Raw genomic sequence first — 56569 nt, forward strand, 5'->3', positions numbered from 1 at the left:
AAGTGTCAGAAGAGAACCTGGAGATGAAGTTTGAGCTGGAGCAAAACAGGAAACACACACCCAGACTCAGGGTATAAAACACTTGTCAGTTTATGTTAAGCCAGGCAAATAAATGTATGCTTTATTTGTATGTAAAAAGTCAAATACATTCACTTGTAGTTACAGTGTACATGAACATGAGTGTGTGGTTATTTTTTTTTCAGTTGTATTGTAAGCTATTTTGAATTTTATTTTTGAATTCTCTGCTCTTTTTTCAGGAGAGAGTTGATGATTTACAGAAGTACGTAGACGCTCTGAAGCTTGAGAATGCTGAGTTGTCTGGTAATGCCAGTGCTAGGTCTTCACTGTTGTCCGTGGGATCAAACATCCGCAGGGTGAGTAGTAAACCAGATGTATAAAATAATGGCAGTTTGGCATTTTACCTAATTTAGCAAATATTTATAAACTTAGGATTTCTGGGGACGGCTAGATTATAAATTGTCCGTTAATGAATTTTTTGAGTAATCTCAACTGTGTGTGCATTAATATTTGTTGCGATAAATCAGAATTAGTTAGGAAGACAACAATAAAATATGTCAAATGTAGGGCAGCACATTCACACACGTGTGGATAAATACAAGAAGTCAGCAATCACTAGATGTTTTCTGTTGGTCTTCTTAAGTATTTATCTCTATGCACACCATAAAATCATATTTTGTTGGTAACAAGAAATTCACTGAAAATGTCTGTGGCCACATATGATTTTGAATGGTGGACATATCTAAAAAGATTGATAGATGAAAGCACTTTTCAGATTTAATCTGTGGGCTCAAGTTCATCTATAAGTTCTGGGGACAAATGATTTATTTTAGTGATATTTTAGAATTGCTAAAGCCATAAATATGATCTGTCACTCAGATTGGGGAGAGTGGGAAGAGTACAAGAGAACTGGAGAAGACCATCGCCCTACTGAAGAAGGTTGTGGAGCGAGTACAGGCAGAGAATGAGCAGCTAAAGAAGGCCCCTGGGGTGGTATCATCAGAGCAGCTTGCCATGTTAAAGAGAGAAAATGATGGGCTAAAGGTGAGGCTGGAAGAAAAATAATAGTGCAAATTTCTTATTGCTGGAGAAATCATGAATAAATTGAGTAAGTGAGGTAATATGGTGAGAAATGGCTAAAAGCCTTTGTTTGACTGTTCCAGAGCCAGCTGGGGGAGTTGCGTGAGAATATGGGCTCAGCTCTAAGTGAGAGATACACCTCACAACAGAAAGGTACTGCCAAAATCATGTCTGACTACGAGAAACTACGCAAAAGCTATATGAAGGTAAGAACCTGCTGGTATCAACTGTCCACCATGCATATGACGACAAGTTCAGGCTAAAGCTGTATCAGGTATAAAGGTGTGTGCACCTCTGGACTGTCAATCCAAACTAGCCTGGAGCAGGGGCCTTCTACCACTCACTAGGTTTGTTTTCTGTACATGTGGGTAGGGGGTTCCAGCCAGCAGGGGAGCTGTAAGAGGTCAGTACTGGGCCCTCTCCCTCTACCCTACTTCTACTGGTGGTTGGGACAGTTGGGATATTTGCACTAATGGTTGTGTTCTTGCTTTTTGTATGTATACATGTATGTGGCTTCATTTTTCAAACTACATGATGCTTTATGTTGTTATATATATATTGATATCTGGGGCCACTTTCACAAAACTGTGTGTAAATTGTATTTCTCGTAACTTTTTTCATAAAAACCGTTGTCTGGGCTATAGTGCCATAAGGCGACATCATGTACAAGAAAAGATATGAAAAATTGATTTACAAAGTTTTGTGAAAGTGGCCTCTGAAGTACATGTTTCCTATATGTTGTTATCACTGTGAAGGGGATGAATAGTTTCAGCGTAAATTGACTGAGTTACCTTTGATAAATAAAGGTATTATTATTATTATTTAGAGATTCTCGTGCTCTCACTATTTGTGGGGTCTTCACACTTGCACGTAACTTAACATCATGGATGATATCATGAGAAGTGGTATTTGTGTGTGCAATATCAAAACGTGATAACGTCAGTGGTATCTAACTTGTGAAATAACACTTTTATCAGTGAAGTCCTGATATTTAAATGTTGCTCATTGTTGATCGCAACGTTTGGCTTCACTCTCTGATGTACAGGAGAAGGATGTTAGTGAGAAGTTGAGGGTTGAGTTGAAAACAGTGGAGCTTGAGAGAGATCAGCTGATGCAGGACAAGCAAGAGGCTGAGTCTAAACTAGAGTCAGAAACCAGCAAAAAGCCTGGCTCAGACGGATTGGAGTCCAAGGCGATCAAGTCGTCATTCCTCACACGAAAGCTGGAGGATAAAGTGAAGAGTCTGGAGCTGGATGTGCAGAAAAAGGTGAACTATTACACTTCTCTGGACATCTGTTTTATCCCCCTGTAGGGGGTTGAGTTGTCATCGTGCTAATGCAGCATAATGACTCATGAGTCTCTCACCAAGGCAGTCACTGTGAGTAAAAGTCCATCCCATGCTGGCTTCCTCCCTGCTCCTACGTCAGAAAGTCTGCCAGCAACCTTTAGATGGCCATGGGCTTTACCTAAGTTGTCCCCGGTTACCTCCCACCATAACACTGGGCTGTGTCAAATAAGTGACATTCTTGACTACGGCAAACACAAATATACAATCCCTCTGCTAACTATGATATTCAGTTCAGTGTTGTTGGGACAATACTATAAAGCCACTGATAGTGCCCACAATGCCACTTATATCTAAATTGTCTTTTAAACATGAAGTTCATCTGAGATCTTTTTTGTTCTGCGAACATGTCAGTCACATTAAGCTAGCTCTTCAGAATGATATCTTTGCATCACCTGTAAGAGGGTTTGTCAGTGCCTTGTTACTGGCTAGTTGTTTTTTACCAGTAGGGACATTTCCAATTTCCTCATATGACCAGTGACAACTCTCGTGTTTAAGTGAAATGTTCTTATTAATATAAATATTATTATTCCTGCAGGGTAAAGAGATAACTGACCTGAAGGCCATGTTACGTGACGCTGCTTCTGTAGAACAGCAGCTGGTGGAGGAGAAACAACAACTCCTGGAGAAGGTAAGATTGTGCTAGCAGTGTACAGGCAGCACACAGACTCTACTGGGTGTGTGCAGGCAGTGTACTAACAGCATACAGACAGTGGACTAGCAGCACACTGGCAGTGCACAGGCAGCACACAGACTATACTGGGTGTGTGCAGGCAGTGTACAGACAGCACACAGACTCTACTGGGTGTGTGCGTGCAGTGCACAGGCAGCACACATACTCTACTAGGTGTGCGCAGGCAGTGTAAAGGCATCACGCAGACTCTACTGGGTGTGTGTAGGCAGTGTACAGGCAGCACAGACTCTACTGGGTGTGTGCAGGCATTGTACTAACAGCATACAGACAATGGACTAGCAGCAAACTGTCAGTGCACAGGCAGCACACAGACTCTACTGGGTGTGTGCAGGCAGTGTACAGAGAGCACACAGACTCTACTGTGTGTGTGCAGGCAGTGGACACGCAGCACACATACTCTACTGGGTGTGTGCAGGCAGTGTACAGGCCCTATGCACACTCTACGGGGTGTGTGCAGGCAGTGGACAGGCAGCACACATACTCTACTGGGTGTATGCAGGCAGAGTACAGGCCCCATGCAGACTCTATGGGGTGTGTGCAGGCAGTGTATTGGCAGAATGCAGACAGTAGACTAGCAACAGGCTGGCAGTGCACAGGCGGCACACAGACTGTAATGGGTGTGTGCAGGCAGTGTACAGACAGCACACAGTTTCTACTGGGTGCGTGCAGGCAGTGTATTAGCAGAATGCAGACAGTAGACTAGCAACAGGCTGGCAGTGCACAGGCGGCACACAGACTCTTCTGGGTGTGTGCAGGCAGTGTACAGGCAGCACACAGACTCTACTGGGTGTGTGCATACAGTGTATGAGCAGCATACATACAGTGGACTAGCAACATACAGGCAGTCTACTGGCAGCGTACAGGCAGTGCACTGACGGAATGCTCCTTTTGTAGTGTTGAACTTACATCAAGTGTGCCATTCTTACATTGTTTGTTGTCATAAGTAGATGTTACAAGTGTACATTTATAAGCCACAGCGATTTGTTACAATAGCTTGTAATTGTGTTGATTTGTTACAGGTGTCTGTACTGGAAAGTTTACCTGGGGGCAGCCAGATGACTGATGCAGCTGTGATGAGGGAATATCAGCAGACCAGGTAAGCAGCTGGATGACACATGCCCACAACCACTGACTATACCTGTGTGAGCGGCGTGGTATGTACCCTCATGTGGGGGCAAAGCATTGGATTTTAAAGTCAGCATGGAACAAGATTTAGAAAATTAAGAGAGAAAAGAGACATTTTACTTAATACAGCATTATGTTGGACAGTTGTTAAGATTTTAATTCACATGTACAGCTGTATATTAAAAATACTTAATAAGTTATTTTCACCCAAGAAAATTTCCCAAATCTTATTTAGTAAGAGGAGTGTCCTGTTTTTGCTCAAATTGAAAGAGTTGCAGTTCATCTTTAATGAGCAGGACAAATAAGTGTAATGGTTACTACACTATTTGTTGGGTGTATTTTGTCCAGGCTTAGAGTGGAGAGGCTGGAGAAGGACAAAGCTGAGCTGCTCCATGAGGTGGGACTGTATTGTGAGAAAAAACATGGAAATGCTGATCTGGTATGCCTTACTAACTTTGTAATATCATTGGCTTGGACCCTATTCATGAAAGCAGTCTTATCAGCGTGCAAAGCCTTTGGTGAAGTGTGTTTGCCAGGGTCTATACAAATGGTTCGCAAGGTACAACTTAGCCCTGGTATTGGTTGACCCTGTTCTGAATTGTTACACGCACTAACCTGGAACTTGGTTATGTCACATGCGCTGTTCTCAGTTTGTCAAAGCTGTATACAGTGAAAACAGCTTTCCCATGGTGTTAAAGTATTCATTTTGAATTCATTTCATATCATCATATGAGAATAAGAAAGACCATGACATCGCAGTTAACACAAATATACCTGACACACCTACTCTGAGAACAACCAGAATTCGCAAATGATCATCTTGGATTCACTTGACTCCATTGCTATGGTTGCTATTTTCTTTCAAATTAATTGCTCATTGTTGGATTTGGTTATTGTTGCCAAAAAATTTAAATTGAGATCAGTTGTCAATAGCCCTGTTAATGGTGTACATCGCCTTGGTTTGGATCCAAACATTCCATGAGGTTTATCTTTTTCGGGATGACACCAAGTGCGGCTGACTAGAATTGAAAATGATGGTCAACAAAGTTTGGCTTGCTGTCAATGCACCAAGAACATTTATATACATGTATGTGTTAATTGTGATATTATGGTATTTATTATTCATGAATAACTGGGTGGAATGAGGTCAGAATTACTGTAAGATTAAACATGTTTTTATCAAGGGACTTAAAAAATAAAACCAACAAAGTGAGGATTTTGTGTGCTCAACTTAGTTCCTAGAATCATTCTCTGGGGCCTTGTTTCTTCATTTGAATAAAACTTATTACTTTATAAATTCTGGACATGATACAGTCACATGCTTAATACACTGTATTAATCCTGTGTGGCATCTGTTGTTCATGATGAAAAGGCTTTGTGTGCCATCAGTTGTACAAGATCAAAAGGCTTTGTGTACTGTCAGTTGTACATGATGAAAAGGCTTTCTTTGCCATCAGTGGTACATGATGAAAAGGCTTTGTGTGCCATCAGTTGTACAAGATGAAGTGGCTTTGTGTGCCATCAGTTGTACAAGATGAGGAGGCTTTGTGTACCATCATTTGTACAAGATGAAGGGGCTTTGTGTGCCACCAGTTGTACAAGATGAGGAGGCTTTGTGTACCATCATTTGTACAAGATGAAGGGGCTTTGTGTGCCATCAGTTGTACAAGATGAGGAGGCTTTGTGTACCATCATTTGTACAAGATGAAGGGGCTTTGTGTGCCATCAGTTGTACAAGATCAAAAGGCTTTGTGTGTCATCAGTTGTACAAGATGAAAAGGATTTGTGTGCCATCAGTTATGTAAGATGAAGTGGCTTTAATTGTGTTATTGTATTCCTCAGCCTGGAGATGATATCCTGTCTAAGGCCAGCGGTTATGATCGGGTCATGCGTGAAAATGTGGAGGTCAGGATGCAACTAAAGTCTGCCCTTCTGGAGAAAGACAAACTCAGAGTGGAGACAGACAAGGTGAGTGATTTGTAAACATTTCACCATGTGAAGGATTCATTACCAGTGGGCACTTACTAAAAGTTCATACACTGGCATCACAAGCTCAGCTACAGCTGCATGTTTATGAGGTCATCACATAGAAGGCCACACACACTGGCATCACAAGCTGATCTACAGCTACAAGTATATGAGGTCATCACATAGAAGGCCACACACACTGGCATCACAAGCTCAACTACAGCTACATGTATATGAGGTCATCACATAGAAGGCCACACACACTGGCATCACAAGCTCAACTACAGCTGCATGTCTATTCTTGGAGCAAATCATAGACTGTCTACACATTTATTCATATGAGGTCATCACATAGAAGGCCACACACACTGGCATCACAAGCTCAACTACAGCTACATGTAGATGAAGTCATCACATAGAAGGCCACACACACTGGCATCACAAGCTCAACTACAGCTACATGTATATGAGGTCATCACATAGAAGGCCACACACACTGGCATCACAAGCTCAACTACAGCTACATGTATATGAGGTCATCACATAGAAGGCCACACACACTGGCATCACAAGCTGATCTACAGCTACATGTCTATGAGGTCATCGCATAGAAGGCCACACACACTGGCATCACAAGCTGATCTACAGCTACATGTATATGAGGTCATCACATGGAAGGCCACACACACTGGCATCACAAGCTGATCTACAGCTACATGTCTATGAGGTCATCGCATAGAAGGCCACACACACTGGCATCACAAGCTGATCTACAGCTACATGTAGATAAGGTCATCACATAGAAGGCCACACACACTGGCATCACAAGCTCAACTACAGCTACATGTAGATGAGGTCATCACATAGAAGGCCACACACACACTGGCATCACAAGCTCAAGTACAGCCACATGTAGATGAGGTCATCACATAGAAGGCCACACACACTGGCATCAGAAGCTCAACTACAGCTACAAGTATATGAGGTCATCACATAGAAGGCCACACACACTGGCATCACAAGCTGATCTACAGCTACATGTCTATGAGGTCATCACATAGAAGGCCACACACACTGGCACCACAAGCTGATCTACAGCTACATATATATGAGGTCATCGCATAGAAGGCCACACACACTGGCATCACAAGCTGATCTACAGCTACATGTCTATGAGGTCATCACATAGAAGGCCACACACACGGGCATCACAAGCTCAACTACAGCTACATGTAGAGGAGGTCATCACATAGAAGGCCACACACACACTGGCATCACAAGCTCAAGTACAGCCACATGTAGATGAGGTCATCACATAGAAGGCCACACACACTGGCATCAGAAGCTCAACTACAGCTACATGTAGATGAGGTCATCACATAGAAGGCCACACACACTGGCATCACAAGCTGATCTACAGCTACATGTAGATGAGGTCATCACATAGAAGGCCACACACACTGGCACCACAAGCTGATCTACAGCTACATGTATATGAGGTCATCACATAGAAGGCCACACACACTGGCATCACAAGCTGATCTACAGCTACATGTATATGAGGTCATCACATAGAAGGCCACACACACTGGCATCACAAGCTCAACTACAGCTACATGTATATGAGGTCATCACATAGAAGGCCACACACACTGGCATCACAAGCTCAACTACAGCTACATGTAGATGAGGTCATCACATAGAAGGCCACACACACTGGTATCACAAGCTCAACTACAGCTACATGTAGATAAGGTCATCACATAGAAGGCCACACACACTGGCATCACAAGCTGATCTACAGCTACATGTCTATGAGGTCATCACATAGAAGGCCACACACACGGGCATCACAAGCTCAACTACAGCTACATGTAGATGAGGTCATCACATAGAAGGCCACACACACACTGGCATCACAAGCTCAAGTACAGCCACATGTAGATGAGGTCATCACATAGAAGGCCACACACACTGGCATCATAAGCTCAACTACAGCTACATGTCTATGAGGTCATCACATAGAAGGCCACACACACTGGCATCACAAGCTGATCTACAGCTACATGTAGATGAGGTCATCACATAGAAGGCCACACACACTGGCATCACAAGCTGATCTACAGCTACATGTATATGAGGTCATCACATAGAAGGCCACACACACTGGCATCACAAGCTGATCTACAGCTACATGTAGATGAGGTCATCACATAGAAGGCCACACACACTGGCATCACAAGCTCAACTACAGCTACAAGTATATGAGGTCATCACATAGAAGGCCACACACACTGGCATCACAAGCTCAACTACAGATACATGTAGATGAGGTCATCACATAGAAGGCCACACACACTGGCATCACAAGCTGATCTACAGCTACATGTGTATGAGGTCATCACATAGAAGGACACACACACTGGCATCACAAGTTCAACTACAGCTACATGTCTATGAGGTCATCACATAGAAGGCCACACACACTGGTGTCACAAGCTCAACTACAGCTACATATCTATGAGGTCATCACATAGAAGGCCACACACACTGGCATCACAAGCTGATCTACAGCTACATGTATATGAGGTCATCACATAGAAGGCCACACACACTGGCATCACAAGCTCAACTACAGCTACATATATTCGGTTGTTGTTAAAAACATGACCACATGAGGCTGGTCAACAGGGAAATATGATTGTTTCTATTTCTGACCCTGGCGCTGTTGTGGTCCTGACTTGGTCACAGTAAGTAATGGGCTGTTTGAATGTTAATGTAGAATTAAGATTTTTTTTTTTTTTCCCGACCAGTGTGAAAGTACCTTGAAGCACCTATAGTTTTGTCGGTTTTTGTTGGTAAGAAAATGACAACCTCAAAGTGCTTACACTAAAAGTACATGGTACGAGAAGACTGATAGCGTATTGAGGAAAAGTTTTCGTGAAATTTGTGGGAATCGGTTTGTTTCTGGTATGGCACACATGTAGTAACATGTTACCGGCAGTTCTTTTATAAGGGTTTGTGTCTTTCTGAGTGTCACTGATGAAAGAAAATAGGCTCCTCAGAGTAAGTAAGATTTACAGCATGTGGTATTTTAATATATTTATTTATTTATTTGGTTGGTGTTTTACGCCATACTCAAGAATATTTCACTTATACGACAGCGGCCAGCATTATAGTGGGAGAAAACCTGACCTTCTCACGGCAGGAGATGAAGCTAGCATGAGCTGGACTTGAACTCACAGGGACCACATTGATGGGTTGCTCCTGGGTCACTGCACTGTGCTGGAGTGCTACCCTTCTGGGTATTTTAATGTAGGATTGACCAATCAATGCGTGGCAGCGTGTCACATGATATAAAATTATAGCGTTCCCTGTCTGGTTTGATGGACTTAGTCACAAAGGGTATCCGAACAAGTGTGACAGACTTTCTCCATTAATATCCATTATCGGTCACTGTATTTTCTCTGTTTCTCCCTAACAGTTGAGGAAAGAGTTGGAGAATTTTGGACCTGATTTCTTCGAGGAAATAGAAGACTTAAAATACAACTACAAAGAAGCCGTCCAAAAAAATGTTTTGTATGAAGACAAGTTACATCAGATATCTCGCCAGTTTGGAATCTCACTTGACCTGCCGGGGGTCTAAATCTAAATTCTTGTAAGAACATGATCCATAATCCATATAATTGTATGAACTAAGCTTATGAAATTTACATTTTAATATGCTAGTTTTCATGTGGAGCCAGTTCAGGTGCAGTTTACTAGGAAGCCATATACATGACTGTACTGCTTCCCGACATGATAATTTTATAGTAAAGGTGAGCTGCAGTGTTTTTAATTTTCACAAAAATTGTTATCCTCAAGCTCCCTCAAGATTGTGTAATTTTTTTTTTTTTTTTTGTGAAAATAATTATTATATTTTTAATAAAAATATTGACAACTATTCAGGGTAACATTGTATGGAAAATGTTCATCACTCACCTCCCTCTGTTTTTTTAAATACGACGTTATTTTTAGTGCGCATCATTTATGTTTGCCTAAATGTAACAGTTTTTGTGATGTTGGAATTGACAGTATAATGAATGATCAAGGGTTGCCTTTATACCACGGCGTTCAGTTGCTAAATGCAAGGGGGACAAGCCATGACTCTTGGAGCAAATCATAGACTGTCTACACATTTGTTTCTGGCCAAAAATAAGCTACAAAATAACAGAAAAATGTAACACAGTCATCACCATGTGTGTTTTCTGATAAGTTTCAGCTCAATAAACATTTGCAGTTCACCTTTAAGAATTTTTTGCCTCTAGTTTCACATGAGATAGGTCATATGTCCGTCCGGAATTTGTCATGTATTGTGTTATCGCTTCCGTCCTTTTGCTTTATTTCCAGTTGATACTGTATGTTATTGTTCACTTCTTATTTGCCGTCAGTAGTATGGCTGTTTTATACCCACCGCATGGACTACTCTGAAATTGCTATTTTTTAACTGAATTCAGTTCAGTTTTTATGTGTATGTTCATTTATTGCGCTATGACATTTTTGAAAGGAAGGCTGCATTTAAAATAATGATTTGGCATAATTTTATAGAAGCAGAAAAGTAAATCAAATTTGCCAAGATTGGGAGATCTGATCTTATATAGCTTGTAAACTGGAGTTAATGTTAATCATGCTGTATTTAATATATGAACGTCTCTTGAAAAGATATGTACTGCCCATTTGAAGCCTTCATGTTCAAGTCATTGTGATGCCATATTCGCAGCTTGTCTTTTGGAATTAATGTTGAGAAAAAAACATATTATTATTATTATTATTATTTGTAGTTCATTTTTAGTGGTGCATACATATACATGTAGTCCTAAAGGTTAAATATTGTGCCTAATTTACAATGTGCTTAATAAACATTTGTATATATTATGTTTATATGTTGATATTTGTGCATGTGTAACTGTTTATTATTTATTGCTTAAGGGAGCCGTACCTTAATTCCTGAAGGTCGAAAACTTGTCTGCATGGTTGTTCATTCTGTTAATTCTCCATTACATTGTCAGAGTACTGATATTGAAATTATTTTGACTCATGTTAGGATTTAGGACATCTTGGAAGACAAACATTCATTTATGCATTGTCAGTAGCGTAACCTATTTTGGACTGGGAAGGAAACATATACATATTCTGAAGGCATTATTCTGTGTAGACTGATAAAACTATACTTTTTGCGAAGCCCTCAAATTGGCCAATCCAACCAAAGTAGCTTTGTCAGTACCGCCTGTAGGAATGTACAAAGTTATATATTCATGTAGTGTATACTTTTGAGGTGAACATTGACTCGTAGTTACTATTTCTGACTGTGATACACTTTATTGCAAATGTAAAATTTGTGCTTTCATCCTTTCCATTGTGTTGCATGTGCTACACTTTGCCAGAAAACACACGCCTTATACTGTTGTCAAATTTTATGCTAAAATAAAGGACAACAATGATGATACCAAGAATGTTGTTTTCTTATTTCATTGTTTTTCCATAGTGCGTGGCTTTTTCATCGGAAATAGATTTCAGTTGGGAGTCAAAATCTAAAAGCCTCAAAATGGAACTTGTTTTAATACTGCTGCACCTGTCAACTTACAACGTTTCTTGCGGCATACAACTAGCACCTCATGCACTAGCTCACCGTGGGTATGAATTTGCCAGAACTGCTGGCACATTTGCAAGTGGCGTACAGCTTCTGGCATTCAGGCTGCAGTGGTCTGCGCATACACGGTGACTCGTCCGCTGGAGGGTGTTATTTCAGCGGGTTGTGGTCTACTTGTCAGAGGTGCTCAGTCACCAGGACGCATGGTGGGGTTTAAAACCTGCCTTGAACAGTGAATTTGCAGATTCTCACGCCCTCACAGCTTGTGAAGCTTTGTTGACAGTAAGCGGTGGAGGACACACGTGTAGCCGTTTGCGCAATCTAACGTTCGTTGAAGACCACTTGTCTGTCACCAACATGGTGTAGATCTGTATAAGTCACATGTAGGACAGAGGGCCCTCAGGTTTCCTCCACCTATTAGTCAAGAATTCTTGATTATGGCGCTGAACAACAATCAAATAAACAGATAAATCATTCCATAACGAAACCGTTTGCGTACTAGTAGCTTGCGTGATTATTTTGTACTAGGCTCCTTACTCCCTCACTCTGAAATTCCTTCGAAAACCCGAAAATTTCTCATCGCTCTACGACAAAATGCACATTTTGGGAACCGTGCTAATATCGTGATTATCACTTGTTATCTGATATCTGTGATCTGTTATCTCCAAGCGACGTTTCAGTCCTAAGCTGGGAAACCTTTGGACTTGTTTTCTGTAACAGTATAAACGTGACAAAAAAGTGCTATTCCACTAGGTGCTGGCATGTTGCAGTAAAGCCGATGCGAACTCCATGTAAACGAAAGATTTAGTCAGAAATCTACGTGTCTTCACAAGTACTAAGTAGAAGCGTTGAGTCAACTGGTACAAATATGTGGATACTGTCCACATATGGCAATCTGCATTGTTGGGTAACCCGCTGTTACATGCCACCTTTGCGAAAGGCAAATTCCAAATAGGATTTCCCGCCTGAAGTAATTCTGGCCAAATCTTAGTACGCTCTGCTGTTCACCCATGCTTTTGCGATGTCGATTTGTGAGCAAACTAAAAACGCAGTACTCATGTATTTCAACAGAACAATGGCCAAGGTGGCTTGGACCACAGTTGCAATAGCCAAAATGTACCTCATTGCAATGACAGTGAAACGAAGAAATTAATGGCCACTATTGAATGTGTGGTGTTACTCGTGCTTTGGCGGGTGAACAGGATCTTTCCAGACGGGATGTGTACGACTGTGTACTAAGGCTTGCGACTTCTAACCATGAGGCATACAAAAAGCGGTATTAAACCCACTATTTTGCTAGGAATTCATAGATTCCACCATTCTTATTTTTCTTCGTGCCTTGGAGACAAACACATGGTTGACGTTGCCCGAGGGGACGTTAGCCTAGTCTTGTGCCCACTTTCGTTGATGACTATGACTTTTATATAAACCAGGATTCTGCTGCTGGTCTCGGCATCCCCGAGGCCTGGTCCGTGTGCATTGTTTTCATGCAGATGTTTATTAAATGTGATGACAATGCTGTATTTCGAGTATTTCCTAAGACGTCTAATACAATGCATTCAAAATCTCCGCATTAGTTTTTAAGTTGCTACTTTTTAAGCATTTAAATGAACAAACCATAACTTTGGTAATCTGACAAAATGCCGGATTCCACCGGTTACGCGTGACCGTTTGACAACTATCACATGCCGTCAGTTTTATGCTGTATAGTTTTTTTTGCTATTCCATCGATACGGGCGTACCCGTCAAAACTTCATAGGTATGCGAGATTTGCCAAAGGCTGGTAGATCAACGAATAAATAAACTGTTCAAACGTTTGCCTCACTTGAACACATATGGTGTTTATTGGGTTGAATATTATGGAATGAAAGATACTAATCTTTGCATTAACTCCGTGTCCAAACAAAAAACGTATAGTTAAGATTTATTTACTGAAGCAACATGCATCGTGGACTGCTCTTACATTGTACATTCTACATAAATGGACATATGTACAAGGATGGTTATCATGCAATGTCCTTCTTCACCAACATGTCTACTTTCTCAGATATGCATCAAATTGATAAACCAATTGGCAAATCTCTATAAATGAACCGACTTTTCCACGATGGATCCTATACGACAGAAAACCATCTAGAACATCTTCGGTCGCACAGTCCTTGTAAGTCCTACAATAACATTGAGCAGAAAAAAAGAAGATAATATTTCAACATATACATAATAGATCCATGAATTACAGGTAACCCAAACACGGACATTTAAACCGGATGATCATTTGATTTCACAAATACAATATATACATAATTCCAAAGATATTTCCAAGGCATTTTTCAAAAGAAATATACATGGGAATGTTAACATGCACCCACTCTTTTGCAGGAATTCAAAATCATAACAGTTTAATTATTTGATTGCCTTTTTTTGTTTTCTGGCTTTGTATATACTGTATAAGTAAAATGCTTTTAGTTTATTACATTGATCATTGTAGCGAACACCTCAGCATTAAAGCACTGTATGTTTTAACACAATTAGGCCTGCGTTTGCAATGTATAAAATAATAAACTCACCATCGACTGGTTACCTGGACACAGTTCGTGGAGGTCAGGAGGCTGTTGGAAAAGCTTGCAAATTTGACCAACGGCCAGGGGATGAAATCAAGTTCTCTTCATCGTACTTACCTCGGTTCATCTTGTATGACGCAGCCATAGATATCATGCCCACATAGTAAGAGTATGTAAATCTCGGCATACACTGATGGCCATTGGTGGCGATTGAACGGGTTTCAGGTAAAGGACTGGAGTACTCCAGTTGAGTCGCGTCGTTATTTAGCATACACGAGCGCTTGTAGCACCCGACGCAGCAGTCAGGATGAGTTGAGCCTTAAGCTTCCTGTATGCCGACCTTAAAGCTACATCATTGGGGCTTATTTAATATACCGAGGACAACACAATCTGGTGACCATGCTGTGGTAAACGTCGCGACGGCAAATGGCAGGATGGTCAGTTTAATGGGCGAATGTATTAATGTTTGAATTGTGTGAACACATGGGTGTACAAAAAAATATAGGGTCTGCGTAATATAGGATGTAAATAATATAGAGTGTAAATAATATAGGATGTGGAAATCCACATGCACACCATGAGAACATCCACACGTACACCGAGTGTACATTACGCACCTACACATGTGTATTCGTCCACGGAGATCTCTCCTGGTCCACATGGCACACATATCCAACAGCACGACCACTGGTGCTGCAAAACCTGTAAGTCCAAACAATGTATATTAAAATAAAGTTCTTTTGTTTTCTCTAAACATCAAGAAATACTCTTTCCTGGCTTGTTTCCCAACACAGAATTCCATTAGCTAAACAATAATTTCAAGAATATTAATAACATTTATGACGGACTATCGTTTTATTCCTGTCAATATTGGCATTCGCTCAACTTGTTTATGCAAATTCAAAAAGAGACCATGGGGCGGCTCGTTGTTCATTCCGTACCATTAATCTGAAATGCCGCCAAATCATATAAACATCGTGAAGAGACATATCCCACGGGTGAAAGATAAGCCCCTTCTGGTTGACCCTTTTTGGGCAGATCCATTCCTGTTCTTGTATGAAAACGACAACATGCAGAAGTTATTAAAGAGTAGCCAGTACAGATCCTTCTAGTTTAATAAAAGGTATATTGATGACCTGTTAGCTAGTTTTCATTAATCAGTATACAGAACAGAAGATATAAAAGAAGTATAAGCACTTTCACTGGATTTAAGGAAGCTACACACTATCCATTTTACTTAGATTTGTGTATGTACAAATGGGATACTGTTTTCCTGCCAGACCGAATTTACAATAAGAGGGATATTTTCAACTTTAACGGTGTTATTTATCATTATTACCATAGAAATGTATCAAAGGGCACTGCTTATGACGCGAACATGTTTCTCTCTGTATGGCATGTGTTAGATCATGTGATATTAGACGAATTCATTCATCGTCACAAGTTAGTCTACTACAAAATTTAATGTGTAAATGATATTCCATCAAACGGCTTCAGTCCAAGTGTCTTAAATTTTACAATGAGTACAATTCCCGTGAGTAAATATGGACGGGGTGCCCCGAATCTTTGTTATGCACTCTGCTTTATACATGTAATTGTGTTTAATTCCGCTTAAGGGGACACAGAAGGTTATTATTGCATCGATAAATGAATAAAATCGCCATCTTCGATGCTTGAAGTGATGCAATCAAAACGCAACTGAGACACATATCTTTTTATTAAGGGTACCTTATTAATTTGAAAGGTTCAAGACTTGGATATCGATCGGAGTTAACAAGAATTAACATTCTTTGCGTCTTTCCAGCACAACTGAGCTGTTTACTGCTTAATTCTCTGTACATGACTCCTTTCCAAATTCTTACATACTTTGTTCGTTCTTTGGTGGTTTGTGTTATATTTTGTTTTGGAAATTGGTTTTCCGATCATTGACCTGGAATGTCCTTTATGTTTGACGTTTGGTATATCTGAATGTCTGTGACAACCCTATAATTTCACTTGTTCGCCGATATATACATGTAGGAAGCCTATATCATTAAGGAAAAAGTTTGGGTCAATTGACTCTACAATTGAGCTTTTCAACTCAGAAAACCGAAAGATTCCTGTGTTTGTTTGATTGGTGTTTTACGCCGTACTCAAGAATATTTTACTTATACGAGTGGAAACCGGGCAGAGCCCGGGGAAACCCACAACAGTCCGCAGGTTGCTGGAAAACCTTTCCACGTACGGCAGACTCCTGTGAGTTTTCCGACTATTACTGTGAGCCATCAATATCACCAGATGAATTTCGTGACTCAGCTGATCTGGTCAGTTTTCGGAGTTGAGTTTACTCAGTTGTATAACTCAGATTTTGTATTCAGTTGATTCAAACTTCTTTCAGTAGAGTGTTGCACACTGTGATCTTCTCACCCTGATGTAATCCTTGGAACACGGCTGACTACAGACTGATTGAGGGGGGCCCATTCCCTCCTTTGTCGACCCCAGGGGCCACTGTATAGGATGATGGTCCATTTCCAGTTGATCATTGTTCCAGATCCCGACCTGAACAGGGCGGTAGCTCCCGGTTATCGAACCATCGAATATGTGCTGATAGTTCAGGATGGCGTAGCTAAGAAAAACAGCCAAAATATGTATTTATCAATTTGATTGCTGTTCAACAACATACTTAAAAAGTTTTTGCTTGTACGACGGTGGCCTTTTTTTATCAGACGGGTGGGAAAAGCCGGAGTAACACCGAGCTCTTTGGGTAAGTTATACCCGCAAACTCTACCACTTATGACATTTGTCATGTTGGTGAAAGGCAAGGCACACCAGAGAGCACAGTCTACCGCTTAAGTTACCACTAAGGCCCCGAAAACAAAGGAATCTGACATGTCGAACGGAATAGATGAGAAAATAATAAAGATGTAGTTATAAGGAGTCAAGTATGCAAGAACCACTTCTCTCTACGATACATATTATACCACTTTTGACCTCTGACCAATCAGGTGTGAGCTTCAGTGACCTTTATGAACAAGAAATATCCATGTATTGCAAATCCGAATTGCTCCTTGTCTTCAGGTCGGGGCTTCTCCTCTCTAAAAGCAATTATGGAGAAAAACTACACAATATGTGTACTATACGAGCACACATTATTTGCAACAAATTTACACAGGAACATTACTGTGTACCTTGCATACATCATCTTTATGTACCTACACTTTTAATGTGTATCGAATTGTGTACCTGCGATACACATTTTGTTTACATCGCCTGCGGTGTACGAAACGGTACACATTTGCTTCTTGAGAGTATGGTCATCGTTGACTGCTGAGTGTGGGATACACCGGGACAATGACTTCATTTCCATATTTATGAGTTTGTTACATGTATATGAGATTTATAATCGTTCGCCGTGGTTTCCGAGGATTGTTACTTTTGTGAATAAAAATGAGTTGTCTTGGTACAACTGAAGACAAATGATCGAGATCTTCTTGAGACCACTTTGAAGAGGTGAGACAGAACTGCGAGAGGACTACAGAAATAACAGGCACATCGACACACTATATGAACAATAACACTGGGCTCCTATTTTATATGCTGATCGACGTACAACTAGAGATTGAAAGCTGATGTAACTGGCGGATCCAGTCCAAACCGAAAGGCGCTATGCACCAATATGATGGCTTTCACTCGGAGAGTAGATACATGTGTGCGCCGTAATTATTTGCGGTGAAAGGTGGCCCCAGGCATAGCTTTTAGAAAACAAACATTTTTATTGATTGGCTGGAAGTTTTATTTCGTACGCTTTCACTCATGTAGCTCGATCAGCACACAATTAAAACAGGATAGCCGCAGTACTCATCTAATTACTATACGTACACTGCCTTGGGCTCCCCATCTTCGTCAAACCAAATGGAACCTGCAGGTGAATTCTCCAGTTGAAGTGTTTGCCTGATATAACCTAGCAACCGCTCACCGTTGATCAGCCTCATGACGTCGCAATTCCGTCTTTCTCCACACTCCTGAACGTCAATCCTATGCAGACCCCAAGCTATGGCGTTCACCGCTTTATGGATCAGCCCGTAATCATGACTTTCTTCGAATTCCGTTCTAATCTGCTCGTCACCTATACAATGGCGGATTTTCCCACATTTCCAATCACTTTATAGTTCACGCATTTATTGAATGATTGATTTTTGGCGAAAGATAAAATGATTGCCAGATGGATGGCCAACCATATGAAGGAGTCCAACGAATGCTTAGGAACTGGAAAACTGCCCACCATTTTTTTAAACCACCTGATTAAAAACACCATATATTAGGTCGACTGTAATTAGACCGATCCTAAAATCCAGGGTCATTTGTAACCGTTGAGTGTGCGTCTGCGAGCAATGCTCACACTTTCGTCCTTTTGATTCATTTATTTATTTATTTCATTTTTTCAGTCTTTGTTTTAAATATGTTTAATATTTTCCAACTTTTACACTGAATTTCGAATCCTGGAAAATAAATGTAAATGTATATAAACGTACGAGCCCCGCCTTCCAGGTGTGTTACTCACCGGTGCAAGCCTTGCTGTAATTCGAATCATGGGGCATTCCGAGTATACGACAGGAGAATTTCTGCTCCCAGTATTCCTTAAACCAAGGGTTTCTGTGGTTCGATTCTGGGCGTAATGAACGAAAGTAGTCATCGAAGTCGGTAACTGGCTCATAGCTCTGAAAAAGGGACAGACCACCGTGTGCAGCGCCCTCTACATCCCGAACTACAGACGGCTGTCTCACCCAGTCATTCCTGAAAAGCGTATTTTATATAATGAATATAATCTTTAGTCACATGTTTAATGGGAGTATTTGTCTTAATCCGAACCCTCATGTTCAGTATAAAAATTGGATACAATAACAGTGGAAGGTAAATCGATTTATCTGTTTAAAAACCCGAAGAGCGAAGGCATTGTTTTTTGACACAAAATGTATCACCCACTCAAGGGTAATGGATTATTTTTAAAAAATGTATCCGTAGAAGAAAATATTTTTGGTATCGTATATAAATGTATATAAATTCCTGAAGTACGAATCATGACGCAGAGCAGGAGGTTTCACATACGTGTATTTTATTTTGATTTATTTATTTGGTTAATGTTTTACTCCGTACTCAAAACTCGAACATTTCACTCATGCATACAACGGTAGCCAGCATTATGGTAGGAGGAAACGTGAAGAGAATATAGCTTCACGCAAATATCAAATAAACACATCGATCATCAGTTTACAATTTACAACTTTCTTTAAAGGCCATCAATGGCTCGAAACAGTTATGCAAACACGTAATATCAAGAAACTTAGTATCACCGAAATATTCGAAAAACAATGACAAAGTGTCCATTCTGCGAACATTGGGTAGTCACATTCATGCATAGGCAAAAATTCTAGAAACATACGCTCCAACCATGACGAATTGCCCTTCCATTCCCCTTCTTTTGATGGCCAGTAATAGTCCACGAACTGTCCGGTAATCACATAAACACAGTATAACACGAGCCTTGTCGTATCTGGACAGGTCGTAAATAACCCCGTCAAAACGTGCCTCATCAGCGTCTTTGGGGAGCATACCTTGAGTGGCAATGCATATATGATTCTCCTTCAGAAAGTAGGTGAACTCATTATGTAAGTCGATACCGTTATAGTCTGTCAAGAGAATGAGAAAATTCAGCAATATTGGCTCATGTTATGGAAGACAAAAATAGAATGAATATTATGATAACAGTGAGGTAAAAAAAAAAAAGACCAGTCTGTCTAAAGATTTGAATATTGGAGAACTCCAAAATATCATTGTCACATTTCCCGAAAAATCCGTTTCATTTATTTGATTGGTGTTTAAACGTGTGAAAACCGAATAAGGCCATCATCAGCTCACTGGTAGGCTTAATTACTTGCTAACAGAACTGGATTCAGGAGAGCAGATTGGTAATACGCACATATAGATTGGTGGCTTCTTGAATTACAGTATGGGAAAGTGACAAATATTCCGTGTTCGAAATATGCATGGATGTTAGGCACATCTGCTGCAGGCTGTCCAAACTTTAGGTTTTTTTCTCTCTCGACGACAGGCCCTCGATCTATCAGTGCGATCGCCCACCCAAATGCAGCTCTTGATGTACCGCTGCAGTACAAAGCCAGATACGGGGGTTCCCCATTGGCCGGTAGGCATGTATCTAACACTCTGTGGGTAGATTGCTTCAAGGAAAAGACCTCTAATAATCGAAGTAGGCATCACTAAGTAGACCACTAAGTAAAACCATGCATAAATATACTTCCATTTATTTTTGATTTTTTTGATTTTTTTTTTTTGAAGTTAAAGTTAGAGTTAAAGGCGCTCAAACATTTCACTTTGAAGGTGGGCTTTATGGACCATACGAGTACTATCAGAGGTTAGGAACTCTGACGTCACCGGAAGTTTATCCAACTCTAATCACGACACTAAATGTTGGAATAACTCGTTTTACCCATGAGTGAAACATTACTGAAATAATGTGCCCCCCCCCCCCCCCACCAAAAAAAAAACAAAACAAAAAGCCCACCATAGTTTTCATACATATTAATGCCTTCCAACACTCTCGAAAAATCTGTAAAAAAATTAATAAAAGTCTTTTTATGCATAGTTTTCAGTTGTCTTTATGATGAACCCTACTTTGTATTTTATCTTTCTTTTATTTTAATCACTGTTGCTTGCCTTTTAATCACTAGCACCTGGAATGAGTGCCTTGTCCCTCTCTCGGTGCTCGTGAGGTCTTGGTAACGGCTCATGGAGCTGTTCGTATGGCGTGCATATTTGTAAGCCACACACTGGAAAGATCCGCAATGTCTTATCGAAGTTCGGAGGTTAACCCTGAGTACTCCTGAGTTCCAGTTTCACAAAACGGCGTACGACATTTTTATCGTATAATTATCGTAATAATAATAATTATTTTCCTATTGGCCTATGTGTGATTATTTTTGTGAAACTGGGCTCTGTTTCCTTCACCCATAAAACTGACACCCATCGCACAAGATTCAAATTCTTCAACAATAATCAAATAAATAAAACACATAATTTTTTTCTAAAAAAAACTTGGCTATAAGGACAGTCACAACACAACTCTAAACAGAGTAGGCTACTATTGTATCTAGTTACTTTATGAGAGACAACATCGGTACTAAATTATGGAGCTGGGCTTGGAATCTAAACTCGGTGGTACAGACTACATACGAATCAAGTGCAGTGTCCACGTTGTACCACTATTGTGATGAACACACTGAATAAAACCATGGCAGAGGTACACATGTCGTCGTTGCTTGTTAGAGGCTATGTTTATCGTATCAGTAATGAACAAATCGGATAAGCCTAAAACCTTTGTTGAGGTACACTTGTCGTGGACTTGCTTTTTGCAGGTCATGTTTGTTGTATCAGCATTGTGATGAATATGATAAAACCATGACTGGGGTTGATGTACACTATATCGTCGCTACCGTGGCTGTTGTAAACGTGACTGTACTGTCATGAACACATATTTCTAAAGGATGACTATGTAGGATGGCAGTTGGAATAATTTTCCCCGGCACCATCTGGAAATGCTATTTAATTACTGTGTTAACTTGCTTCTCAAATATTTTCAGAAACAACCGGAAATTAACCCCTCAATACGGTAATTACGTACTGTATCTCAGTGAATTAAATAGTAAATTATTGGATTACTTACCTTCAGTTGTTACTACAGAAATATACGACCAACTGTATGCCACAAGAATGTCGAGTAACGCCTTAGCGAGTTGTGTGTTGGAGGGTAGCAGGTGAACTAAGTACGGGAACTCTGACTTCAGCACGGAAGCTTTTTCCGCATAGCTGAACTGTGGAAGTTCATACGAGTTTAAGGATTTCTGGACTGCTATGGTCTGGCTAATAGAGTCTGGTCCAATCATCCCAGCCACAGGAGGCACCATAGGAAAGGGAGAGAATGAACTCACTGACGGTTTCGGTTGGTCTTTGATGATTTCTTGTGCGCTTCGAAGGGCATCGTCAGCATTGGACCAAGAGTCTTTAACAACGCCTCCCAGTTTAAAATTCCGTAAAATGTTGCCGTTTTGATTCAGACGATCCAGACTGTAGAAGAACATCTCAACTGAACGGATTCCCTTTTCACATATCCGCCCATGTTGTTGGTCGGAGGATATGGTGCCATTATCATTTGACGAACTTGGCTGGTGTACAGAGAAAATTGCTGCCAGTACAACGTCGCCATCTATTAGGGCGGTACGTGTCCCGCTTCTAACTGTTTGGGGAGCAAGACACAAAGCAACTGTGCACCAAAACCACCAGCATGAACCGTCCTTTGCCATGGTCTTGTGATACTAGCACATTTGGCTCTGTTCAAATGAATGTAAGCTCCCTATGCCCCTGACGCAAATAGTAGGCTTAACCGAAAATGATAAATAAAAGGTCTTTAAATATTACGGAGGTGTGTACGCAGTATGTAGTACATGTACAGTTGGTCTGCATGCCTAACTCAAAGCGGAAACTCATTAGCGGTCTTTACCTTAATATAAGTACAGGACGAGGGCGAATGTGCTCGGCTTTACTTAGACCTTTACACAAAAATAAAAGGTCAAAGACAATTGCGATACACGGCTTCTGTACATGAAGGTACTGTTAACTTAATGAAAACATTTAGCACTAGTTTACACATTGCCATGTGGAACGTTAAAGCCGGTTTTGAACAGACATAATTTATCCAGCTTGATGAGAATATGGGGAGAGTGTTGATTGCGTGGACTTAATTTTTGTATTTTAAAGCCTAAAATTGCATTTTTAAAAAGTTAGGTCAGCCTATATCACATCTTTTAGATAGGCTATATCTAAAATTGCACGAAAATAAAATTTTATCATATAGTCCATAAGAACACCCATTAGACATGGCATAAAATGGACTTGACGTCGTCAATTTAATTTCATAAAAAAACCTGAGAAATTCAAATTTTATCTGGCCTCGGGGAAATGTTTTTAACAGGTCACTATATATAAAACATATAGCCCATATAAGCAACCATCTTATACATGGTATTATTTAATTGTCTGATCTATGTGTATTGATTTAGCTGATCGTTTTTTACCGCCATACTCAACAACATTTGCCGTAGTGACAAGCATGCCAGCGCAGCACAGTGATACAGGACCCGCTCACCAATGCGACGGCTGTGAGTTCAAGTCAAGCTCATGTTGGCTTCCTCTCCGGTGGTACATGTACATGTACGTGTTAAGGTCTGCCGGTAACGTGCAGGTGGTCGTATGGTTTCCTTCCTCCACAATGTTCCCCGCCATCTTATAAGTGAAACTAATAACACAATCAAATAATTAATAATAAAATAAATAAATAAATCCAGAATTTGTCACTTATACGATGACATCAGTTTTGTGGATGGAGGATACGAGCAAGTTACTCACAACTTTTCCTTAGGTGGGCCTATTCATTCCACATTGGTGGAAGATATTAGTGGTCGGGGCCTCCGTGGCCAAGGTGGTTTGCACGCCAGGCGGCGTAATGAACCAAGAGCCCACCAACGCGGTAGCTGTGACTTCAAGTCCAGCTGATGCTGGTTTCCTCTCCAGCCGTTCGGATGGTCGTGGGTTTCCCCATGTTCTGCCCCGGTTTCCCCTAACCAAAATGCTGGCCGCCGTCGTATAAGTGAAATATTCTTGAATACGGCGAAAAAATCCAATCAAATAAATAAATAAATATAAAGTGGTTTTCAGGAATAATGACACTGCTCAGAGCGCCCACATGCATGGGCGTCACCGACTGCTCACTTTCACCAAGACCTCATACTAATTGAGTCTGCGATACATGAGCCTCCAGATAATACGTCTGTAGGCTAACACAGGGAACTATTCACCATGATATAGTATCTCATTGCTACAGAAACATCTACATGTAAAAATAATGATAACAATAATAAATCAAAAGAAAAAAAAACGGAGAAAGAGAAGAAATACAGACCAAGAAAAAACAAAAACAACAAACAAACAGATAATACACATGGAGGCACTAACCCAGAAGCAATTAAAGTAACTTCTTCATTGTGACTCATTTTAAAACGATGTGAATGGTATGTATTTATGTATGCTTAGTTTTGACGAGCTCAACATACTTCTACCTTCGATAAGGAATAAAGGTGATGTCATCAAAGTTCTAGAGGACATATAAATGCAGGTTTGCACTTTCACATGAGACCCAGGATAAGTGCCTGAGGCGAGGTGGCAGAACTCTGGCACTACTCCAAGAGAATTAATTAAATAGAACGTTGTATAGTTCTACCACAGTGATAGCAAAGGTGGTAGTGTGTAGAGCTACGGTTAGACTACGAAGGTGTATGTACTCTCAAAAAATAATTTGTTAAATTTACGGAATCTGAGTGATGCATGAATGTAGGCTGTTGTTGCACCAGACTGTTATGTTAAATAAAACACACGTGTGTTCTGTTAATTTCAACATATCGATTCTAATTAGGCTAACAGGATATTACGTTGAATATGACACAACATTGTGCTATAATAAATACGTTCTAGAATCACTCAGACAACAGACTTTCTGTTAAATATAAAAGTTTTGTGAGTATAGGGCCTACATACTGTGTCTTCTTGTGACAGGGTGAGTCCATGTCGCCAAAGTGATGTCGCCACTGAAGTATGATGCCGAAGACACCGGCCATGCATGCAAACACTGAGACAACACCCCAATATCACCAGATGTATACCGCTACAGCTTCGCTAAAACTACGGAGTAGAACTACAAGACGTTCGGTTTAATTTTCTAGGAGTAGTACCACAGTTCTGCCAACTCGCACCTCAAGCACTTTTCTCGTTTCTCCTGCCAAAGTGGAGGCCAACACAAACATGCAGGCTACAATTTTGGCGGCCTCACCTTCATCCTTTGGGAGATTGCTGGATACGAAGATCATCAAGCCATCCATGATGGTGACAGCGTCTATCCCGTATGAAAACAATGACTAGTGATTATCGTAACATTTGGTGGCGTTTAAAATTTTGCAGAACTGAATTAGTGACTTTTGACATCACAGGTGGACCAGTTTCTTGGCTAGTAGTTCTCATCTGTATGGGTGAAATATTGTCAGTTTCTTGGCTAGTTTCTTGACTAGTAGTTCTCATCTGTGTGGGTGAAATATTGCCGCAGTTGTAGGCTTCAAAATGAACTACGTCAAGGCGGCTTCGAAAGGAACTCCATGCATGGGAGGCGACAATGTTTACACTCACCATGGCCATCATGACGGATAGGTTTCGTTTTAACATGGGGCGATGATTTTCAAAGCCGGCCAGTTCTCCTAAGGTGAGACCGTCGAAATTATAGTACGTATATTTGTGGCATGTACTTGCGCAGGAGGCAGGCAAAAAAGGGCCTGAGGTGCGAGTGAGCAGAACTCTGGAACTACTGCGAGAAAATCAAATAGAACATTGTTTAGCTCTACCCCGTAGTGTTAGTGACAGCTAACAGCTAGTGATAGCTAACATCTCACCCAGTTACACACTTGTGCGTATTATATTGAGACCCTGCCAACCAATCCAGTTTCATAGCTCTAACCTCTTAGTGCTGAGCGCCACAATTCAGTGATATGGTGCATAACAGACAGCAAAAAACACAGCACTTAACTAGCTACATTTCAGATGAAATAAAATTACAGGATATTGTACAGAAACAAAACAATTGGTATAGCCCTTTATATCGGAACTGTTACTGTAGGCATACAGAAAATAGAGAAAAAAAATCAATTGAATGAGACCAACAAATTATACTGGTTAAGCTGGAAATGTTTAACAGGAAAGGATGTACAGAAATGAAAATACGCGGTCATGTGTAATCATGTACGTATGTATACTCCGACCATGACTGGACGAGCCCTTTATATTTGTCTAATTTATGTACAAGGAGTCTACAAAGCAAATCGTCATATACATATACCGGTACATTAATTGTGTGTATGTTTAATTGTTGGCACCGAACTGCTGATCAGCTGATTACTGTGCCGGTAGGCTTACTCTGAGTTAGGCACCCTAAAAATACTTGATCCACTCATGTTATCACAGCCTTAGGTATGTGAACGTTTAATGTAACAATGATAAAGCCAGTCAAATTGGTAATTTACACAACATATAGTCAGTGTGACATAGACCGATAAGATAATGTTCACTGGCCGTGTGACTGACCCACCCCTTTGTAGCAATCTCCTGACAGTGTCATATATCTGTAACGACTGCAATAACCAAATATATGAGCAGTGAAATCGCACCTGCGAGCAGGATGTTTTCAACAAATTTGGAAAGATGGCATCTGGTGCGGCAAGCTTGGGGAATTTGTCGGGGAAGGTGGCTCTGATCACAGGTTGTGACAGGTTTTAGCTGAGGCTTTACATTACCGGCGATATGTAGATGTGCAGCAGGTTGCAAAATTTAATGAAAATATACATGACACTTTAAGTGCAGCGGCTTTTGGCGTTGTCACGAGTTGAGCTGTTGTTGCCCAGTGCCTAATTTTCGTGCCCAGGTCGTCTTGTCAAAACGTTTTCTTTCAGACTTGATACGAGCACCTTAGACCGAGATTGTCAACCTTGATCGGAAAAAATTGGGCGGTTAACTCGCTAGCGGGGCGTGATGACCCTGAAGACTCCCGCCAATGCAGTCACGCTGTGAGTTCAAGCCCAGCTCATGCCGACTTCCTCTGCAGAGTTACGTGGGAAGGTCTGCCAACAAGCTGCTGATGGTCGTGGATTACCCCCGGGCTCTGCCACAATTGTCGTATAAGTGAAATATTGTTGAGTAAAACGCAATCAAATAAAAAAAAAAACAGAGTAAATAACAACCGTGATGTGTATCTACATTAGTCTAAGATTGCTCTGACATTGTCTGACATAAAATTGGCAAAATTTTATTTGGCCACATTGGTCCCAAACCAATGTCAGAGTGGGCTCCATTTGAGAAGCTGATGCAGTTACCTGCCCTTGTCAAAAATAGGCCATACAGGGGTTCGCTTTGAGCAAAATCTAGAAGTCTCAGGCATGCAAAGCCTACCAAATAACCGATCGACATTGTGCTTTTGATAAACGGACACACGAAAAAATAAGGAACATAAGGGTCTGGAGACATATTTAATGGGTAAGTTTGGTGTCAAATGCCGGGAAAACATGCCACGGCAACCACATTAGGTTTTTAAATGGAGCGAGCTTTGACATTGGTTTAGGGCCATCCTTTGTAAATCATAACTATTGCCAAACCTAGTGTCAGAGTAATCTTGAACTATATCTACATGTATATTCTTGAGGAGTAATTTACAGTTCTTATTAGGCTGCCTGAGTTTTCTATACCTACTTTGTAGGCCTTATAAGGAATATTCTACTATAAGTGGCCTAATGGATAGAATGTCCTCCTGCATGGAAGTCAGTAGACTTGGCATCAAACCTGGGTTGGGTCATACAAAAGACTTACAAAATGGTACTTTTTTTGCTTAGCCCCAACATTGAGAGGTTAGAGCAATGAAAGAAGACTAGTTGGCCCAGTGTTGGTATAATGTGACTGGATGGAGTGTCATGTCTGGTGTCTGCAGCATGATGCTTCAGTGGCGGCAGCACTTTGGCGGCATGGACTCCTCCTGCCACAAGAAGACACAGTTACATACACACATCTAATGACCTTGTCATCATATGAAAAATTGTCAAGAAAACCCCAAGCATAAATGCATACTGAGGTTAAATGTGTTTGAATCCTGCTCGATGATAAGGTCTCAACTTAGCTAGTGACGGGATAGAATTCAAGCATTTCACTAGTCTTAATTCTTACAGATGAATAAAGAAATAGAAAAAGTGTTCTGTTATGTTTCTTTTATTTTTTATTATTTTTTTTTTTTTAATTTTATTGTATTACAGTCTTTCCACTGATAATTTCTTAGTTGCCTATGACTTATAGTAAACCAATAGAATAATAGGCCTTCAAGATGGCAAACTGGCTTGTTAACACATCACTTAATTCTGTTTTTCAGGGGCTAGCTCAGGGATAGGAGCAGCCACAGCTATATTGTTCTCGCGTCTTGGGGCACAACTGGCTCTCACCGGGCGTAAAGAAGACAACCTGAAGAGGGTGGCATCAGAATGTGAACAAGGTGGTTCTAAGGTACAGACAGGAAGGGTGAGCTAGTTTTAGGCTCGCTAGATTTTTACACAGGCTTATCCAACAGGCTCTTATTGTACTGTCTTACATGGGAAGCTTCAAGTTCAGGCAGCAACCTGTAGATAGTCGTGGATTTCTCCTGGTCTTTGCCCAGTTTCCTCCCACCATAATTCTGGCTGCTGTCGTATCGGTGAAATATTCTTTTGCACCAATCAAATAAATAAGGAAATAAATTAAACTGTTCCTACTACATGTAGTTCTGGATTTCACTGGTAGATCATGCGCTTTAATAACAAACCAGTTACTGGAAATAACAGCTAGAAGGCTATCTACAACCAGCCCAATAGGGATTGTCCTTTAGTCTAATGGTTAAAGTGAAGGCTGATGCTGTGGTCCCAAAGGCCAAAGGTTCAATTCCTGGGAGAGTGATGTTGCATTAAAATTATAATTTTGTTCTACTTTGTTGGAATCAGTATTTATAGTAGTTAATATAAATTTCTGTGTTGATAATGTAAATTCATATATATTTTATCAGGTTTTATCAGTCCTGTTTTATTCTCTTTTTGTAGCCATTCTTATTTGTTGGTGATATGGCCAAGGAAGAAGACACCAAAGCACTCGTTGAACAGACAGTCAAACAATTTGGGAAACTACATGTTCTGGTTGGTGGAATTATTATTATTTAAGTACTTCCACTGATTCTGGCTCTGGTCATGATCAGTTTTTGAGTGGCACATTAGACATATTCTTTCACTCTTATCATATATCTGGAAATGGGAAACTCCAGGACAACTAAGCTACACAGAAGATCCATTGTACATCAAAATGTCCGTAAAAATAAAATCAGAAGTTCTTATCCATATAGAAACTTTGTGATATCAAAAAATTACTTTAAAGTTTATGAAACCATTGTATCAGTATTCACATATATACTTCAACATATGCTTAACCTTGTTAAAAGTTTGATGTGGGGCCATCCTTAAAAAATTCTTTGTTGGGATGTTCCAACTCTGTTCGGAAAAAATAAGGTAGGTTGGTGGGAAATTTGTTTTGTATTGTGTCTTATGAAAGTGGTAAGGATGTGAAAGAAAATAATAAGAGCCCAGCCTCAAAACTTTAGAGTTGGGCTTGTACTTGGAGGGCTAGTCGGGTTACCAGTAACCAATGACTTATTTTTACTGATGGCCTGTATCTATAAAAGTTAGATTTAGGGCATGTAAAACAGGAGATGAAGGAAAAAACTCCTGCTGGTGTAGCAGACCACTAGATTTGTGTGACTTTATTTCCTTGCAGGTGAACTGTGCTGGCATTATAGAACTAGGTACAATAGAGAACACCTCCCTAGAGCAGTTTGATCGCATGTTTAATATCAATGTCAGGTCAGTGTGTGCTGTATTTACATGAAAACTTCATCCCCAAAGAACATGAATGTACACTTGTAGAAGCAAATTCATGTCCTAAAATATATATATATTTTTTGGCACTGAAACTGACATTTTGCACCTGGGATATCATTCTATCTTCCAAATCTCTGATAACCACAAAACACATATCTTTGACCAATAGGAGTTTCAGAGTCCTGCAAAATATTCATTTATTTATTTGATTAGTGTTTTACGCTGTCATCAAGAATATTTCACTTATGCGACAGCAGCCAGCATTATGGTGTGAGAAAACTGGGCAGAGCCCAGGGAAAACCCACGACCATATGCGGGTTGCTGGCAGACCTTCCCACTTACAGCTGGAGAGGATCATGCAAAATAAGTAACTACAAGTACATGTAAGTTACAGACACAGGTTGAGGTCCAGTAAAGTTACCTCTTATGCACAGCTTTATTGTAAGCTGTATGGCCATAGTTTTTAGATGCATGATACTTCAGTGAGATTTGCTCTGTGTTTTTCCATATCTGTACTCTAGCCTGTTACATATTATGTAGGTAATATTACCTGACTGTTACAGTGTTGAGGGAAACTGTCAAAAGATACCCATGTGAGATTTCTGAAACTGTATTTGCTGTATGTTTGCAGGGTTAATGATTCCGGGGGTGCCTTTAGTTGCTGCCATGAATAATCTTGTTATCTTTTCTAATTGTCAATCAATATAGCACAAATTAAATCACAGCACATAATTGACTGTAGACCTGAGATTTGTTACATTCTTGCCAGGCTTAGCTTTAAGAAATAATGTGAAAGCTAAGCTGGGATCATGGCAAACCAGTCTCAGAGATATGTTTTCTGCATTACCTCATGATGTATTACAATACTTCGTTCATACCTTTTTAGTTTGCAGTGAGAGTAAAACTATGGGTACATTCTGTGAAAATTTATTGAAATACAATGTTATTATTGTCTCATTTTAGAGCAGTGTATCATTTGACCATGTTAGTGGTACCCTATTTGATAGAGACTAAAGGCAGCATTGTTAACGTCTCCAGCGTAACTGGACTTAGATCTGTGAGTATTAACAGAGTTTCCTCCCTTGCTTGCAGGTCCGTGTATCATCTTACCATGCTTGCTGTGCCGTATTTGATTCAAACTAAAGGCAGTATTGTTAATGTTTCCAGTGTGAATGGGTTGAGATCTGTAAGTGCTGTACACTCCTTGTAAATTTGTCAAATAATAGATAAATCCAAGACTCTTTAATCGAACCGCATGTATACTTCAGTATAAAACTGCAGCATTTGTTCTACAAACATGAGCAGAGCAATCTTAGTGCCACATTTGACAGAATTTCTTTCAAAAATGATCTATTGTGTATTGTGTATTGTTCAAAAAGGGGAAGCTATGAAGGTACATTGTTCATTGTAAAGGGGAAGATGTTAAGGTACATTGTTCATATAAGGGAAAAGTGTGAAGGTAAGCTGTTTAAAAAAGGGTCCATGTGGAAAAGTACATTGTTGATAAAAGCAGGAGAAGATGTGAAGGTACACCATCCTAAATGAGTCTCATGGAGACCATGCAGTTTTTCGCACGTCCTATTTTCATTTGAACAAGGCTTTTACAGGTATACTGTAAATGACCCAAAATTTTATCCATAACTAAGTGGCTCATTCCTCCTGAGTCTGAGATCTGCATTGATCTTAAAAACATGTTTTGAGGATTTATTGTAAGGGGGGATGACACCTTACAGGAAGTATGTAAGTTCAATACCAAAATTAAATTTTATTGTAAAACTTTGTTATTTAAAGTAAAATATCAAGTCTCCAGGTAAATAAGGAGCGGAACACCCAGGGGTGTGTACATTATTACTAAAGTGACAGGGTGCTAGATACATCTTTGAGGAAAGGTACAGTGTGCCAAGTTACCAGGATGGCATGTGAAGGTTCGTTGTAATATGGTGTCAAAGTTCGTCATTTTAAAGAGAGGCAGGGTGTCAGGGTTCATAATTTCAAAGAGAGACAGGGTGTCATGGTTCATTATTTCATAGAGGCAGGGTGTCATGGTTCATCATTTCAAAGAGAGGCAGGTTGTCATGAATCGTAATTTCACAGAGACGCAGGGTGTCATGAACCATAATTTCATAGGGAGGCAGGGTGTCATGGTTCATCATTTCATAGTTAGGCAGGGTGTCATGAACCATAATTTCATAGAGAGGCAGGGTGTCATGGTTCATCATTTCATAGAGAGGCAGGGTGTCTTGGTTCATCATTTCAAAGAGAGGCAGGGTGTCATGGTTCATAATTTCATAAAGGCAGGGTGTCTTGGTTCATCATTTCAAAGAGAGGCAGGGTGTCATGAATCATAATTTCATAGAGAGGCAGGGTGTCATGGTTCATCATTTCAAAGAGAGGCAGGGTGTCATGAATAATAATTTCATAGAGAGGCAGGGTGTCATGGTTCATCATTTCATAGAGGGGCAGGGTGTCATGGTTCATCATTTCAAAATGAGCAAGAATGTCTGAGTTCGCATTTCAAAGAGAGAGGCAAGGTTTCAGGGTTCATCATTTCAGAGAGAGATGGGTGTCATGGTTCATCATTTCAAAGCTAGGCTTTGTGTCAGGGTTTATCATTTCATAGAGAGGCAAGGTGTCAAGCTTCTTAATTTCATGGAGAGGCAGGGTTTTGTGGCATAAACAAACAGGATAGTGTCAAACTACTTTATTGTGAAAATGGACACTGCTGGGATCATTGTGTGTTTTGCACCACCACTCCACAAACGTAGCTAGTAAATGCGGAGTGTGATATCAGATATGTATCTGCTACAAATACTTTTTACCATGGTACATGTACAAGTGCATGTAGCTTTGTAGACTGCTTCTGCATGTCATGTGGTCATCTAGCTTGAAAGTCTGGATGCATTTTCCCTCTCCAATCAGCATAATATGGCTGCAGTAATGCAAATGTGGCATTATTTATTTATTTATTTATTTATTTTATGTTTTATGCCAAGAATATTTCACTTACGCGATTTTGGTCAGCATTATGATGGACGAAAACCGGTCAGACCTCCTAAAGAGTTAGCCAAAATGACTCGTGGCATTACACCATAATCAATCATTCATTCATTCCTATCTCTGCACAGTTTCCTGGGGTATTGTCATACTGTATGTCCAAGAGCGCTGTGGACCAGTTCACTCGCTGTACAGCACTAGGTAAGTCTTGCTGTTTTTAATTCAAAATTAGTCAATAGTTCTAAATTTTCAAACATAAATGTAGCATATGTAACAATAAAGGATATGGATGACTGGACAAAGGGAAGTTGTTCATGATTTGCTGTATTTTGATAAAGAGAAACTTGATATTCAATCCGTTACGGGGTACACTTCAATTTGCCTGTTATTGGGCAGGGGGTGAAGGGTGAGCCACCATATTTGTGCTACCTTTTTAAAGTGTTTACACATATAGATCCCAGTATATTATGTATTTTGATAAACATGCAACTTACAGTGAAATAGATAGGTAAATCCGTTTAAGCGCTACATTTACGTAGCTAACTGATAATTGTACTTTTCGTTTCAGAACTGGCCCCAAAACAAGTACGAGTAAATAGTGTGAAGTGAGTATTAATGTTCTTGAGTTAGTACGTGTACATACACATTTTTCTAATTTGTTTATTTATTTATTAGATTGGTGTTTTACGCTGTTTTCAGGAGTATTTCACTTTAGGACGGCAGGCAGATTTAAGGTCGGAAGAAACCTGGCAGAGCCCTACTCTTTTTTTTCTGCAAAGAAATGTGTTTGGGAAAAGTATTAAATGTATATAGGCCTGTGTACACAGTTCTGACATGTATATAGGCCTATGTATATCTGTCCTCAGAAAAGGTTTTGTGCAAAGTGTTGAGAAAATGCACTGACCTGGAGCTCCATTTGTGTTGGTTACATTTTGCATATGTTTGACAGTTTTTTCTGGGGATTGTCGTTAGATAAACATTAACAAGATGCCAAAATTTGGGAAATATATTTTTGAATATATTTTTTGTTCTCATCATTATGGGAAGGTCTTCCCCACATCAGTAAGAAGCTGTGACTGATTCCCTTTTATGTACAACTGTTTTGTTTTGTTGTCCAGTCGCGTACAAAAGAAACACTTGTTATTATTCAGACTGAATTCACATTTTTTGATTTCGATTATGAGCAGTGATGATTTGTTTTTTGTTTTTTTTTTGTGTGTGGAAAATTCTGTAAGGTACACAGTTACATGTACGAGAAACAGTGATCTCCTGGGATCTCGGTCCAGTTATCACCCACTACATTTGTTATCCCTGAAGAAAAGTGTATTATCTTAGTACTTGTATCTAATATAGGCCCTACGGCTTCCATCTGTCATCTTTCATTTAATGTGAGATTAGCATCCGGTGCCTGCAAACGTACATGTCTGTGATTGTTGTTGTTGTTGTTTTCCAGTCCTGGGGTCGTGGTCACAGAGTTACAAAAGAGAGGAGGGTTAAATGATGAGGCGTATGCCAAGGTAAAAACTAATCATCACAAGGAGAAGGAATGAGAAGGTGAAAATGTAGTGTACAAACAATCAGTATATTACAGATTATGTTCAGATCCCAGGACAGAAGGACAGAAGGACAGAAAAAGCCTGGAAAAAACCCAGAGATTGGATTATCATAATCCGTATGTGAAGGGATTTCTCATACCGATACTGCATTTACGGAAGTCCTACAGCGGGTGTTTTGTGCTTGCCACGCGAGGTGAGGTCGAGGTCACCACAGACCGATAGCCTTCTATGGCAGAAGATATACGACCTTGCTTCACTGTCAAAGGCCGAACATAGGTGGAGGGAAATGTTATTAAATATCTAATTAATATAAACCAGCTTCAAAGACGACCTTGGACTTCGGTCCACTCTCACTGCTGATTGTGCCTTGGCGACATTAAGCGGTCGACGGCCTTCATGTACCCGTTTTGAAGCCAAATACATGCTGAAGACCACTTGTCTTTCACCGCTCCAGTTTCCTCAACCCATTTCTTTTACGGCGCCCATAAGACTAATCGCCATCGTATATTTGAAACTTCTTCAGCATTACAATCAAATAAATAAATGAACATATATATCCCGTCTTCCGTGTTTGCAGTTCCTGGAGCGTTCCAAAGAGACACATGCCTTGGGTCGTCCTGGACAGCCTGACGAGGTAGCCCGGACTATTGCCTTCCTGGCCTCAGACGATGCTTCCTTCATCACCGGGGCGTGTTTACCAGTGGATGGAGGCAGACATGCTATGTGTCCACGATAAACCCAGCAACGGCTCACGAGTGCTCAAATGTCACTACGATCAGCACTTTTTGTTTGGATTATTTTTCAGATCACTGTGAAGCAAAATTGTAAACGGAACTAAATTTGAGGCGAATGTGTTTTTTGAAATGTGATTGATTTGCCCATTTTATTAATTATCAGTTTTTTTTTTAATACATCGGTCCTATGTAAAGTTTTTGGGACAATATTGTTAAACGGGAGCTATGTAGTCAGTCCTCAGATTTAAACACAGCACCTGCTATATAGTTACGTATTTGTTTTTAGAAAAGTTGCTTTTAACGCTCCTTCAACACCCAGATTTTCAAACAATATGGCCAGGAACCAGTGACATGGTCGTAAGGACGACACTCAGTAAAAAGCTCCTTCCACCATAATGCTGGTCGCCGTCTATAAGTGAAATATTTTCCAGTTAAATAAATGAAGAAAAGGGTTACACTGTGTAGATCGAGTTCCCACATGTTTAGGCGAGGCTTTGATGTTGAGTTAGCCCTGAAAAGGATTACCCATTCTCCCATTTCACACCTACAGCGCTCATGATAACGCCCCCACCCCGCTGGCGTAAAGCCGCAAATCCTATCCGAAATGATAGCACAGTTGGTAGAGCATCCGCTTCGGGACCGGTAGATCCAGGATCAATCCTTGATCAAGTCACACCTAAGACTTTAAAAGAGGAAGTTGTAACTTCCTCGCTTGGCGTTCAGCATGAAGGGGATAGTGCAACGACTGGTTGACCCGTATCAGTATAATGGCTAGGGCGGGGCGCCTTACTTGCCTTCGGTAAGTCGTCTCAGTGAAGCAGCACTAAATAAAAGAACGGTGGAAATCCGTCCTGCAACAAGGAGGCACATTACACGTACATGCACCCTAATGATTCCTTCGTCGTCATATGACTGAAAAATTGCTGAGTACGACGTTGAACCCCAAGCACTCACTCACCCCTATCCGAAATAATAGAAGAATTACGGTAGGCCCCTACATCTGGTCCTGTCAGCGAAATAAAACTGTTATCTGTTGAGATAGCGTTAGGTTCTTTTTTATTTTATTCAGTTGAATCAAGTTACATGAGTTTGTACATATTCAAGGATTTTTTTCATTTAACAGAAAATAAAACAATTTCATATATTTGTCTTGTATGAAGTGCCAATAAAGTGAATCTAAAAATAACGAACGTGTTTACTGAGCCTTAGATGAGAATGATTCTACCAAAAAATCTGAGGAAAGCTGTGTGATTGTTGTTGAGTCATCATATACATCCCTTTCGTCCTCCACGCCGTTCCTGCACCCACACACCCGTCACAAGACCCACACATGCTTATGTGCCTCCTCATAGTGGACAAAGGAACTGACACAGTTAAACTGGGGGAGACAGAAAAACAATTCCGGGCAAGGGTTCATACTTGTATCATTGTGCCCAGAGGGCAAATTCTAGATCAAGAAGAATCTGCTAAGATATTCTGCGGAAACCACGTGCAGTACGGAAGAACTGACAAAGGAACATTTGGAAACTGTAGGGAACGCTTTAATAGAACATAACAGTTATATTAGTCCCAAGTAAAAGCACGTGTAACTAATTAAGTTGTATAACTTTGTGATTGGAGCTTTTTTTGAAGGTTGGAATTATTTAGTGGAAAGGATTGTATGTGTAGGGAGACAGAACATTGTACGTACTCAACAACGCGGGAAGGAAACGGTCATTCCCAACTCGAGGGTAGTTTTGACTGTAAATTGCTAGAAATGTTGCTCGAATTGTGTAGTCCTACTGGTGAAAGTGTAATTTGCATGCATGGTATTTGTGTAAGTACACATTTGCTAACATTTGCGCACAATGAAATAAAATTGCCCATGAAGTCTCCCAGATTACAGCATCCAAGCTGCGAGACGGGAACTTCAGCGTTTAGCACGAGGTCGATCGTTGAGTAGGTCACTTGCCAAGGGATGTAAACTATGGCAGATTTAGCCATGTTTTGTGGCTTTTCTCACATATATACACATCTGAATGCGGTGGAAAGAAACTCACGGTTGTGAGTTTGGCGCTCTGGAGAGTATAACACCTTTTGACACCTGGGGTGAAAGGCACTCAGGACGCAGTAGTATGTTGCTTGCTCACAACAGAGGGCCCCTTTTCAGGCGGCGAATAATATAGACGGTAACAGAATTGGTGTCAGTCAGTCAGACCATTAAGATTTACCTATTGCAGCAGAAGAAATTGGCAATTTTCTTGGGATTATCACGTTTAAAAGCAAATAACATTATAAACAAAATCATGGGCGCGAGGATACCAGATGTGAGACTAAGTTTGAACAAGCCCAGGTGTGTAGCTCAGACTCCAGCGGTCAAACCAGCTCAGTGGTGTCAGTGATGTAAAGCGAACGTAGGGAGTGACGCACGCGCTGTGGGGAGTATGAGGCCCAGCGGGCAGGTCTGGCCGGCTCGCTGCGCTGATCACGCAACATTTGCCTCCTTGCGTAACCTCATAATGGCACACGATAATGCCTCTACGGAAAGCCTGGGGAATTTGTCGGGGAAGGTGGCTCTGATCACAGGTTAAGACAGGTTCTAGCAGTAGCGATATTTAGCTTTGCAGCAGGTTGCAAACTCAGATGAAAACAAGACATTTAAACTACTTTTGTTGTTATCCAGTGCCCAATTTTCGTGCCCTGATCTTGTATAAGCTTCATTATGCCTTATGGCCGACTTACTAAACCTAACGTGAGAGCTATCTTGGTCTACAAGTGACTGTGCATGACCTGTTTTGTTAAACAAGATCTGTATCTACAATCTTGCAGAGTAATTTACACTTCTTATTATATAGGTTGCGTGTGTTTTCATAGTATTTCTCTCAGCACTGAGAGGTGAAAGCAAGGAAACACAAGTGGTTGGCACGGTGTCAGTATGATGTGATTGGGTGTGGTGTCATACATGTATTTCTGGTGTCTTCGGCATCATACTTCAGATATGCTGCACTATTGCGACATGGATTTGCCCAGCCACAGGATGTAGTTGGCCTATATTGTACACACACCTAGTGCCTCCTCGCCGTATGAAAAGTTGTTAAGTTACATGACGTAAAACCCCAAGCACATACATATACTGCAGGCCCGAACTTGGCATGATTGGCTTAAATCGAATCTAAGGAAATCACGTGACCTAAAATCTGGGCATTGTCCGACAAATCAGTGAAACACTGGCTCAGTCACTGACCGGTCATCCAAGATGCTCTGCACTACAGAACACTAGATTCCCACTTGATTTTTTTTTTTTTTTTTTTTGATTGGTGTTTTACGCCGTACTCAAGAATATTTCACTTATACGACGGCGGCCAGCGTTATGGTGGGTGGAAACCAAGCACAGCCCAGGGAAAAGCCACGACCATCCGCAGGTTGCTGGCAGACCTTCCCACGTACGGCCGGAGAGAAAGCCAGCATGAGCTGGTCTTGAACTCACAGCGACCGCATGATTCCCACTTGAAGTCAGGTGGTCAAAACTAACTCTTGTTAAATTAGAGCTTACGTAGTAACACAGAATGTAAGCATTTGACTGGACTTTAATCAGGCAAATGAGTAAATGAATGAAAAAGTGTTCGTCATCTGTTATTTATTTATTTTTTTTTTTATTGTATTTTTTTTTTGTCTTTCCACTGTCAGTTGCTTATTTGTTGATGTCCTGGTAAACCAATACACTTTGGCAGGCAGGCTTGTTAACATCACTTCTGTCTGACAGGGGCTAGCTCCGGGATAGGAGCAGCCACAGCTGTATTGTTCTCACGTCTTGGGGCACAACTGGCTCTCACGGGGCGTAACGAAGACAACCTGAAGAAGGTGGCTTCAGAATGTGAACAAAGAGGTTCTAAGGTACATATAGGTAGAGTGAGCTAGTTAGGCGTGCTGGATTTCTACAAACTTATCCTGAGGGCTCTACTTGTACGGTGGTGCATGGGAAGGTCTGCCAGGAATCTGCAGATGGTCATGAATTTCCCCGATCCCGGTTTTCTCCCACGGCCACCATAACTCTGGTCGCAGTCGTATAAGTGAAATATTCTTTAACACAGCATAAAACGCCAATGAAATAGATAAATAAATCCATCTAATGGTATTGAAATGGTTCATGTATATGTACTTCTTGATTTCACTGATGGATCATTTGCATTATTAACTAACCAGTTACTAGATATAACTGGATAGAAGGTTCTGGCAATCTTCCCAATGGGATATTCCCTTCAGGGGTTTAAGTGAAGGCTGTGGTCCCAAGTATCAATGATTCAAACCCCAGCTGGGTGACCTAAAAATCTGGCTGCATTGATGAAAGTATAGAAATTTTGGTTTTTTAGTTATTTTATTGATATCAGTACCGAGTGTTGTTTACTTTTATGGAATTTCCATGCGGTTGATTTAAGTGCATGTATATTTTATCAAGATTTATCAATCCTTATAACGGTCGTGGGTTTCCCTCTGGCTGTGCCCGGTTTCCACCCACCATAATGCTGGCCCCTGTCGTTTAAGGGAAATATTCCTGAGCACGGCGTAAAACACTGATAAATCAATAAATAAACCAATCCTTATAGATGACCACTTCGGTGGTCTAATGGTCAGAGCGCCCGCCTCCAAAACGGGACCCCCAGGATCATACCAAAGACTTTTACTCAAATGGTACTTCATTCCCATGGCTGAAAAAAAATTATGTACAACATTGAACTCCAAACACTCACTCACTCTGATGGTACTTGTTGCTGCTTCGCTTGGCACTCACCACTGAGAGGTTAGAGTAAGGTAAAAGGACAATATAATGTGACCAAGTGGGATGTCATGTCTGGTGTCTTTGGAGTGATAATTCAGTAGCGTCAGCACTAATGGCATGGACTCGCCCAGCCACAAGAAGACAGTATATGTACACACACCAAATCGCTCCTATATGACAGAAAAATTGTTGAGTACGACGTTAAACCTCAGTTCATTCAATTTTTAAATCACTGTTTTTTTTTAGAATTTTATTCTTTTTTTGTAGCCATTTTTGTTTGTTGGTGATTTGGTCAAAGAAGAGGACACCAAGGCACTTATGGAACAGACAATCAAACAATTCGGGAAACTAAATATTCTGGTGAGTTGAATTATTATTTAAGTAAACTCTACCTCTAATTCTGGTTGCCATGGTTGGTCTGACACAATAGACATCCTTTCACTCTAATGTATCTGGAAATTATATACTGCTTAGAGACCAACCCATAACTCATTTGCATTAGTTTTTTTTCCTCCGAAAAACCGAGCTCGATCTACACGCTTGGTTTGCCCATTCGGTTAAAACGATTTAAGGGGATCACACGAATCCACGGGGCGGTCGGTCGGTCACTGCGTAGTGATACGTTTAAACATCGTTGTTTAAACCGGCAATGGGTAAAGAGGCTTTCAGCCCGAGTCTACTTTAAAATACAAAGAAGCATCATTGGTTCCACTCATGAAACCTTTCCAAAACAAAGCTCAAGTTTCCCATTTACATACTTTCACGACATTTCTGGACAAGTATGCCAGAAACTCATACAGACCAAGGCTACACCGAAGAACACGTGTGCCGAGTGACACCAGGTCCTGCAGGTTTTGTACCAGCCGATGTGGAATGCTGGGACGACCATTCAGGTCCTGAGGATTCCTCCTGATGAGGCCCGGCTTCTCGTCGATTAAAAATCTTGTTATTTATAACCAGATGTCAACATCTACTCACACAGAGTCTTGGTGAAACAAAATGCGCATATTTCTTTATTTCACTACAGGTAATTCTTCATTCAGAAACATAAGAAAGCCTGCCAGCGGGCGTACAGATGATTATGGAAATCTACTTAAAAATCCCCGCAGGCTACATAAAAGTTGTCAACTTCAACTTTTGTCCGACTTAATCACGCGTTCTGTTTTGTGTTTGTTATCTGATAATTTCTAAAGTAAAGACCTGCACCAGTTATAGTTCAGTCTGGTGTAATCCAACATTTCATATATTGGAAACACCCAGTGTGGCCAAATCTCCTGGCTGTTTTTAAGTTTGTACATGTCTTTAGTTCATGTTTTGATATGATAGCCCTCGTAGATGAGTAGTTTTGTACGAGATATTCTCCCTTTAATGAACGTACCTTTTGTTCAATGTGTTAATCCATATATTGCCGTCAGTCATACAATAACAGCATTATTTTGACCCCTATCAACTCAGGAACAGAGTGTTTACCTTTACGAATATTTCTTTAACGTATTCAAGCTATTCTTCTCAAAGATAATGGCAGATTTGTTGATGAATATGACATTTCAGCCCTCTCTGGGAGAGTGTTAAGCTACTGGGCAAGAAGGACTGCATTAGCAATTTTCTGTGCAGCCAGAAAACGACAAAAGACAGTTTGTTTTGTAATATTTTAGGGCATTCTATCGTTGTGTGAACAATTAACTGTTGACTTCATGTCAAAATATCCAAATGGTAAATTCCAAATGGCACACTTGCTCCTTAATTTGATGTCTTAATTGCATTAAGGTTTTATTTTCGGATCCTTGGATGTTGGCAGTCATTGGTTTGATTTAAGGCCAAGTTGTCTGGATAGAGGAGAAGAGTTCACTTCTCATTCGAAAAGCAAAGTAAACTGATTCATCCAACTCACTCTGAAACAAATTTTCTACAAGTGATAGTTACAGGTTAATCACTATTGTCTTTGGATAGTCTTTGCCGTGGTGAGGATGCTACTAAACTAGCAGTCATGTTATCTTTTTAAAAATTTGTTCATGTTCAACATCTAACTCGTAGAATGATCCAGGAACCTAATCATCTCACCATGTCAAGGATTCAGAGTAATTAATAAAGCAATGAATGATGCCTGACTGCTCCGTTTTTATAGTAGTGTCTTCATCAACGAATGATACATCCATTAAGAAATAATTTGCTTTAGGGTCTATTTCACTTAATGCATTTATGGCTCTCTTCAAATATGTCTGTGCATTTTAATGTAGTAGGTTAGGAATCTGCATTTATGGAAGTGGCAAAAACCCTATGTGACGTCGCTGTTCACAGTGTGGTCAAAAAAGGCCACACGAGCACTCAGTGTTTTGAAGGCAATTTACTAGGCTGTAAAAATTTTTAAAATGCATATTGTCGGACATACACTTCACTGTTGTGGTTTTTCTTATTTGGCTTAAACTGCAAAGTAGACATATTTACATTTTACAAAGAGTGTTACAGAATGATTTAGTTTTTAATCTTAGTGTTTAGCGAAACTTTCAGTTACCCGTGTTCTTGATGGAAAGTCAAAAATATCAGATCAAAGGTTTGCTCTGAGAGTGTAATTTTCAGACTTGTACATCACAGATAAGGAAATGACATGAATGTTTACATACCTGAGCCAATCTGTCTTAACTCACTGTAATAATGGGTGTAAATAAAAGAACCACACAGCTGGGTATATAAACTGTTCATAAACTGTTATCAACCCAAGTGAAAACCTTGCAAATCTTACATGTAAATGTACAGGTCAACTGAATATTCAGCTAATAGTGCACATGAAATAGAGAGAAAATGTGGACTGCTAAATTTTCTTTGCTTCATAAAAAATCCAACCACTCTTTTAAATGGGTTTTTTTATCTTATTGCTGGAGACTGCTGGTCTAGGGTAAACTCCAACAACTCGGGATTTTGCGTAATGATGGTTCTTAATACTAAAAGGTAAACGGTATAACAAGTACAACCCCTGCGAACATACAAAAATGCTCCATTAGCCAATTTGAAAGACCATAAGGCAATATTACAGAACAAACACAACTAAAGATAGTACATAAATTACTTAGACTGTCATGTGACAGTATAAAATATGCATAATGCTGCGTTCTGCGTGTCACTGTTACCACAACATACTGAACACACATGAATTTCAAATCGTCCTATTAAGTTGTCCCTTATTACAGTAGAAACACATTAGCCATAACAGATAAACAATATCCCTATATCTGCTAATAAAAGCAAATACCTGTGAATCCATGGATTACAACCTTTCAGATTCTCAAAGAATCTGCCTAACTGCACATGGCCTATCCTGACACGCAGTAGTAAACAAAACAAAAATGCAATATAGCGCACTACAAAACCAATCTCGCACTGACACAAATTACAATGACTATTCACTGACAAGCTCATAAAAAAGAGAGAGAAAACAAGTGACTATTCACAACAGTTACTCCAGACAACCATACACGTGGGATGCTGCCATCTTGTTTCAGGTTGGAAAATATTAGAGCAACAGTAGCATGTACACTGTATCTCGTCAACACAACAGTAATACAAAACACTTAATGCAAAATATTTATTACAACCAAATAACAAAATATACTAAAGAACCATACAGAAAAACATAAAAAAAGAAAGAACAACTGTGCTCACCCACTATGGAGTGGTCCAATTGTGTCTTACATCACCCCCAACCATGTCCAACATTCCAACACGCATGTGCAGCAGTGACCTGGATGCAATGCCCCAAGCTACCTTCCTTATCTCTTGTACCACAAGGAGCCCACACTCGGTTATCCATCCGCCTGACAATGTAGTTCTCAGAAATGAATACGATTGCATGCCTTGTCTGTCTGAGGCAAGGGAATAAAATATCATTACCATCAGATGTCAACACAAAATATCATGTTACGCTTCGTCGTCATATGACTGAAAAATTGTTGAGTACGACGTTAAACCCCAAGCACTCACTCACTCATGTTACGCTTTACATCCGAATTCTCCACGAAATCGCATATGTTAATACGCATGAATAATGCATGTTGCCCAGCACTACTCCCCAGTTCACATAAGGTGGAGAAACATAACCAAACTAATACTGACATTCTGAACTATAGTGATATCAAATAGTCAATCACTCAATTCTACCCACAAAAATCTGCCCCTGACATTATAAACTGAGAGTCCACGATATATTGAAGTTTCTCTTGCTTTTTGTAATTTGCGCAATGCCTTGTAAGCACCACCACAAAAGTAGGATTTAGGGCACATGCAAAAGAAAATGAATGAAAAAAAACAGCTGCTAATGTAGCAGACCTAGTTTTGACGAGCCTGAATATGTACTATAAAGATTTGTGTGGCTTTGTTTAAACGCAGGTGAACTGCGCTGGGATTGTCGAACTGGGCACAATAGAGAACACCTCCCTGGAGCAGTTTGATCACATGTTTAACATCAATGTCAGGTCAGTACATCGTGTATTTGCACTAAAACTTCATGCTCCCCACAATGCACTTGCACAGACAAATTCAAATCATAAAGTATGAATTTTTTTTTTTATATTGGATATCAATCTACTTTCCAAACTACCGGTAACCAAGAAACACATACCGAAGACCATTAGAACTGTGAAAGTCATGTATTTATTTATTTGATTGGTGTTTTACGCCGTACTCAAGAATATTTCATATGGTGGGTGGGTGGAAACCGGGCACAGCCTGGGGGAAACCCACGACCATCCGCAGGTTGCTGCCACTTACGGCCGGAGAGGAAGCCAGCATGAGCTGGACTTGAACTCACAGCGACCGCATTGGTGAGAGGCTCCTGGGTCATTACGCTGCGCTAGCGCGCTAACCGACTGAGCCACGGAGGCCCCCTGAAAGTCAAGTAAAATAAGTACCTATATGTACATGTAAGTTAAATGTGATCTTTGTTTAGGTCAGTTACAGTTACTATTTATATACAGATTTGTTGTCAGCTGTATGCCGATAGCTTTTAGATGCATAATGCTCAAGTCAAGTTGGCTCAATGTTGACTTATATGTGTATGTATATATTTGTATATGTCTACTGTTATGTATGTTATGTTGATAACATTGTCCTACTCTTACAGTGTCGAGGAAAACAATGTCACGAGATATCCCTGTGATATTTACAAAACTCTCACTCTGAGTACCTGTTGCCAAGAGTTATTGTTGCCATGTATTATCTTTTCCTCCCTTGATTGTTAAAGAATATAGCACATAATTTACATAGTTTATTATTGAAGCACAGGGCTTTGTTTACAATCTTTAAATTGTAATAAGTGTTTAAAAACCATGAAGGTCTGCCAGCAACCTGTGGATGGTCGTGGGTCTTCCTCTGGCTCTGCCCGGTTTCCTTCCACCATAATGCTGGCCGCCGTCGTATACGTGAAATATTCTTGAGTACAGCGTAAAACACGAATCAAATAAAGAAGTAAATGAAAATGAAACCCATGGATACCCAGTGTGAAAATTAGCTAAAATACAGTGTTATTATTGTCTCATTTTAGAGCAGTGTATCATTTGACAATGTTAGCAGTACCCTATTTGATAGAGACTAAAGGCAGCATTGTTAACGTCTCCAGCGTAACTGGACTTAGATCTGTGAGTATTAACAGAGTTTTCTCCCTTGTTTGCTAAAGGCATTGTTGTTAATGTTTCTAGTGTAATTGAGTTGAGATCTGTAAGTGCTGTGTACCCACTGTGTACTTGTCAGATAAATATGCCATTTGACATAAAGTCTACTTAACTGAACCATAAGTGTAACGAGGTATGAACTTGCAACATTTATTCTAAAAACAGCATTGCTAAGGGGAATCTCATTGCTACATATTGAAGTTTTTCTCAATAAAAGATCTGAGCGTGAACGTGTACAAAAAGAGCAAAGTTTGAAGGTCCCTTTTAAGGAGGAAGGTGAAAGTTAACTGTTTCACATGAAAGTCTGAGAAAGACACAGCATTCCAAATGAACCATGAACAGTGCGTTTTATTGAACAGTACAATCGCATGAAATAGCACTATCCTATCTTCATATTACAAGTCGAATTTGAAAGATCAAAAAGAGGCACAGTGTCAGGGTGAGGCATGGTTTTATGGTTTGATAATTTCACAGAGAGGAAGGACATCCAGGTTGATAATTTCACAGAGAGGAAGGGCGTCATTTCAGTGTGAAGCAGGGTGCCATAGTTCGTAATTTTAAAGAGAGGAAGGGTGTCATGGTTCATTATTTCAAAGTAAGGCAGAGTGCTGTTGTTCGTAATTTCAAAGAGAGAAAGGGTGTCATGACTCATCATTTCAGAATGAAGCAGGGTGCCATGGTTCATAATTTTAAAGAGAGGAAGGGTGTCATGGTTCATTATTTCTAAGTGATGCAGGATGGAGTGGTTCATAATTTCAAAGAGATGAAGGGTGCCATGATTCATCATTTCAAAGTGAGGAAGGTGTCAAGGTTCATCATTTCAAAGTGATCCAGGGTGTCAAGGATCATCATTTTAAAGTGAGGCAGCGTGCCATGGTTCATCATTTCAAAGTGAGGAAGGATATATGTCATGGCTCATCATTTCAAAGTGAGGTAGTTTGTTGTGGTTAACTCTTTCGAAGAGAGCCAGGGTGTCATGTTTGATTATATCAGAAAGAGCTAGGATGTAATGGGTCATAAATTCAAAGAGCCATGGTGTCGAGGAGAGCCAGGGTGTCATGTCAAGGTTCTGATCGCAATGAGAGGTTGACAACATCTTTTCATTGCATCTCTGAACATATCATGAAGTATGGTGTATTTCTCCAACATCACTCTCCCCAAACCTACACGAACATGTAGCCAGTAAATTTACAGTGTGATACATGTACGTATCTGTTACAGATACTTTTTGCTCTGATACATGTACATTTAGCTTTGCAGAGAGCTTTTGTGTGGCATTTTTCTCTCCACTCCCAATAATATGGCTTGGAGTAATGCCAGTGTGCCATTTAACATAATCATACATTCATTCATTAATTATTCATCTCTGTCAACAGTTTCCTGGAGTATTGTCATACTGTATGTCCAAGAGTGCTGTGGACCAGTTCACTCGCTGCACAGCTCTAGGTAAGTCTTGATGTATTTAATTCCAAATTAGTCCATTATTCTAAATTTTCAAACATAAATGTTGGAGGGTCGTCTGTGCCCAGGGTGGTTAGTGCAGCGTTGTGGCCCAATGACCCAGGAGCCTCTCACCAATGAGGTCGTTGTGAGTTCAAGTCCAGCTCATGCTGGCTTCTTCTCCAGCTGTATGTGGGAAGGTCTGTCAGCAACCTACAGATGGTCTGGCAGCAGTCTGCAGATGATCATGGGTTTCCACGGGTTCTGCCCGGTTTCCTCCCACCATAATGCTGGTCGGCGTCCTATAAGTGAAATATTCATGAGTATGGTGTGAAACACAGATCAAATAAATAAATAAAATAAATGTATGATAATTCATATGTAACAGAAAACGATATCGATGATTGAAGAAAGTAGACTTGTCCATGGCTTACTCTGTTTTGAAAAAGAGAAATTCAGTCAGTACACTTCAATTTGTCGATTACTTGGGGGTGCTAGATAGCAGATTTGTGCCACCTTTGTATATGTTGATCTTTAGATCTCTATGTGTGGGATCAGTATTCATTTACGTGTTTTGAAAAACGTAAAGAGATCATGAAATACAAAGATATATCCGTATAATGATTATATGTGTATAGTTAAGTTCGCTGTCGTGTATTTATTTATTTGATTTGATTGGTGTTTTATGCCATACTGTAGAATGTTGCAGTTAAACCTGATTTCACTGATACGACAGCAGCCAGAATTATGGTGGGAGGAAACTGGGCAGAGCCCGGGGGAAACCCATGACCATCCACAGGTTGCTGGCAGACCTTTCAACGTACAACCAGAGAGAATACTCGTGTACTTTTAACCTTTGTATTGTTTATGGAGTTTCAAACACTGATAATTGTACATTTCGTTTCAGAACTGGCCTCAAAACAAGTACGAGTAAATAGTGTGAAGTGAGTATTAATTTCGTCTTGTACATACTCATTTTTAGCTCGTCTTACAAAGAAAGGAAGGTGTTGTGAGAGGGGGATCAGATGCTGTCGGTGTCGGTGTAGGTGTACAGTTTGGTTAAAGTTTTGGGTCAATCATGGGGTTGCAGTGGCCAGCCATAGTACACAGATAGCCAATCGTCGGTAGCTATTTGCGTACCAAAGACTAAGGAAGTCTTTTACCTCAGTATTTTGCTCAGCTATTCATAGGGTTGTAATTGCCTCCCATAGTACATGGATAGCCAAATGCAATTCCGAATTTGCGTGTTAAAGACCTCTGTGGTAAAGTTGTGCACTAACCCCCCACTCTGCCTTTTACCACCACAATGATTTACAACTCCATAGCATATGAAGTCAGTGCTCTGCAACCCTTACACATACCATAAACAGTCATAGTTGTGACAGTATAATAATTCTGGTTTTTCTTGTTGATTTAATGGCAAGATCTTAGCGCCATATAATTAGAGGATAATATGTGTATGACAGTATCAATCGTTCTACTTTTTTGGAGGTTTAGAGGTCAGTATTTGAATGTATCACATAACTTGAACATTATGCATTATTTACCAGCTGCTCAATCAAGCGAGCTACCGGTATTCCCTGAATGTCTTATACTGCATCCCAAAACGAAATGTATTTTATATGTCAGCTATTAAATCTATACATGTAGAATTTTGCGATCAGTTTTTTGAGGAAATAGGCTAACGAGGAGCCGTCATTTGTGTTTAATACACACGTATAATACAAAGCATACGATGTTTGAAGCAGTTTTCTGATCCTGTCTTTAGATAAACAAATTCTAAATTTAATGAATATATTTTTTATGCCCATCATGTTGAGAAGATCTGCCCCAGCATCAGGAAAGAAACTGTGACTGATTCCCTTTTATGTACAGCAGCTGTTTTGTTTTGTTGTTTAGTCGCATAGAAAAAAGAAACAGAACTTGTCATCATCCGGACTGAATTCATAAGTTTTGCTTTTTGATCGTGATTATCAGCTGTGAAGATTTTTTGTGGAAAATTCTGTAAGGAACATAATTACCACAATCGTTGATTTCCTGGGATCTCGGACCAGTTTTTTCCCAAACATTTCAGGTGTCGTCTTTAAAAAAAAAAAAAGATGTAGTATTTCAGTACCAGTATCTAATACACAGCTTCCAACTATGATCTTTGATTAACATTCACATGTAGCCAGTCTGTGATAACTGTTGTTGTTGTTTTTCAGTCCTGGAGTCGTGATCACAGAGATACATAAGAGGGGAGGGTTAAGTGATGAGGCATATGCCAAGGTAAAAAAAAAAAAAACTAATATCACAAGAATAAGGAATCAGAAAGTGAAAACGCACTGTGCATTCTTCATCTTATGTTCAGATTCCAGGAGAAAATGATAAATTAGCCAGATGTAATTAAGGTTACCCTCATATCAGGGGATTTCTCATACTGCATTTACGCCTGCGTTTCCTACAGGTCAAGGTCACGCAAGACCGATAGCCTTCCATATGACAAAAGAAATACGACTTTGTCTCACTGTCAGAGGCCGAACATCTGGGCTTGAAAACCCGTGCGTCACCCGTTGCAAAGTTTGCTGTTAATTGCTTGCCACAAGTCGAAGGTTTCTTCCAGTCATGAGACTGACTGCGCCAATGTATAGGTGAAGAAATCTAGACGAGTCGGCGGTTAATCCAAATGAAATAAACAAAAACCAGAATAGTTCAGTGGTTTCCATACCGGGTTGATCCCAATTTCTACAACCTAACGGAAGAGGGATAAGTGGTGGTGTTGGGGGGAAGGGGGTGTAGTTGATTGAGAGTGGGGTGGAGTGTGGGGGTTTGGGGGTCGGTCCCAGATGGTTAAGGCACTTGTCGAGGTGCGGGTCTTCGACAGGCTTACAGACATCGTAAAAGTTATTAATCCTTGAGTATGGCATTCAGCAGCAGTGAGATAGAAGAAATCTGACGGTCGTCATGACGGTTGTGGAAATAAATATATAATTAATATAACCCGAGTTCAAAGACGACCTTGGACTTCCGCCCTCCCTCTCTGCTGATTGTGCATTGGTAAAAATGAGCAGTCAACGGCGCTCATGTGACCGGTTTTGAAGTCTAATATACGTTGAAAAGCGCTTGTCTTTCCAGTTTCCTCGGCACATTCCGGTTTCCGCAGCCCATAAAAATGATCGCCGTCGTATAATTGAAAACTTCTTGAACATTGGGTTAAGCAACAATCATATAAATAAATGAACATGTATATCTCGTCTTCCATGTTGGCAGTTTCTGGAGCATTCCAAAGAGACACATGCCTTGGGTCGACCCGGGCAGCCTGGTGAGGTAGCCCGTACTATTGCCTTCCTGGCCTCAGACGATGCTTCCTTCATCACCGGGGCATGTTTACCAGTGGATGGAGGCAGACATGCTATGTGTCCACGATGAACACAACAATAGCTCACAGGGTGCCCAAATGGCACTGCAATGAACATTTATTTTTGCGGATTTTTATGAAGGACTGTAAAGGTTAACTTGTCAATCGAACCAAAATTTGAGGCAGTTGTGTAATTTGAAAGGTGGGAGATTTGACTATTTTATGCTTGTCATGTTTTTTTTTATTATTATTATTATTAAACTCCGTCAAGTGAGTTTTCGTCAAACTTTTCATTCTATATATATATATATATATATATATATATATATTTTGGTGTATCGATGTACGCTGTTGTTTAAGGAAAATAATCTCTTTAAAGTGTCATTAACGCCTGTATTTTCAAACTGTACGCCCGAGAGCCAGTGACATGGCACCCAATAAAAAGGTTACACCTGTTTCGATCAACCAAACAAAACCATCTTTTGAGATAACCTGAGGGTTTTTTCATGTTGTTTGTTCGAATCGAGTTACATGAGGTTGTACTTATCCAAGGAATCTCTTTCTTTAAAAGAAAATGAACACATTTCTGCATTGTCTTACATGAAGTGCCAGTGAAGGGAATTCAAAAATTGTGAACATGTTTATAGTGCCCTAGATTAAGTGATTTCACTTAAAATGTGAGGAATGGCGTGTGATTGTTACTCGGTCACACACCCTTCAGCACCCACACACCCGTCAGCACCCACACACCCGTCAGCACCCACACACCCGTCAACACCCACACACACCCTTCAACACCCACACACCCTTCAAGATCCACATACCCTCCAACACCCACACACCCAACACCCACACACCCTGCAGCACCCACACACCCTTCAACATCCACACACCCTTCAACACCCACACACCCTTCAGCACCCACACACCCGTCAGCACCCACACACCCTCCAACACCCACACACCCTCCATCACCCACACACCCTCCAGCACCCACACACCCGTCAGCACCCACGCCCCTTCAGCACCCACGCCCCCTTCAGCACCCACACACCCTCCAGCACCCACACACCCTCCAGCACCCACACATTCTTCAACACCCACCCATCCTCCAGCACCCACACATCCTCCAGCACCCACACATCCTCCCAACACCCACACACCCGTCAGCACTCACACATCCTTCAGCACCCACACACCGTTCAACACCCACACACCCTCCAGCACCCAAACACCCTTCACTGCCCACACACCCATCAGAACCCACACACCCGTCAGCACCCACACTCTCTTCAACACACACACACACCCTCCAACACCCACACACCCTTCAGCACCAACACCCCGTCGTCACCAACACCCCATCAGCACCCACACACCCTTCAGCACCCACACACACTCCAGCACCCACAGATGCATATATGCCACATCTTATCGCAGTCAACTCGATAATGGATGTTTATGTGGTACGTGGGAACATAACTATTTTATTAATATTATCATAATGCGTATTATTAATATCTTTATTTGTTAAGGTGATCATGTTTTTTGCGAGAAATTGTCATGCGAACTTTTAGATCTTTGTGTAAACGTATTAAGATATATAAAATATGCGTCGAAAACGAATAGTTTTCTTCATATTTCTTAAAACCATTGACTTCCGTTTAGAGTAACTTTGATGTGTCCTTGAAAAATGAATGACGTGTCATGCAGAGATGTCATTTCTCTCGTATGCGGATATATCATCAGTAACACGTAAATACTCCTTTAAAATGAGGAGTGGGTTAATTATTTGTAATTAATGTCAAATTAAGTAAAGCCGTCATGCGAAATGATTTTCCATAAATATTTGGTATGAATATGTTATATGAATACCCCATGGAAAGTTTGCAACCCATACGTTGTTGGAAGTCATTTTGTACCATTTAATTTACTATTCTTTATATGAAGCTTTTACTGGATAATAGATAAAGGTCTTGTTATCATACCGTCCGGGCACTAACGCGTGTATATCTGTACCACATGGAAGCCGAAACTAAGTACTGGACATATGAACTGAAACAGTTAGAGAATAGCAATGTGCCTACCAGCCAAATTCTAGGCTAATTCTGCCAAGGTATCATGCCGAAACCACATGGTGGACACGACGACATCTCAAGCAGGGTTTCTCGTGAGTGTAGCCCCAGACAGCATGAGGAAAGTACATTATGGACGAATAAACTGGCAAAGGACTACTGGAGGAGGCAGGAAAACAACAATCCCAATCAGGGTTTGTAACTGATTTCACACAGACGCCTAGAACATACCTTGCGTCTTTCCAATATCATTGGAAACTGTTGAATGTTTTTCTTTGCATGATTCCGTCCAATTTTCGTACTTTATATACTTTCTTAGTTCTTTGGTGGTTTGTGTTAAACGTCGTTTTGGAGAACTGGCCTAGCGATTATTGAACTGGAACGTCCTTACTGGTTGACGGCTGGTATACGAATGTCCGTTTCGACGCATAGATTCGCGCCAATGTACCCCAAGGCAGCATGCGGAGACAACATGGCGGACGGACACACTCACTAAGGAACATTGGGGGAGGCAGGAAAAAAAAACAATCCAAAGGTTTCATGTCATTGTACCCCAAGACAGCATGCGGAAACCACATGGCGGACGAACAAACTGACAAAGAGACATGGGGAGGGGCAGGAAAACAGCAAGTCAAGCAAGGTTTCGTGTGAAGGTACCCACCAGTCCCAAAAGTTTGAGAAAGACATTATGCTGGAACCCAGTTAATGTCTGTGTGACGAACTGAGGCTTAAACTGTGGAGTAATGGCTTTTAGGGCCGTTGCTGGCTCAGTCAACTAAAGGGTTAATCTCGCCTCAACCGACCGAGACTCTTAATCAAAGGGGTAACTGACAAAGGAACATTGGGAAGGGCAGAAAAACAGCAACCTCAAGCAAGATTTCATGTGAAGGCTTGTGTTATACGTCGTTTTGGGAAGTGACCTTGCGACTATTGACTTGGAACGTCCGTGTTTGTTGACGTTTAGTATACGAATGTCTATCGACGCATAGATTTACTTTGGGATCAGTTTCCTGTATTCGTTAACCTGAACGCCCTCCTAGTTAAGTGAACAGATTGAGTGCAACGTAGCACGCATATAAATACATAAACTAATAAATAAAATCATACTTTGTAACACTGCATAAAGGAAGTAGCTAACCATTTCGGTAGTGTACAGACAGTGAACAGTGACATAGGGATCTCTTCTTTTAACTAAAAGAGTCTGTTTCTTATTATTCTGTGTATGAATCTCATAACCTGAATATCCTAAAACGAGAGTTGGGAAATGCATACTGTGGGTTACTTGACTGCATACAGGGCTTCTTGTAGAATAGTTGATTAGCGCGCTAGCACAGCGTAATTACCCAGTCTCCACAAATACGGTCGCTGTGAGTTCAAGTCCAGCTCATGTTGGCTTCCTCTCCGGCCGTAAGTGGGAAGGTCTTTCAGCAACCTGCGGATGGTCGTGGGTTTCCCCCGGGCTCTGCCCGGTTTCCACCAAACATAATGCTGGCCGCCGTCGTATAAGTGAAATATTCTTGAGTACGGCGTGAAACACCAATCAAATAAATAAATAAATCTTGTAGAATAAGACTGGAATAAGACTGAGTGTAACAGTCAGAGAGCCGTAAAGCCGAGAGGGAATTCATCTTCTGTAGGCTGTGTGTACATGTATTAACGATCTTGCGCACATGCGCTGGGTAATTTTATTAAGCGTAGGGATGTATATAGCATAATGCGTTTGCATAGGTCTCAAGTTTATTGATGGTTCTAAAATGTACATACTAGCACAATGTACAAGGAAACTCTAACAAAAACATTGATTGCTGGATCAACGATTTAATGGTTGTGAGGTGGTTTGTAGTATTAAGATTGTCGATTGCAGTAATATCTGGGGAATCCATCTCCATTGCATATTTTGTAGTAAACATGTTTTGTAAAGGCAGCATGTCTCTTTCTTCGGTACATGTACACGTATGTGGAGCAGTTCGCCTGTACATGTGTACTGCTACTGTTTGATACACTATACTGGTATGTGAGATCAACATTACCCGTGCCCTTAATCAAAAAGACCCTGGGATCACCGACATGAAAGGATAAATCCGGAGGCGTTTCCTATAACCATTAACAGCTCTGGAATAAGAAACTAGAATCTAGAACTTTGCGGAGGAGAAAACTGATGACAAAGCGTAACATTTCGTCTAGATAGGGATTTAAGATCTCTTCTCAAAGGAAAACATTTGAAGCCGTGAAAACGGGATGAACGTTAAAATCCTATTATTGTCTTTTGGTACGCTTCCTGTAAATATTTGCGCTCTTGGCTGGCGCGATGTGTGCTACCGGAAATGAACGGGCATGGGATCTGCTCGAAGGCTAAACCCTTGTAGATTGGTGTCAAAGGATGTTATGGAGCTGTTATAAAACTGGACGATTGGAACAAGTGTGTAAATCGCAGAGCAGCTGTGAAACGTGTGTAGGCCTCGGGTTATACTTGAACAGGGAAAGGCAAGAGCCAGAAGAGGAAATTAGATGGATCTACATTCGTAGATCGCAATAAAACTACGAATAAACGCATAGACGCTATAAAAAGACGGTCGTAGTCAGGCAGGATATGACGTATTCTGTGCTCCCTCCCCCACGTTGAACCAAACAAATTTCAGATTTTAAATATAGCTGCTAAAGCAGCGATGCTGGGGTTCAAGCCGGTATTGCTGGCCTATGCTGTGTCACTTTCGGTTACGTTAATGATGTCCATAACAACGTTTTCATGACGTCAGATCATATGTATCAGTCAAACCTAATTAGCATACATATTACACCCCTTTTCGGTCCAAATAGTCTCCGTGGAACGTTTGTTATGTGAGCTAAATTTTTAGTCCATCGGACATTGCGTCTTGTCAAAAATGACTGTCAAATGTTTTCACTTCAACCCAAAATGGCCGCAGATCACGTGACTCTCAGGCCACCCAACTTTTTGCTCATAAGAGCACATCTCCGGATCTATCTCGTTCCTAAGTTTCACTCGTTTCTGTTGAGACATTTTAGCTGTAGAAGTTTTTCAATTTTGAAAAATGCAAAAATGGCGATTGTTTTTGGCATGTAGTTCTTCCGTTTTGCAGATGTTACGCTTCCGGCTCTGTAAAAGTTGTCTGCTTGCCTTGGGATAATGTTAGGCCTTAAGATTGCATCTCTACCTTGTTTGGTTAAGAAGACATACCCACTTCCGGTGTTGATGACGTCACATCCGGATTTGCAAAAATTGCATCTTCTGAATCAGCGCCTAAAACTGCATCAGATATAACGATTTTCGACTGCAAAATTCTTACAGTTTAGAAAATATTTTGAAAAGAAAAACACAGTATTTTCGTAGCATGACAATTCCACCCAGTAGCGATCTTGTATAATTTTCAGCACAGAAAGTTTCCATTATCACCCTGAATGTACCAAGGCCCCGTGGAACTGCAATTGGAATTTCAACTCAATCGCATCAGCCGTTCTGGAAAAGGAGATGTTTTAAGATTTTCATTAAAATCCAGATGGCCGCCAAGTCACGTGTAAAAAGTTTCCAAAAGGTTAGGTGCAAAACTTTATGTCTGTAACTAAAACATACTGAAATTTCATAACTGTGCGACTTGCCTTATTTTTCTAAAAGGCTGGGCTAATTTGTGGAGAATAATAATAATAATCCTTACGAAACCAATAGCCTGAATGGCTTCAACCCCTAAAAGTGTATTCCTAAACAATTGCCAATCTGTTATGAACTCACATTTTATTCATCTCATTGCTGTACTCAGATATATCTCCCAGGGGTTTTCCATAGGTTGTCGCCAGACCATCCCACGTACGAAGCCAGCATGAGTTGGACTGAACTCATAGCGACCGCATCAGTGGGATGCTGCGGGGACATCAACCACGCGACCACTGGGGCCCCCTCATGAACTTTTATATGTAAGCACTATATGCACAAATTCTATGCAAGTCCAGACCATGCCGGCTTCCTCTTCGGCCATAAAGTCTGGAAAGGTCCGTCAACAACC

At 40.6% G+C, this 56569-nt stretch overlaps 4 protein-coding genes across 4 annotated transcripts in view; 3 read left to right on the forward strand and 1 right to left on the reverse strand.

Moving 5' to 3' along the window:
* LOC135481097 (centrosomal protein of 290 kDa-like) overlaps positions 1-11250 on the forward strand; it is a 51312-nt gene extending 40062 nt beyond the window's left edge. The window contains 10 exon segments of the mRNA XM_064761035.1: positions 4-71; positions 258-374; positions 898-1062; positions 1182-1304; positions 2144-2365; positions 2982-3074; positions 4157-4233; positions 4611-4701; positions 6105-6230; positions 9715-11250. Coding sequence (XP_064617105.1) covers positions 4-71; positions 258-374; positions 898-1062; positions 1182-1304; positions 2144-2365; positions 2982-3074; positions 4157-4233; positions 4611-4701; positions 6105-6230; positions 9715-9876 — 1244 coding nt within the window. The 3' untranslated portion in view covers positions 9877-11250.
* A 2434-nt stretch (positions 11251-13684) lies between these two features.
* Positions 13685-22669, reverse strand: LOC135461592 (metabotropic glutamate receptor 5-like). The gene is made up of 7 exons (XM_064738757.1): positions 22138-22669; positions 19840-20086; positions 18961-19193; positions 18279-18525; positions 16827-17025; positions 15038-15122; positions 13685-14027 (listed from the first exon to the last, which is right to left on the reverse strand). The coding sequence occupies exons 1-7, from the start codon at positions 22550-22552 to the stop codon at positions 13993-13995; spliced, it is 1461 nt and encodes a 486-aa protein (XP_064594827.1). The 5' UTR covers positions 22553-22669; the 3' UTR covers positions 13685-13992.
* A 4084-nt stretch (positions 22670-26753) lies between these two features.
* Positions 26754-36471, forward strand: LOC135467119 (3-oxoacyl-[acyl-carrier-protein] reductase FabG-like). The gene is made up of 9 exons (XM_064744883.1): positions 26754-26826; positions 28477-28607; positions 29174-29266; positions 29898-29983; positions 31094-31187; positions 33127-33196; positions 33564-33600; positions 34449-34512; positions 35129-36471. The coding sequence occupies exons 1-9, from the start codon at positions 26769-26771 to the stop codon at positions 35285-35287; spliced, it is 792 nt and encodes a 263-aa protein (XP_064600953.1). The 5' UTR covers positions 26754-26768; the 3' UTR covers positions 35288-36471.
* A 1261-nt stretch (positions 36472-37732) lies between these two features.
* Positions 37733-50714, forward strand: LOC135467108 (3-oxoacyl-[acyl-carrier-protein] reductase FabG-like). The gene is made up of 9 exons (XM_064744872.1): positions 37733-37850; positions 39028-39158; positions 40309-40401; positions 44422-44507; positions 45575-45668; positions 47078-47147; positions 48049-48085; positions 49346-49409; positions 50391-50714. Exons 1-9 carry the CDS (start codon positions 37784-37786, stop codon positions 50547-50549), a joined length of 801 nt encoding a protein of 266 aa, XP_064600942.1. The 5' UTR covers positions 37733-37783; the 3' UTR covers positions 50550-50714.
* The last annotated feature ends 5855 nt before the right edge of the window (positions 50715-56569 follow it).

Source organism: Liolophura sinensis, chromosome 1 (genome assembly GCF_032854445.1).
Source record: "Liolophura sinensis isolate JHLJ2023 chromosome 1, CUHK_Ljap_v2, whole genome shotgun sequence".
NCBI lineage: Eukaryota > Metazoa > Mollusca > Polyplacophora > Chitonida > Chitonidae > Liolophura > Liolophura sinensis.

Excerpts from the sequence above, each read along its gene's own strand:
- LOC135461592 (XM_064738757.1), bottom strand. The coding sequence starts at position 22,552 with ATGTTCTTCTACAGTCTGGATCGTCTGAATCAAAACGGCAACATTTTA. Across the intron at positions 19,194-19,839 it reads CAATTCGTCATGGTTGGAGC|GAATGACTGGGTGAGACAGC; the intron begins GTATGTTTCTAG and ends TACGCTTTTCAG. Across the intron at positions 17,026-18,278 it reads GATGGGGAGCCCAAGGCAGT|CTACGCCATCCTGAACTATC; the intron begins GTACGTATAGTA and ends TGTTTTTCTTAG.
- LOC135467119 (XM_064744883.1), top strand. The coding sequence starts at position 26,769 with ATGGCATCTGGTGCGGCAAGCTTGGGGAATTTGTCGGGGAAGGTGGCT. Across the intron at positions 29,267-29,897 it reads TTGGGAAACTACATGTTCTG|GTGAACTGTGCTGGCATTAT; the intron begins GTTGGTGGAATT and ends ATTTCCTTGCAG. Across the intron at positions 33,197-33,563 it reads CACTCGCTGTACAGCACTAG|AACTGGCCCCAAAACAAGTA; the intron begins GTAAGTCTTGCT and ends TTTTCGTTTCAG.
- LOC135467108 (XM_064744872.1), top strand. The coding sequence starts at position 37,784 with ATGGCACACGATAATGCCTCTACGGAAAGCCTGGGGAATTTGTCGGGG. Across the intron at positions 37,851-39,027 it reads GAAGGTGGCTCTGATCACAG|GGGCTAGCTCCGGGATAGGA; the intron begins GTTAAGACAGGT and ends TCTGTCTGACAG. Across the intron at positions 44,508-45,574 it reads ATGTTTAACATCAATGTCAG|AGCAGTGTATCATTTGACAA; the intron begins GTCAGTACATCG and ends GTCTCATTTTAG.